Genomic DNA, 71,039 nt, shown 5'->3' on the forward strand with positions numbered 1-71,039 from the left:
AAGCTTCACTTTCTGACCCCAACTTTTTCTGACCTCTGGTTCTCAGGAATAAAATTTCAGATTCACTTTTGAACTCCTCCTCTCCCTCACCCTTCAATGTTTGGTTAGTTGGCAGGTTGTTTTGATATGAGTTTTGCAATACCTCTCATGTCTGCTGCTTCTTTTTCATTTCTGCTGCCACCAAACCAGTTTGGGTTGATAGTGCCTCTGGTATGGACTATTGTAGGAGTCCTTTCATTGGTTTCTCTTAGTTCTTTTTCCTCATCAACCAATAATACAACCAGCATTGTGAGAGAAATCTTTCTTTATGTTCTGTCCTTATTACCTCCTTGTTTGAAAGGCTTCCATGTCTCCATGGTCTGACTGCCAAAAAACAAGTGTATATTCTCTGCCTACCAAAAGCAAGTGTACATTCTCTGGCATGTCATTCAAAACCCTCCCTAAACTGACTTTGACTTATCTTTCCAGCCACCTTCTCTCTCACCAATTTCCATGCTTCATCTAGGCCAGTCCAGGCTATGTGCAAGTTCCTAAACATATCCCAATTTTTCTGCCTCTGTGCAGTGCCTTCTAAAATTATTATTAGAAATTCATTTTACAACATTAAAAAGCTTTAAGAGAATAAACACCTATAATTCTACATTCTAAGACAATTGTTTTTATCTGTGCCTATTATTGTCTAGTCCTTTCCCACAAGAATAAAGGTTTTACATAAATGCAATCGTAAGCCCTTATTAAATATTCTGTTTTTACTTAAGGTTATATTTTTAAGATTTTCTACTTCCTCATATTTATCACCGTATAAGTCTGCATTACATTTGAAGTACCAAATTTATTCAAAATTTTCCTAAGAGTAGACATTTCAAATGCTCGTAAGGTCCTCCTAGATAGACAATATATATAAATAAGAAGTAACTTCAATTTCAAATCATTTTGCTCCAGTTAGATTAATCCTAGGAATGAACTTACTTGGTTAAAACTCTTTATTATTGGCCAGGCGTGGTGGCTTACGCTTATAATCCCTGCACTTTGGCAGGCTGAGGCTGGCAGATCACCTGAGGTCAGGAGTTTGAGACCAGCCTGACCAACGTAGAGAAACCCTGTCTCTACTAAAAATACAAAATTAGTCAGGCGTGGTGGTGCATGCCTGTAATCCCAGCTACTCAGGAGGCTGAGGCAGGAGAATTGCTTGAACCCAGGAGGTGAAGGTTGTGGTGAGCTGAGATCGCGCGCCATTGCACTCTAGCCTGGGCAACAAGGACGAAACTCTGTCTCAAAAAAAAAAAAAAATTATTGTCTTACTCCATTTGTCAAATATTCTTTCCATCAGGAATGAGCTCCTTAATCTTTGTCTCCAATTGTCACTCACTTTTGAAGGCCCAAATAACTGTGACTTCTTCCTTGACGATATTCTTGCCTCCTCCTCCCAGACAGAAGTGAACCTCCTCTCACCTGAGCTGTAATAGCCCACTGTAGTCTGAAAAATGTTTAGTTCATTCTAACCACTCTAAAAGAATGCTATGTGTGTGTCTGCTAGTAGACTCCGGGGTACTTAAGAGTCCATCTTTTATTCCCCTTCATAACTCTACCTAGCGATTTTCCATTATTTCAAGCTGGCTTATATATTTTGGTTGCATTTTATCCAGATATCATATGTGTTCCAGGTAGCAGTCAGAATGAGAGGTGGGAGAAGCTTGTCACACCAGCTCAGTATGACATCTTGATTGAAAGCCTTGGGATTCTTATTCCTTCTACCCTTTAAAAAAGGACAATTTAAGTAAAAAATAGTTTAAAATTTTTGTTTCTAAAAAAGAGAAGAAATATATTCACTTGTGTTGCACCATCTCTAATCTACCATGCAGGACGAGGTTTCATTCAAGAGGCAGTAAGCGATTTTCCCGCAGAAGACTTGGAAACCTGTTTCCATAAGCCAGATGTGGGCAAGACTGGGAGGAGAGTTTGGGTCTTAGCTCTCCTTCTGTCCCAGTGTGTCATTTTTAAGGATGTAACTATTCTAAACATCTTTTCCAAAATGGAAGGTTAATTTTTGCCTAATAAGTTGCAGTTAGTTTTGGTTTCCTAATTCATGGTCTCGTGTTAAAAGACAGGGTACACTCTCGGCTGAGATCAGAGTTTCCCCATTCTCCTTACAGACTGGAAATTAAGCCCTCTATGCTCCAATAATATGTTGCTAATTCTGGCCTTAGACAACCACTACATTTGGCCTTTTCACATTCTGAGAATAACACACACACACACACACGGTGCATTATACAACTGCAGTTGGCAATTTCAGCCCAATAAGAGGTACATCTGAAACCAATTTCAGAACCAAGAAGAAATTTTATTCATAGGTTTATTTCTATTACATCTGCTCAGCTGCAGTGTTACAACAATTTTGCCTTCAACTCAGCTTTCTTCAGCTCCAGAGAATATTTTAGCTCCTCCATTGTCATGCCACTTTCCTTTAATTGTTGCATAAAGTTCTCTATGGCTTCACAGAGGTCCTTACGCTCCTGAAAGGCAAGCTGAAGAAAGAAAATATTTTACAAGTTACAACGTAAGGACTGAGACCCAGCTATATACTCTGAAGCCAGTGAGCAGCAGTTAGCTCTCTGAATGGGGGCTCAGAACCTGGCTAGCTTAAGTAAAGATTTGGGTTTTCAACATGATGAATCACTTATATCTTCTGGCTTAAATATACTTATTAATATTATCCCAATAATAAAGATGTACTAAAAGAAGAATCTCAATGAAAATGGATCTGTTCAGTGTTGTTTGTTTAGTTTTGGAGTCTAGAAGGATTTTAGAGACTTTTCCAATTATCACACATTGTGCTTATGTGCCTTGCTCTATAACAGGGATCCCCAAACCCAGGGCCACAGACCAGTACTGGTCCATGGCCTGTTAGGAACTGGGTCACACAGCAAAAGGTGAGCAGTGGGCAGGCAAGCAACGCTTCAGCTGTATTTATAACCACTCTGCCTTGCTCACATTGCTGCCTGAGCTCCACCTCCTGTCAGGTCAGTGGTGGCATTAGATTCTCCTAAGAGCGTGAACCCTATTGTGAACTGCTCATGCGAGGGATCTAGGTTGACTCCTCTATGAGAATCTAATGCCTGATGATCTGTCACTGTCTCCCATCACTCCCAGATAAGAATCTAATGCCTGATAATCTGTCACTGTCTCCCATCACTCCTAACTAGATGGGACCCTCTAGTTGCAGGAAACAAGTTCAGGGCTCCCACTGATTCTACATTATGGTGAGTTGTATAATCATTTTATTATGTATTACAATGTAACAATAATAGAAATAAAGTACATAATAAATGTAATGCACCTGAATCGTCCTCAAACTATCCCCACTCTCCCCACCCCCATCTGTGGAAAAGTCGTCTTCCATGATACCCATCCCTGGTGTCAAAAAGGTTGGGGACCACTGGTCTATAAGGCACATGAGACAACAACTTCTACCAACAGGGTCTCATGAGGTATTTGTGATGATGGTGGCGAATGGGAACTTCCAACTTCCATTTACAAAAATGTGAGCTAATAGTTTGTGAGCCCCTTCTATAGCCAGACCAAGGCCAACCCATTCAAAAACAAAATATCCCACATTAAACAGATATATACGGAGCATATGCCAGGAGTGATGCCAGGTCCTGGAGATCCAGCTGTGAACAAGATAGACACGAGCCACCTACTTACAAGTGCCTTCTCACACTCTGGTTTGGGAGCTTCCTGGATCAATTCGCAGACTGGAAGTGCACTGCTCCACTCCCCATCAATGCACTGCTGCTCCTGCATGCCCACTAAGTAGTACCTGAAGGGAAATTAGAACAATGCTTAGCTTTTCCACTTTCTGAATTTGGTAATGGAGACTGGTTTTGTGTAGTTGTTTTTCAGTATTTCATGCTGTGATAGAATCCACCTCCCCGCCCTTGAGTCTCAATGCATGCTTCATTTATCTCGGTATTTCAAAGCAGTTCAAAGTAAAACCATTCTCCTGGAGGTGGGGAGGACCTAAGTGAAGAGTCAACCCATAAAACATAGAGAAGTGAGAGATTCTGAATGAGGTGTTTACGCACACAGGTTTTGGGTGGGGAGAGTGATAGAAGCACTGTATCATTCAATAACCTAAAAAGGCATCTGGCATCTAAGCTCTAGAAAGGAGTAGAAAGTAAGAGACAGCCTGCAAATAAATCTCAGCGAAGGGGCTAAAAAGGAGCAAAAGCTTTTAAACAGAAAAACATGAGAGTTGCCTGCAAAGTGTATTGAAGGTATATAATGAGATTGAAATGCCAGTGAGGCCACATGACTCTGAGTTAATTAGGGGGCTTTAAGGGTCTACACAGTAAGTCTTTATATTTTTGCACTTCCGTATTTGTTTTTTAGCATTTATATTCTCTGATTTTTTTTTTTTTTTTTTTTTTTTTAGAAAAACATATATTTTAGGGCAGGCATGGTGATTCATGTTTGTAATTCCAGCACTTTGGGAAACCAAGGTGGAAGGATCACTTGAGCTCAGGAGTTCAAGACCAGCCTGGGCAACATAGGGAGACTCCGTCTCTACAAAATCCTTAAAAAATTAGCCAAGCATGGTGGTCCATGCCTGTAGTCCCAGCTATTAGAGAGGCTGAGGTGGGAGGATCACGTGAGCCTAGGAGGCAGAGGTTGCAGTGAGCTATGAGTACACCACTGCACTCCAGCCTGGGTGACAGAGGGAGACACTGTCTCAAAAACAACAACAACCAAAAAAAAAAAAAAAACCCATACATTTAATTAATTTATTTATTTAGTTTTAAAACAGAGTATCACTTCTCCACCCAGGTTGAAGTGCAGTGGCACCATCTAGGCTCACGGCAACCTCCACCTCCTGGGTTCAAGCAATTCTCATGCCTCAGTCTCCTGAGTAGCTGGGATTACAGGCATGCACCACCATGGCCAGCTAATTTTTGTATTTTTAGTAGAGACGAGGGTTTTGCCATGTTGGCCAGGGCTGGTCTTGATCTCCTGACCTCAAGCAATCCACCCACCTTGGCATCCCTAAGTGCTGGGATCACAGGTGTCAGCCACCACGCCCAGCCAAACCCATACATTTAAAATAATTTATCTTGTCTTGGTAAAGAGAAGAAAGAGCTACTTGCACTGGGGTAAGTAGGATACTTTAGTAGGATCAGTCCATCTTCTAGGGATTGAGGAGAGCTGGCAGAGGGCCAAAGCAGCTCTCAAAATCAGAATGAGTTCAGAATCCTGCAGCAGTAGGAAATCAGATGACCAGGTGGACACAGGCTGGGTTATTCCCAAAAATAATGCTGCCAAGGGGCAAGATCTGGCACTTGACAAGCTGTGTTCACTTACCTGTCTTCACAGTAATAACTAATGGTGGATCCTAAGGTGAAATTATCTCCTTCAAAATAGCCATGAGCTGGATTCCCAGGAGGGTCACAGTCCCCTGACAGAAAGGAGTACAGAAGTGACAGCTGTGAGCGCCAGGCATGCTCAATGAACAGCACCCCTAATTGCAGCTGTTTATGCCAGCACCTGACATCCTCAGAGCAACACCTGTGGGATCTTGAAACATGTTCTTCATTCATTTCCTTCTCTTCTAAATCATATTTGTCCATGGGAAAGAGCTTTCCCCCAGCTTATCTTCTGAGTTAGTAGGGATTTGGGAGTATTATCTGACTAGCAGGAGCTCAGGGAAAGAAATTTTAAGTTGTAGAGAAGCTAATCATTAACGTACAAGAAAATAAAAATTGGGCCATAGGTGAAGGCTGAAGAAATAACTCCATGAGAGAGGAGATGAAGTGTGTGAGCTCAAATGGAAGCTGACATCCCCTGGATAAGAGTTGTGAAGCATGAGTGTATTAATTAGTCCATCTCACATTGTGATAAAGAAATACCTGAGATTGGGTAATTTATAAAGAAAAGAGGTTTAACTGGCTCGCGTTTCTGCAGACTGTACAGGAAGCATGGTGCTGGCATCTGCTCAGCTTCTGGGGAGGCCTCGGGAAACTTACAATCATGGCAGAAGGCAAAGGGGGAGCGAGGCATCTCACACAACTGGAGCAGGAACAAGAGAGAGAGGGAGGAGGTGCTACACACTTTTAAACAACCAGATCTCATGAGAACTCACTCGCTGTCACGAGGACAGTACCTAGGGAGATGGTGCTAGACCATTCATGAGAAATCCACCTGCATGATCCAGTCACCTCCCACCAAGCCCCACCTCCAACACTGGAGATTACAATTCAATATGAGATTTGAGCAGGAACACACATCCAAACTGTATCAAGGAGAGTATCAGAAAAAGGGGAGAAGGTGGGAGCAGGGGCTCACACCTGTAATCCCAGCACTTTGGGAGGCCGAAGTGGGTGGATTATCTCAGGTCAGGAGTTTGAGATCAGCCTGCCCAACATGGTGAAACCCAGTCTCTACTAAAAATACAAAAATTAGCCCAGTGTGGGTGAGTGCCTGTAATCCCAGCTACTTGGGAGGCTGAGGCACAAGAATCGCTTGAACCTGGGAGGTGGAGGTTGCAGTGAGCCAAGATCATGCCACTGTACTCCAGCCTGGGCAACAGAGCAAGACTCTGTCTCTAAAGAAAAAGACATAGGGAAGAACATGGCTGGAAGGGAAGAGGACGAGTCTGTGGAACTGTGGAAAGAAAGCAGGATGATGTATTAGGAGTTGTGAGTCTTGATACTGACTCTTCCACTAGCTATGTAGCACTAAAGCCATTTTGCACCTCTTGGCTTCCTTCCTAATATTACAGATAAGCAGGTTAAATAATGCCATCTCTAAGGTCCCAGTCAGCTCTGAGACCACAGGACACTAAACATGTCGATCAAAAATAGTGGCTAACAATGATTATGTAGGTGTATATTTACTGAAAAATAAAAGTCTTCTAAACAAATCGTTGAATAAAAACAGCAGATCATGAAAGAGTATATATAATATTATTTTTGTAAATCATGGTTACACAAACATAAGCACAGAAGAAAAGTATGTAAAGTTATATGCCAAAATACTTAATGCCCTTATCCTTAGATGGTAGGCTTGTAGATAATTGGTCCCATCTTTTATTTTCTATATTTTTCTACAACAAAGGTGTATTAATATTACTTATGCAGTTAATACACTGTAATTTTTTAAAGCTCAAAGACTGAGCTCAAAGGCTGAATAGAGGAAAGCAAGAAGAATTTCCAGGAGTTGTTCGGGGGATTCCAGTCCACCAGAGTTCTGGTAACTTTTATGAGTACAATTTTGAACAAAAGGAGACAATGTGGTAAACAGAAAGAATAAACAGAAAGAATATGGTTTATTCAAAAACCTAGGGAGCTCATCCTAGATTTAGATAATGAAGTGACATAAAAAGACAGGGATTCTGTGGTTAAGAGCTAGAATAGAAACTACTGAATTAAAATAGAGTAAAACAGAAAATATTTGGAAGAAATAAGGAAATACTTGAAACTTGTGTCAAGCTAATGACATAAAATGATATTATATGCATGTAATTTAACTGCATATATAATAGTATGTGTATGCATGTTTTAAGTAACCCCAAATTCCCTCATGTAAGAGCATATATAGTTTGTGCTCTTAAACTGTCTGTCTTTATTATTTCTTTCTTTCTTTTTTTTTTTTTTTTTTATTTTAGAGACAGGCCTCACTATGTTGTCTAGGCTGGCCTCAAATTTCCGGACTCAAGCTATCCTCCTGCCTTAGCTTCCCAAGTAGCTGAGACTAGCTGGGACTGCAGGTGTGCACTTCCATGCCTGGCTTTTATTATTTTAGTAGCTACTGCCAAAATACATCCAAATAGTGATAGCACTTTACACTCTTACTGACATAAATGGTTATTTCCTCAGATCATGAATGATATTAAATTAAATCCATCTTTTCATTTTTTGCTATTCTGCTCAATAAAAGATGTATATCTAATTTTAATTTCCAGTTCTATAATCATTTGTAATGTTCGGTATCCATTCATATAATCAGGAAATAGAAGTGCTGTTTAGGGCCATTCTTTTGGAATTGCTGTCCTTACCTAACTTTGCTTATTTTCTATTGGGTTGTTTATTCCTTACTGATCTCTAGGGGATCTTTGTTTATTAAAAACATTAACTTTTAACCATCAAATATGTTGCAAATACTTTATTCAAGTCCGTTATCTTTTAACTTTTATGATGTCTTTTAGTATGTAGAAGTTTTTCTTTTAAAAATTTAACTAAATCTGCCCATTTTCTTCCTTTATGACTTCTGAGTTTTATGAAACTGCTTAGGAAGGCTTTCCCCATCCCAGTGCAATAAATATATTATCTCGTTTTCTTTTAATGATTTAATAGTTTGGCTTTTTATAGTTATATATTTAAAATACTTTTGGAATGTATTATGAATATGGTGTGAGCTACAGCCCTAACTTTGTCTTCTTCCAAATAGATAATTATTCCATTACATTGAATAGACTTTTCCTCCTGATTTAATCTGTTCTACTTATTTGTACCTATACTTTGCTATTTTAATGACATATAATTTGTAGTACCTACAGTTTGCCATTTTAATGCTATTGTGCTCATAGTAACTTTGTAGTACATTTTACTATCTAATACGGCAAGTATTCCTTTCCCTTTGATCCAGTCAAATATATACATCATTCATCATTTTCCCAAAAATATTTATAATGTTAGATGTCTACCTTACCAGAGGAGATTCTTTAATTGGTGTTTTCTTCATATTTTTGAATTTAAAATTCTGGTAAGCATTGCATTATAATACTAAGTCTACACATCCAAGATCACACATGTCTTTTCTTTCATTCAAGTCTTGTTTTTTATCTTCCAGTAAATTTTCATATAGATTTTGTGAATAGAATTATTTTTACATTTCAAATTCAACTAATAATTATTAATAGAAAATAAAAACATTGATTTTTTTCAATATTTATTTTGTATCCAAGTATGTATTATATATTTTAGTAGAATTTCTTGGATATTTGAAGTATGTTCTGCAAATAATGGCATCCTGTGATCCAGCAATCATTTTAGGAATCTATCCTATAGAAATAACATAGTAGCCGGGCACGGTGGCTCACACCTGTAATCCCAGCACTTTGGGAGGCCGAGGCGGATGGATCATAAGTTTAGGAGTTCAAGACCAGTCTGGCCAAGATGGTGAAACCCCGTCTCCACTAAATTACAAAAATTAGCCAGGCGTGGTGGCAGACACCTGTAACCCAGCTACTCGGGAGGCTGAGGCAGGAGAATCACTAGAACGTGGGCGGTAGAGGTTACAGTGAGCCAAGATCGCACCACTGCACTGTGGCCTGGGCAATAGAGCAAGACTCCATCTCAAAAAAAAAAAAGAAAGAAAGAAAGGACAACGTAGACATAAGAATATGTGTGTGTATAAAATACTCATTTCAGCATTGTTCCTAATAGGAAAAACGTTAAAATAATATGAGAGCCATATAATAAATTATGACATACACACATGCAGTTATTAAATAGTCAGCAATAGAGCTATATGGACTGGTCTGGGAAAATGGTCATGTACATAGTTACATGAAGAAAAGCAATTTAAAAATATGTATAGTAAGTCCCATTTCTATAGGTATATTCATATATATATACATACACGCAAAATGGCATTTAATGCTTATTTAATTTAAATATTTCATTTGTGTGTGTTTGTTTTAAATGTCTGTATAAACATAAGAAAAAGTCATGAAATAAACACACCTAACTTACTAACTCTGAAAGATATGAATTGTAGTGATAGAAAGAGGGTCTTTAGCCTCTTGTAGATAATTTTGCAATAGATGAGTTATGATCTTTTCCCCCTGTTTTGTGTTTACTTTTCAAACAAAGACCTTAAATCATTGTCTTGAAATTGAAAAATAAAATAGTCAATGCTCCAAACTACCCTGCATTAGACCTAGTAGGACAGGACCCCTATTTGAGAAGGAAAAAAGTGTGCTTTGGATGCTGTTCACTGCAATGGAATGTATTCTCTTGAGGTGAGATTTGGTTCTGTGAGCTCCACTCGTTTCATGGCTGTCTGCTAGATCTTAAGCCTGTCCCTGATACAAAAAAAGAGAAAAGCATCCCAGGGATGTGGCAAATGTCTAAGTTTACACTACTAATCAGTATTTTGGGGATTCTTGATGGCTTCTCTTGTACTTACTACTTTTGCAGATGGGAAAGGGAGGTGCCCAGGTGTGGTCCTCTAGACACTGGCTCCAATTGCTGCCCTTGAGGATGTAGTGGTCATTGCACTTAAATGTGATTTTGTCACTTACATTCGCAGGCCCCGAAGTACTGAACTCGCCATTCAGCAGCACAGGATCAGGACAGTGGCCCACTGAAGAAGAAAATAAGCAATAATCTGAAAGGGCAAGGCTGAAGGCCAACACAGCAAAGGCCAGACCTCATCAGTCTTCAGTGAGAAAACAGCAAATTAGAGCTAATACTGCACATTTTTAATTGGGTGAAGTACCTGGTACTGCCATATCAATGCAGAATGAAAAAAAAGAGGAGATCGACCTAAGTACATTAAAAAAGAGCTTTGTCATGCACAAGAACAACATGAATTGGCAACTGAAAGTAATTAATTACATAACTGAAAGTTACCAATAGTATGCTTATTGTACTGTCATATTAAGCATGGCTCAAAATTCATGAGCCTATGTTTGAGGCAAGTATTTCCTTCCCTTTCATCCAGCCAAATATACACTTACTTAGCATTTTTTATTTTGTTGTTCTTTTTCCCATGGCGTGGAAAAAGACAGGAGAGAATGCACAGGGATATGAGTTTGGTTATATGAATGAAGGATCATAGTATCGGTATGCTCTACTCTAGGTATACAAGATAACTAATGCAACTATTCTTTTAAAAACTAGTAGTAACAAATAGAATATGGATTAATTATTCCCCATCTCCACAGAGGATGTCAGAAATGGGTTTTGTGACCTTAAGCAAATCAGCTGGATCTCAATTATCACGTTGGTAAACTGAGAATACAAACTATTCCCAGTTCAAAAGTTATATGATAGGTGAAATAAAATGATATGATGTACTTTCTTCAAAATAATAAAGTGAGGGTATACATGAAACAAGATTAGTCTTGTGTGGATAATTGATGAAATTATATGATGAATCTCTATGAGTGAATTTGACTCTTCTGTCTTTTGTAGACATTTTAAATTTTCCATAACATAAACATTTTTAAAGCAATATAAAGTTAAACAAATTACAGCAAAAAAAAATAGTTCTAATATCTGGAAGAAATTATTGCTTTCCCATAGAGGGAATTGATTCTATTAATTCAACTAAATTAATACTGATCAAGATCTGATCATGGAGCTTCCAAGAGAAGCTCTTCCACTAGAGTGCTTTAAAATAAGTCTCCTAGAAATTGAGAATTTTTGTTTTCTTATAAAGTTTTACCATGGCCTATAGGAAGTAGGATGTGAAGGAGTAAAACAGGATATCAAGATGGGCAAAGATACAGAAAGATCTAACTTACAGCGGCACTCAGTAGTGGTGTTATCCCACTCCTTAGAGGCATTGCAAAAAAGGGTCTTCTTTCCTACCAGGTGGTAGCCCTTGATACAAACATAAGTCCCCAGAATCTGTCCTTCCACCTCCTTTGCGATAAATATGCTATTATTCACTGGAGGAAGTTCTGGACAGTGCTCTGCTGGAAGGAAGAAGAAAACAGATCCATTTGGCATATCATGTGCTGTCAGGGAGCCCTTATTAGATTTCCCCATCCTCGTGTCTTTTTGCTGGATTATTGATCCTGATTCCTGTACTCTTCCATGTCCATGTACATCCATGTCCTTCCCTTCCAATGGATTTCCACAGATTTCTTTTTTTTGTTTTTGTTTTGTTTTGTTTTTTGAGATGGAGTCTCACTCTGTCACCAGGCTGGAGTGTGATCTCGGCTCACTGCAAACTCTGCCTCCTGGGTTCACACCCATTCTCCTGCCTCAGCCTCCGGAGTAGCTGGGACTACAGGGGCCCAGCACCATGACCGGCTAATTTTTTGTATTTTTAGCAGAGACGGAGTTTCACCGTGTTAGCCAGGATGGTCTCAATCTCCTGACCTCGTGATCCGCCCACCTCGGCCTCCCAAAGTGCTGGGATTACAGGCATGAGCCACTGCACCCGGCCAGATTTCCAAAGTTTAATTTCCAAAAGTATAACAGGAATTTTACTCAAATTTCAGCCACAAGTTATCCACTTCTAAACAAATAGTCCCCTACCCAAATAGCGGTCCTGGAGTTTATAACAAGTAAGACCTCCCAGGATTTTGAAATTGGTACTCTTTTTGCTCCCAGAACAGAAAGGGAAAGTAAACAGTAACCACCCACTTCAGAGATCAGGGTCATCATTAAATGTATACTAAGCTCCTATTGAGTGCAGAGCATTAGGCCAATTTGAGATTTTTTCAATAGAAGAATAAATATTAGAAATGTAAACTTCCTTAAAGCTCTACACAGAGTTCCTCAAAACCCCGCAAACTGACACCAAATGCCTGGTAAGCTGAGTTGAAGGAAAGCATACATACCATCTGAAGCAGAAACCCACCATGCAACCATAAGACAGCACGCACACCAAAAAAACATCTGGTGATCAAAGTCCTCACCCCAGGCTGGAATTTCCCCAGCCCAGACACCTGGTTGGAAAAACAAAATAGATCTTCTAACACTGCTTAAGATCAGCCCAACCACCTCCTTTCTAGAGAAGAGGTTATATTGATTTCCCCTCCCTGAAGAAAACGAAAAGAAAAAATCTTATGACAGGAAATCAGAACAGTTGTAAGGAAGCTGGTATAGGGAGGAACTGCAAAAATACAAAGGGACGATAAAAGAGCTGCCAGGTTTAAACCTCAGTTTCAGAAATTTCCTGGTTTCTGGGAATGCAAATCCATTTGACCAGTCTTTTCCAACTGCAGGCTTATCCTTCCCCAACAAACGTGGGCCAAATGGTCTTGCCATGACCTTGACTTCTGTCAATATTTGCCAATGTTTACAGTCCACCTTCTGTAACTCTGACCAGCACTGGGGAAAGAGAACAGGCTGTCAATCCCTGGTTCTTGCCCAGGTGGGACCCAATTTTGAATGCTACCTCATCCTCCTTTCCTGAATACCAGATATCCTAAGGCTGTAAGCGGCACCGAAGACAGAAAGTTCAAGGAAGTAAACTAACCTTACCTGTCCGTCCCTCCAGAGCTATGGCTTCCCAGCAAGGAGCTGGTCTTAACTGACTCCAAACTTGAGTGCTCCAAAGTCCTGCAGTGACCCATTGTCCTCGCTTGCCAGGCCTGTACCCAGGCTTCCTACTTGGTGGCTCTTCCAGGGACGGGATTTGGCCTGAGTCCAGAGTTAACTGAATGAGTAAAGAGAGAGGTGAGGGGAATGCTTTGGTCTCAGGAATTAAGGCATGTAAAATTGTTTTGAGGGCTCCCATGTCATCTTGCTTATGACTACTAGAACACTTCTTTGGTTCTCTGTGCTCCAATTATGAAACTGGGGTAAAATTCCTACAAAATTTCAGGTTTTAATAGAAAATAAAGCATTAAGGACACAGTAAGGTTGTTAATGTTCTTCTCTTCCCCACCCATTATTACTATTTGTAATGATTAATCTATGTCTTTCTCCTGAAAGGAATCAGCATATGCCACCCCCAAATATTTGGCATAAAGATTCGTTTAAGCTGAAGATATTTGAGATTCAGTGATATGGAAAGGAACAGAGCTTTTTGGGGCTTTCCTTATCTGACTAAAGGCAGCAACCTTGGAGATAAGGTTGCCATCAATTCCTTTTCAGGACAGATCTATCCTGGAAGGGAGAGCATGAGTGAAACATATTTCATATTCCTTCTCCAGGGAAATTTCATGGCCTTGAAGGAGACAGAAAGAACACTCGTACTTATATACACAAACATTATTAAAAACTTTCAAATTTCCTACTTTTCCCCTGAAAACCCACTTAACTTTCCAAAAAATAATCTGTTTTCTTTTTTGTTTGAAATGGTGACTTGGTATGATCTCGGCTCACTGCAACCTCCGCCTCCTGGGTTCAGGCGATTCTTGTGCCTCAGTCTCCCAAGTAGCTGAAATTACAGGCATGCACTACCATGTCTGGCTAATTTTTGCATTTTTAGTAGAGACGGAGTTTCACCATGTTGGCCAAACTGGTCTCAAATTCCTGACCTCAAATGATCCACCCGCCTTGGACTCCCAAAGTGCTGGTATTGTAGGCATGAGCCACCGCACCTGGCCAGTAATCTGTTTTCTTATAAGTGCCTTTCTTCTCCCCACCTTCATCTATTAAGATGATGTATAAGCCCCAATTCTAAACAACTTTTTGAATTACTCATCACTGAGTTTTCCCACATATACTCATGTTACATGTATAAACAGAATTTTCTCTCCTGTTAATCTGTCTTAGTCTAATTTGCAGGTCCCAGTCACTGAATATAATATGGTAGAGGAAAGGTGTTTTTTTCCTCCCCTTCATTCCCACAGGAAACTGCTAATTCCAGGACAGGGTTTGTGTCTGATTTGTATTTGTATTCCCTTCCACGGTGCTTCGTATTGCAAAGCAGTTGTCTGTTAAATGAATGAAAGTAATGCAGAAATAAATGAAGAAAACACAGTCATCCAGAAACTCTACCACAGCCCTCAAAATCCATATGATCACTTGCCATTTATCACATGCTGCCTTATGATTTTTTATGTCTTACTTTTTCTCAACTAATATGCAAATTCCTATAGTGTAAGCACCCTCTAAGATATGATTTTCAAAAAGTTAAAAATATGACACTTAAGTAAATGTAAGAGGAAATGTATCAAAGATTTAATTCAGCTCATTAATGAGGAAACATTCAGATGCTACAACTGGTTCAAAGAATTTGAGGAATAGGAATACATGTAGTCTGTCAGTCAAAAGCATTCTGAAGTGACCTTTCCAATAGATACAAAACTGGTTAATATCCTACAGAGTAACAAACTGTAATATTTGCAATTGGCTTTTCTATCTGGTGGAAAGTAATTAAAACAAAATGGACAAAATATATTTGCTCTACTATAATCAGGAATTATTTGCATTATTCTCAGATAAGAATCATTTGCATTCCTATCAATTTACTGCAAATTAACCTCTATGCTTCAAGAGTTCTAAAAGAGCCTAATTAATATAAAGTCAATCAGAGTCACATATCCTGTGAATTGATCATCTCCAGAAGGCCTGCTAGAAAATGCCCAGGAATCCATTGAGCATTTACTCCAGTGATCTCTTTTTGCCAAAACTAAGCTTTCAATAATTTTTCTTTACATACCCCATGTTCTACTTCTTGAAGAATGAATGTTCTTCAGTATCTTTTATAGATTTATATACAGAATGTTTGTACAATAAATTATTTTAAAAAGGAAAAAAAGTCTAGTTTAGCCCTACATAAATATGGATGTAAAATAGGACATGTACTACAGCAAATACTTGCAAGTAATTCTTCATCTTAATGACTTACTTCAGATTTAGAACTATTAGGACTTTAGAAACCATATTGCTTATACTATTGTCTTACTAATATTTCTCCATAAAATATAAAAATACAAAAATATTCACATAAAGTGGGCTATATAGAGACAATAAATAGCATCATGAAGTTTGGGCCAAGTTTTTTCTGTCAAATGAGTTAGAAGAAAACTCTGCCTCAAAGGTTTTTGGATTTTAGAATTACAGATTAAAGAGAGAAACAGAGAGTGATCAAAAGAGAGAGAGTAATATGGTGGGTCTTGGGAGAGAGGCAGAATCAGATATAGATGCAGAGAGATAGAGACGCTTAGGAAGGGGTGTCTGGGGACTCTGAAGGACAAGTCTCCACCTGGCACAGCCATTGTCCCCCCACCCCAACCCCGCTCTTCTTCCTCAGCCCTCTCTCTGCAGAACGAGCAAGAGCATCAGAGACAGAGATGGAGACAAAAGACAGACAGAGGAGACACTGACAGAGTGAATCAGAGAGAGACAGAAATAAAGACAGAGACAGAGGAATTTCTCCTCTTCCCTCTGCCTCTCTCCTCCTCTCCCCAACACCTCCCCCTTCACCACCTTCCTGCCTCCCTTTGCTCCCTTTCCAAGCCTGCATGTTCTTCAGGGCTTTCCCTCAGCTCCAGGACAGGGTCCTCCTGGAGCTCCTGATGGGTGAATATTTACACCGCAAGAGTAAATAAAGATTAGAGGCTTATAGATTTTACTATGAGTATCCAAAATTAGGTAAATTAACAAATGAGCATTTGCAGGCTCTTTTATTCCTTTGAACATTAAAAGACAATTGGATCTATGCCAGATTGTTTCCTGAAGAACTGGGGTAATAGGTCAGGTGAAACTGTTGTTCTCAGACCCGTTTCATTGCTTTACAATGGAACGGGCAAGCTGGGCATAGTGGCTCATGCCTGTAATCCCAACATTTTGGGAGGCCAAGGCAGGTGGATGGCTTGAGCCCAGGAGTTCGAGACCAGCACAGCAAGACCTCATATCTACAAAAAAAAAATGAATATATTCACATATATATGAATATATTCAAATATATGTGAATATATTCAAATATATGTGAATATATTCAAATATATGTGAATATACTCAAATATATTCAAATATATGATATATATTATGTATCATATATTCATATAGGAATATATATGAATATATGTGAAATATATGTGAATATATGTGATATATAATCTATATCATATATATGAATATATTCATATATATTTGAATATATTCATATATATGATATATGTTATATATCATATATATTTAAATTCATATATATTTGAATATATTCATATATTTGAAAACATTTATATATATGAATATATATATTAGAATATACATATGCATATATACATTAGACAGGCACAGTGGCATGTGCCTGTAGTCCTAGCTACTTGGGAGGCTGAGACAGGAGGATCACCTGAGTCCAGGAGATCAAGGCTTCAGTGAGCTGTAATTGCACCACTGCACTCCAGTGTAGGCAACAAAGCTAGAACCTGTTTCAAAACAAACAAAAAACAACAACAAAACACAAAGAAATGGGCAGATGGTAGTTAAAGGAAGAGATCAGGAGGCGAGGAAGGAGGAGTAGAAATATAAAAGTCAGCAATATCCAATCTGGGGGAAGAGTTATGGGAAGTTATAAAGGGGCACACACATTGCAGTGTGTGTAAGATTTTAGGAGAATTCAGGAAAGACTATTTTAAGAAGTTCTACAGGGTGTCATGAATGGATTCCCTTTGGTCTTTGTCAAGAGAATTCAGAAAAGATTTAAATTGCTCTTTTTTTTTTTTTTTTTTTTTTTTTTGAGACGGAGTCTCGCTTTGTTGCCCAGGCTGGAGTGCAGTGGCCGGATCTCAGCTCACTGCAAGCTCCGCCTCCCGGGTTCACGCCATTCTCCTGCCTCAGCCTCCCGAGTAGCTGGGACTACAGGCGCCTGCCACCTCGCCCGGCTAGTTTTTTGTATTTTTTAGTAGAGACGGGATTTCACCGTGTTAGCCAGGATGGTCTCGATCTCCTGACTTCGTGATCCGCCCGTCTCGGCCTCCCAAAGTGCTGATTAAATTGCTCTTCTAATTGTTTTTTACACGTTGGGTTGATGTTTCTTGAATGCTTCAACAAAACAACCCGGGCCAGAAAAAGTGTTGGGGGTGCACAGACACATAGTCAAACTTATGAACAAGGCATTTGAGGTTGGGGCATGGAAAAATACTGAGGCACTGTGTGTGTTATTTGTGCGTGAGAATGTAATTCCTTGACCCTGAAAACAGGACAAGAAGTGGAGTGTGCGGTAAGGAACACTGAAAACAGCCCCCTGAGAATTCGGTTTGAGTGCTTTTACAAGGCCACACGTGTCTCACGATCTGACCTCAAAAAGCCATCTAGTGGATGTTTATGGTTTAACAAGCCCTTTCAATAAATAATGGTGTTCAGACACTGCAGCGGACTCTCGGAAGAGCTGCCCCCTGCCCCGCTCAGCTGGAATTTTCTAAGAACTCATTCTTGGCATTCACTGCAAGCTATAAGCTTTGCAAAAAGTAGCCTGAAGGCAGATTCCATGAGAACATAAATTTTAAAAAGAATTTTTAAAAATCAAATTGTTCATGAAACACTGTAGAATAAGCTTTAATTGTGAATTTAGATGGACCTGCACTGTGGCAAGATCAGAGGTGATGCATTGTTACTCTAAGTTTTAGGGGACCAGAATAAGTCACCTCAAAATATGCCCCTTTGGCATAAAGATTATTTTGAACTGCAGGCAAATGAGATGCAATGGAAGCAGAAAGAAGCCTTCCTGGAGCATCTCTTAGATGACTATAAGCAGAAACTTCTCAGGAATGAGGACTGCTGTAAGTCCCTTCTCCCTAGGGAGCTTTATGTCCATAAAGAAGCCAGTGGTCAAGACAGACCTACACAAACCTTCTCCATTAGTTTATTTCAGGTATTTGCCTTCTCAAAATTTGCAGCCCTAGAAACTCAACATTCTTTTCCTTTGTCTTGTCACTTCTCTACAAAGTTATTGCCCTTTTGTTAAGATGCTATATAAATCTAAGCTCTAACTCTCCTTTGAGTTACTCATCATGAGGTTCCTCCCAGGTGGGGTGTGCTGCACACATTAATAAATTGTTTGCGCTTTTCTTGTCAATCTTTTTTGTCAGTCTGATCTACAAGGTCCCAGGCAGAGAACTTAGGAGGGTAGAAAGAAAAATAATTGTTTCCTCTCTTACAAAGTAATGGCAGCCTAATTCCTCAAAGGCTACTGCTCACCTTGTTATAGTCCTTCAGACCTGCTGCAATGTTTCAATTACCTACTAAGGCAGATTGCTACTTCAATAGCTATTGAACCCTTCTTTGGGAACTAAACCCTAATTATAGCTGGCACAAAGTCACTTGGAATAAAAACATTCCAGCCTCCATGAAAGCTATATGTAGCCACTTGACTTTGTTTTGGCCAATGAGATATAAGCATAAGTGTGTTTGCAAAATCTAGAAAACATTCTTTTTTAATATTTAACTTTACAGTAGGTGTATATATTTATGGGTTACATGAGAAGGGAAATATCCTTAAAAGAAGTTGGTATGTCCTGTTGCCTTCTTCCTTCCTGCTGGCCAGAGTGTAAACATGTTTTCTGCAACTGGAGTAGCCACCTTCCTCTATGAAGTAGAATCCAACACATTGTTCTTTTTGAGTGACAGAGAGAGAGAGTCTCACTCTGTCATCCAGGCTGGAGTGCAGTAGCATGTCATAGCTCACTGAAGCCTCAAACTCCCAGGCTCAATCAATTCTCCTGCCTCAGCCTCCCGAGTAGGTAGGACTACAGGTGTGCACCACCATTCCTGGCTGATTTATTTTTTATTTTTGTAAAGAGGCGGTCTCACTATATTGCCCAAGCTGGTTTTGAACTCCTAGCCTCGGGCAATCCTCCTGCTTCAGCCTCCCAAAGAGCTGAGATTATCAGCCTGAACCAATGTGCCCATGGAGATGTTATTTTAGATTTACTGAAATCCACTGCTGAAACCAGCTCTAATCTAAAACACAGTTTGAGTGAAATGACTCAGGAATTTAAATTCAGAAAAGAATGTTTAACAGACTTTATTAAAGCATACTCTGACACAGCTTCCCTTCCCATCCATAAATTCTACAAATACAATGGATGAAAGAGGAGAGAACCCAGGAAGTGAAAACTAAATGTCAATGATAAGGTAAACATATCAGTAATGAAGGAAACCCAAATGGATAAACAAGTTATTCTCTGAAAGTAGGCTGGATGTTCGGTGGAGGGCATTAAACTTGTTGAGAATAGACCCCATTAGAGCTGCAACGCTGCTTCCCAGGCGTTCCTATGCTTCTGAAATTATTTTTGCTTAATTTCAGAGAAACTTTCCTATAGAATCTAATCTGATTTTCACAGGTAGAGTGTTGCATACAACCAAAACAGCATTTAAATGCCTTTGGGAATTCAGAAGAGTAGTTGTTCTGCCTGTAAAGGGCTGAAGGAATGCAGCTGACATTGGCTTGATGAGAATAAAAGAAGAAAGACCGTGCTTTGATGTTTTTAAGAGGAAGAAAATAGTACTCTCCATGATTACAGTGATGCTATCTCATTAAAAACCACGTTCTGAAATATCCCAGTGTGCAGTAAAAAATATTCCAGTACATCATATATTCCCCTCCTCCACTTAAATAATATCAAATGCATGTCACTGGATTATTTTTTCTTTTACATGTTAAAAGAGAGAAATGGACAAGAGAGTATGGACAGTATTACTTAGCTCCTAGTTTCCTACCCTGAGGTCCAAGAATGGGTTTCAGATCATAACCTCCATAAACTGTATGCAAAACCTATGTGTCAACCTTTTTCTGGGTAGACAGTCCTTAGCATGTCAAATTCTCAAATGAGTTCAAGAGAATGAATGAAGGTCAGATGGTACAAAAATACTTCTAGAGACCATAAACCTTGGTGATGGGCCACTGTCAGACTGCCACAGGAAGTACCCATGGGCTCATCACCTCCTGCCAAGTTCAAAACCAGCTTGGGCAACATAGTGAGACCCTATCTCTACAAAAATAAAAAATAAAAAACAAATAGCCAGGGCAAACTAGTGAACCTGAAGGTTGATGCTCCTCACAGTGAGTCCTAAGTGAAGACCCTGGAGAGGTCTAAGAAATGGTGTAATAATGAAACCTACAGGAGAAAGGCAAATAATGACCATCACCCAACACTGAAGTACTCTCTAAGTAATCGTTTTCTTTTTTTTTTTTTTTTTGGAGACGGAGTCTCGCTCTGTCGCCCAGGGTGGAGTGCAGTGGCCGGATCTCAGCTCACTGCAAGCTCCACCTCCCGGGTTTACGCCATTCTCCTGTCTCAGCCTCCCGAGTAGCCGGGACTACAGGCGCCCGCCACTTCGCTCGGCTAGTTTTTTGTATTTTTTAGTAGAGATGGGGTTTCACCGTGTTAGCCAGGATGGTCTTGATCTCCTGACCTCGTGATCCGCCTGTCTCGGCCTCCCAAAGTGCTGGGATTACAGGCTTGAGCCACTGTGCCCGGCCTCTAAGTAATCATTTTCTAATACTGTTATCTTTGCTAAGTTACCAGCAACATTTTAAAATAGTGTGGCATGTGTCTGTTGGGTCTTAACATTTACCTTGTTCTGAGATATGATTGGCTTTATAAAAATCTCGACAGTGTTGAGGTGTGTCACTCAGTAATGGTGCTCATTTACCTCTCTGTAAAACCCAGAGAATGATTCCAGACACCCCAGCCTTTTACAAATGATGGTTTGATGGCTGAATTAGAGAACACTTGCAGAAGTGCCTGGGGATATTTCCAAGGAAATTAAACCTTGACACCACATCCTCATTACTGTCAGTCCACCAGCTAGACTGTTAAAGCTCAATGTACATATTACCAGTCTCTCACCTGTTTTCAAATTGGAGAATTCATAGGCATTTTCATGCTATCAGAAGGACCCTTGAACTTAAAGAATTTGGAAATCCTCTGCTGTTATTATGAGCATTTCATTTTATCTCTATTTGCTATTGACCCCAAAAGAGTGTTCCAAGTTACTTTATCATATACATTTTTGTAACCATTATCCAACATTATTTGGTCAAGGTCATTCATGAGGACAAAAGCATCTCCAGTAGAAAGAGATGGGTTAGGTTACAAACCTGCTGTTAACCTTTCCTTTCCAATAATAAACTCTAGACAAAGGTCAGGGACTTTGTTTTAGTCACTGCCTGGCAGTAGTAGCTAAATATTTGTTAAATAAATAAATGAAACTCTAGGATGTCAATAACGCATGGTAGTTATAATCTTACTGATATCATTTTGAAATGCTGGTGGAACTTGAACTGGTTAAAATTACTAGTTGGAAATATACATACAATCTAATAATTTGAAAATCATTTTAAATAAGCTAGTTTCAAACACATTTTGGACAATGTTATTAGTATTTTTGCATACATATAATGTACCAAATGTTATCTTTTTGTGTGTTATCTTAAAAATTAGGCCGGGCGCGGTGGCTCAAGCCTGTAATCCCAGCACTTTGGGAGGCCGAGACGGGCGGATCACGAGGTCAGGAGATCGAGACCATCCTGGCTAACACAGTGAAACCCCGTCTCTACTAAAAAAAAAATACAAAAAACTAGCCGGGCGAGGTGGCGGGCGCCTGTAGTCCCAGCTACTTGGGAGGCTGAGGCAGGAGAATGGCGTAAACCCGGGAGGTGGAGCTTGCAGTGAGCTGAGATCCGGCCACTGCACTCCACCCTGGGCGACAGAGCGAGACTCCGTCTCAACAACAACAACAAAAAATTAATTGCATTTTTAATTAAAAATAATTTTATTGTATTTTCTAATTACAAAAGCAATACATATTAGTTGCATTTTTAGTATGATTTTATTAATCCAGGAGATAAACATTTCTCCAGAGAAATGCATCTCTTGGTTTACACTTATAATAAAAATCAATGAGAAACAAAGTATTCAAAAAAATCCACTGTCCCTTAACATTGCTATTTTCCTTTTACAGAAGACAGATATCTACATTCTGGAAAATTAACTTAAGTTAATATGACATTAGACTTAAAAGGTCTAGCTACCTAAATTTCTACAAAAAAAAAAAAAAAAAAAAAAAAAAACTCGACAACATAAACTATATTACATTCTGATTAAATACATGCAAACAGTGACATGAAAACTCAAAAATGCCTTACATGGATAGAATAAATAACTAAATATAAACATTGTTTGATCATCAAAAGACAGTTTTTGATGCAGAGAGAAATCCATATCACAACAAAATCATTACAGTACAGCATGCGGTAGGCAGCCAGATGAAAATCATCTGCTACAGGGTAAGAAGCCTTCCTGAAGGCAGCTTTGTGCGTAGAAAAGAAGCTCCTAGTTGCTGGATGCTGAACCGCCTGCAGCCCAGCTCATCACATCTTAGGTAACAGAGTCCTGTATCATCCACAGTATAAAAGAACCATTTGAGAAAAGCTACATTTCGTTACTTTTCTTGCTACTCACCCTTTTGCCCAGCAAGTGAGCATTTGAGGGAAAAGGAAAAAAAAAAAAAAAAAAAAAAAAAAAAGAAAGAAAGGAAAGGAAAGCTAAAAATATACTATTCTTTAAAAAAAAATAGACTTTCCTTGCAAGATATAATATCCTATGGGGATTCCATTGCTCTTCAGGAACAGTGACATGTCAAAATCACATTTACAGAGATACATTCATACATTTGACAATCACTAGGGAAGAGTTATCTGATTAGTCTGTAAGGGAAAGCAGATGACTAATGCACTGAGGCGCTGGTCCATGACCCCGTCGCCCTCACTTTTACATGACAGACCAGTGACCACAATAGTGACAAGTGGCCAAGAGGCAGGTATCAGGAGACTACTGCCCTCCAAGTCACAGCCACAGCTCTCTCAAGGACTGTATCATGGCGACAGAGCCCACAGAGGGGCATGTCTCCTTCCACCTGTTCTGAAGCCAAAACACTCCCTGATCGGGCTGATTCTCAAGGAGCTTTCTTGACTTACTCATGTGATATACATGGCACTCTACTTTTCTCTCTAGCCCACGTTCCCAACCACCCGGGAGAACCACATCAGCCCCATCTTGATGCATGAGAGGCACATTGCATCAAGGTGAAAATACAGTAGCTACAAAAGGAAACTTAGAAGATGGGTACCCATTTTGGGGAGTCTTGCAGTCAGATCCTGTCCTGAAGGGCCTGGAACAAGAAAAAGTTCTCTAAATGAAAAGGTTGCTACTGATACTGTTCTTCTATCACTGCAGAAGAGATGTTTTAGGGACTGAATTTCTCAGAAGACCCTCCATTCACCTGATTTGTCTCTTGCTTCCAATGTGGCAAATGGTACCTGCTAGCATATGTATATTAGACTCTAGCCTGCTCGCCTGGAACAGATGCAGAGACCAGCTCTTACCTTCTCACTTGAAAAGTACATCTGAAGAAGTGCATTTGCACTTTGGGCAAAAAAGAGCCAGCAAAGGATGCAGACAGTCACAGCTAGGATGTTAAATGCCTATACAGAATGAGATTGACCAACTTGGACCAAACCCAGCAAAGAGATGACAAAGAGTCATTGGTTCAAGTTGCTAAATGTTTTGAGGCAGAGGAAAGTTAAATTTTTCAGTGTAACTGATATTCCCATTAGGCAGGAGGGGAGGAAATGTGGTGGCGTTTCTCCAGGCCTCGTTTTGGTGGCCCCCAAAGTCCAGTTCCCACTTAACTTCCTGTTCTAGCCTCTGTGGAGTTGACATCCCAAGCTTTTCAGTAGATCCCAGTCCTTTGGAGAGGTGTGGCCTGAACATCCACATCATTAGCAAGGCAACATGGGGGATGCTGCGGAGGGGCGTCTGCGCACAGCCAGCGTGGTCTCTGCTGCCTACGAGCCAGAGAGGAAGAGACACAAAGCTATTACACCACCGCCAAGCAGCGAACATAAAAGTAGAGCAGAATCTTTCCCCTACCTTCCCTCCTCCCTCAACCTCCTCATTCCCACATCCATACACATGCATGAATACACTGGCGTGCCTACACACACACCTTGACTCTGGGGAGTCAGGCAAACTCGAATGGCGTAGTCATGGGCTTCTTTCCCTGAGGAGCTGACCTCGTGACCATATTGGACCAGGCACTCCTTTCAGACCTGGACCATAAGCTACATATCCAAGATATGAAGCAGAAGCAGTCAGGATCCCTCTGGTAGAAGGAGATCGTGTCGGCTATGTCAGCCAAAACACCATGCCAATAAAGTGACACTGTAATCAGGGGCTACTTGGCTTCTGAGGAGGGTCCCTACTGTTGTAGTTATACGAGTCCATTCTGAAATCAGTCATTAGAGCAGATCAACTTCTTTCCATTAACTGGCATCTAACATTTTACCTTGTGGGAAATTTTTCCCCTAGAACGGTGCTTCTCAAATGTTAAATATGCATATGAATCACCTGGTGGTCCTGGTAAAATGAGGATTCTGACTCAGGAGGTCTGGGATGCGGCCTGAGATTCTGCATTTCTAATGAGCTTCTGGTCTTTAAGGTAACAAGGAATAAGGCATGAGAAGGGTAAAACAATCCCATCTGTATTTCCTGTCTCAAAAGAAATTAAGTGCTGTTTTATACCCGTGACCATAATCTCTTTAGAAATGGGCAAATCACATTTTAGGAGGAACAGTCCACTAAGTGCTAAAAAATCTCCAAAAGTTTTCTTTATAATAGATAACATGAGTCACATATTGCTAATGGGAATTACTGCATAGTGCAGTCAAATGTAATTGTTTCTTAATTCTTGCATAAGTGCCAACAGGTACACATAACTATTGAAGTTCACGTGCTTTCCATAATGTTCTTCCTGTCTTCCCCAGAAGGTGGCAGAAGAGAGCCATGGATACACCATGATCTTCAATTACAGTGAGAACTTCTCGTGGCTTGTCTGAGTCTGAATCCTTGTGCAGCATGAGGCAAAGTTTTAGGGGTGGGGAACGGATGGGAAACACAACTGAAAATACTAAACAAAAAACCCAGAAGCCTTCTGATAGGTTCAAGTTACTCAACAATTTTATTTACCCATTCTACACACACACACACACACACAAAAACACATTTCAAATACAGTTATGCACACTTTAAATGGATCTGAGTGGCATACTTTGTTATCAGTGTCACCCAATTAAATCAGAATGTTGCTAAAGACTTATGTTCCTACTTTCAATAGAGCAGTGCCTAGGAAATCTGCAGTAGAACTCTATTCCTAGGCTTCCCAATCTGACCCATTCCCATTCAACCCAGAGATGCTCAGCCCCACATAGCAAAAGCATCACTATACCAGCGTAAGTTGATCATCTTGTTATGTCAACATAATATAAAATGTACATAAGCAATTCAGATACAAAAACATTGCATAGGTAAACATTGGTCACAGATATCCAGTGAAAGGCTTACTGGAAATAATACTTTTGCCAACCCTTAAAATCAATTTTTAAATGCCAAATTTTCTGCTCATTTTTACTTACTAGATTAAGCGTTAAAGCCAAATGCATGGCTGACTAAAAATAGCAGCCCTATCCAATGGAATACAACATTCCAGAACAGGGTAAGCTGGGGACACAGAAGCTTCAGAAACGAACAGTGGAACTGAAGTTCTGCCCTAAAGCAGGGGACTGGATGAGATGACTTCAAGTTAACAACTCCAGGCTCTAAACAGGCATTCCCTTAGCTGAGTTCACAAAATACCATAATAGTGATGTATAACCTTTATCTTTTACAAAATAATGAGAATTTGGCCACTACTGTATAAGAAATGTCTATTTAAAATCATAGTGTACAGAACTCCCCTATAAAGAAAACATGTGGAGTGCTTAATTCCTTTCTTTGTTAGACACATTTAATAGAGAATTACTATAATATACATACACTTCAGTGGGTACAATCAGAAAGCAGGCAGACTGTGAGCTTACAGACCCTATAACGTTAGTCAGGCAACACCCAGATTTTACTAGTCTAAGTCAGCACATGGACAGACTAGAGTTTGTCAGTCAGTCAACACATAGACATTCCTAGAGTCTGTCAGTCAGTTAACACATAGACACTACTAGAGTCTGTCAGTCAGTCAACACATAGACATTACTAGAGTCTGTCAGTGACAAACAGATCCTACTAGAGTCAGTCAGTACACAGATCCTACTAGTCTATCAGTTGGTCAACATATAGACACTACCAGAGTCTGTCAGTCAGCATACAGACACTGAAGTCAGTCAGCACAGAGATCCAACTAGAGACAGTCTCCTGGACAGTATGGGTCTAAATTAAATCCCTGGACACACTTCTGATATCTGTGTCACCTTCAGGGAAAGTCAATTCTACCCCACCAGTGTTGCAACCTGACTCAAGTGTTATATATTTTCAATAAGTCAAAATACATACTAGAAAAGCTGGGTAAATCCATCAAATTTCTTGACAATGAACACAACGTGGCTTACGAGCTTGGCAAAGACAATGGAATGCGCATAAGATTACATAACCCAGATACAATTCTTCTGATTACCGGATACTTTTTCCCTTGCCCATTGGCCACTCCAACCACCAATGAGTTTCTGTCAATTAAGATCTCCTGCTCACAAAAAAAAAAAAAAGTAACATAGATGAATTTATTTCCAAACAGCTATATATGTTTCTTCAAAATGCCAGTGTCTCTGAAGACCAAATGTGGGTTGCAAAGAGGATTACCCAGATCCTCATATGGAATACTCACCCATTCAGTCTAGGGGTACAAATATATTGTGTCCTTAACTCCAACTTCTTCGGAAACAAACAAACAGTAACAACAACAACAACAACAAAACACCAAAGGCAAAGATAGAGGGCAGATCCCTAGTACCATGCAAGTTTTTAGAAGCTTGGCTGATTCTACTTTACAACTCAATGTAAAATCATCCCTTTACCAAAACACAACAATACAGATAAGAGCTAAATTCCAATTTAGGGATTAGGAGATAAGAAGAGAAGCAGGCTCTCTAAATCTGCTTTAGAATTCTCTTTCAAATCTGTCATAGACTTGAAGCAAGAATAAGAAAACAGAATAATTTCCCTTTCCCCACTTTAGACAAGTAAATTAAAAAAAAAATTTTTTTAGAGGTGAGGTCTCACTATTTTGCCCAGGCTGGTCTCAAGTGATCCTCCGGCCTCAGCCTCCCAAGGTATAAGCCACAGCAACCGGCTTCTTCCAGTAGATTAAATGCTAATGTCTTTACCTATTTCTCACAAAACAAAACTTACAGCCTCAGCAGAGAGTAGTACTTTAAGTCCATTTTTATTTTGTAGGACTTGTGACAGACATAATCATAGTAATGTATACAGACTACCAATATGCATTCAAGTAAGAAAACCAGGAGAGAAAAGATGAGAAGTAGAGATGAAACTTCTCTAAAATTTGGAGTAAGAGCTCTTTTCCATTCTACATTCTCCTGGCTTCTTCCTGCTGGACTTTTCTGAAACTAAAGTCTTTTAAATCCTTTTCTGGATTCTTTAAAGTCTTTTAAATCCTTTTCTGTATCTTGCTTTAGAAACTAAAAGATGCTGAGGCCCTTGCTTTTCAAATTCCAATTCCTCATGTCCTGTCTGAGGATAAGACCACCTCAGCTCCTCTTCTGGAGAAAGCAAACTAGCACGGGGGACAGTGGGGAAATAGCGGCAGGCTGAGAGCCACAGTGAACATCCCATGACCTGTCTCTAACGCTGGGGTTAATGACAGGTTAACACAATGCTAGCTTGTTAGAGAAGTCCCCTCTTGCTAGGAGTAGGTACAGTGTTAATCCAAAGTCTGTGGATCAAAGTGCTCCCTCCTCTCATTCATTAGTTCTGAATTACTCTCACCTCACAGCAGAAGAAAGGCTGAATGCCCATTTGGGCTACAGATGCCAGCATCCAAGCAAATGTAGACAATGCAATCTTGTAAAAGTGCCAAACATGCCTCCCCAACCATATCTCATTCTCACGTTGGTGGTGGTGGGGGCATCCCCATCCCCTAATCCTTGTAGTCTCATAGCCATAGGACAACAGAAAAGTCAGGAGAAGCGATGTGATGGTGAACACTTCCAGACTCAGAGTGTTGCTATATTGCAAATGTCCATTTGTTATAAATTACATGTCCTGTCTCTTAAAATAACCTTCCTCTGGGCAGGGACCTTTGCTTCTACTTCTATGTATCTTTCCCCTATCCCTGCCCGCACTGGCCCAAAGCTCCACAAAGACACTAAGTACACGTTATATAACCACTAAACAAGAATAGCAGGTTACTTAACATATTGGACACAATTTTGAGAAGAATCTACGTAAGCAGCCTTTAGAAGCTGGCTGTGGTATCCTACTTGGGACACATGAGTAAAGGACTCGGGGTCAGGAGTCAGTTGCCAGTGAAGACAACCTTCATCATCCTGCAGGGTCTGTACCTCTCTCCAGGGTGCTTAAAATCCAGAGGCAATTATTTAATTCAGTGATTTGTTCCACATCACTCAGCAATGTAAAGGGTTAAAGATGAGACTAGAACCTAGAATAACCCTCAAACACAGCAGCCTGCCTTCCAGGGAGTTATATCATTTAACATTATGATCTGCTCAAACATCAAACCCAAAGAACTGTCCTTTCAGGATGATGAGGAATTCAGAATTCCTAGGCTGACACTTTCTCTGAGGAACTACTATCCCAGTATTTTTCCACCTAACTTTCTAAGGTGGAGTTCTTAACCTGGGCTATGAATCAGAATCATCCGGAAAGCTACTTTAAATACATGCAAGTCCAGACCCAGACCCCAGAGATTCTGAGTCAGTATTAAGCACTACGGTAGACACAGACATGTTTACGATTCAACAATTCTAAACGAGATTCTAAGGAAAACTCCTGGATGAGAACCACAGCAAAAAGTCTTCCATTACCAAATGAAAACACCCTTGGAAAACAGCTAACTTCTTCCCACTGGTTACCTCTAAAAGACAAGCTGATAACTTTAAGGTGGGGAGTCACCTATCTCTTTTTAAAATCCCATAAGAACCCTAAACTTGCCTCTCAGAAAAACATACATATATTTGTACATTTTGCAGGCAAAATTGGGGAAGAGGATAAGCCATCAAGGTCATCAAGGGGCTAAGAATTTCTTCCCTGAAGATTTTATGTTTAACCCTACAAAGAAAATGAAATGACAGAAATGAATAGAGAAATACAAACAGTTAAGAGCTACATCCCACAGGGTTCCAAGGACTTCTCTGGACATCAAGATGAGATAGTTTCTCCTTAGGAACAAAAGAATACTCCAATGAGAGAGATTAAATTCATCATCAAGTTTTTCCACATTTGGGGGAAAAAAATGCCCATGTAAAAACTATATTGTTTTGATGTTTATTTCTTCTAAAGGAGAGTGTGCTGAAAGTATTCAAAAATAAGCAGTTTTAGTGAACTCTTCTCTGCCTCTTGCCTTGAGCAATTCAAACATCAGTGGTGACTCCTGAATCTAACCGCCCTTCTAAACAGCCCCAGAGGATACTGGATTGGCAGGAAAAGTTGCTGTGATTGGCAAAGAACCTGGGAGCCATGGGAGAAAAGATATGACTGCTCACCAAGAGTCCTGTAAGAGCTAGAGCCCACCCTACTCTCCTAAACCCCACTCTGCGAACCTCGAAAGACCCAGGCCTGACTAAGTTAAAAATAAAAACCAAGACATTTCCCACATGCTGAGAGCCAGATTCCCCCAGGGCATCAAAGACTTAGGACTGTTTCTCATGAAAGAAGGCAAGAACTCTCACCCCATGTCCACTTGCAAGCTCCAGAATATTCTGTGAATGTTCTATAGCCTAGGCTGGCCCTTGCAGGACATAGCTGGAGAGAAAGGGAGAAAGGAAAGGAAAGACTCCTCCAGTCCAGATCCATTTAGACCCACTGCAGAAAGCATCAACTGGGCCAGACTTGTCTCTTGCCAATCACCCCTTCCTTCCTAGACAGACACCACAATGTCATGCATTACACCGGACAATCCAGAGGGGACATGAAAGTGGGGAAAGAAAGCAGTCAAGTAAGGACTGTGAGGAAAACACACAATGAAGAGATGAAAGTGAAGGAAAAATAGACTTTTTGTCCCCCCACTGCTCACCCGCCCTCCATCCCCCAACACTTCACCAACACGAGGACATTAGTGAAGTAAGACACCAGAGAACAGAGAGAAGAACCAACAGTGTGGGGCATGCTCAGCCCCAAGGGAGTGTTATCTTTTTCCTCCTCCTCCAGACCATCCCATCTGAGAATCTGTCCTAAAAAACTCAATTTGCTAACTTGTCCCTGGGTGGAAAGATGTTTCAAACTGGAGAACAGCTAAAGTTGTCCTATAAACACGTAACCTCATATTCTGTGTTAAGATTCATGGTGAAGTGTCAGGGTCGGGGTGGAGGGAGGAAGTTAAATGACTCCTTGGTGATTAGTGGCAAAGGCAGGAGGCCAGGGCTGGAGGGAAACACACGGTTACACCACCGGAATGCTGACTTGGGTCTTCGGCTAGTCGGCCCCTTCTTGCAAGTCCTGGGCACGGAGAGGGCTGAGGGGCTTGAGGGGCCGGCTCCCAACACTGTAATTTCTTGGACGCCTTATTGTATTCGAACTGGACAGAGGCGTAAAGCTGTTCCTTCTCATCCTTACAGGGGTTTGGTTCTTGGGGAAGTTGTTCTGATTGGAAATGGAGGGACACCACACAAATGAAAGCCAAGCCAAAAGCTCACTCATACAGTTAATAATGCGCTTGTAACCACAACAGCTTCCCTCACTCCTGCTTCTCTGCACACAGGGTCCCTCATAGGCACGGGCCATGGTCTGGCCTCCTAGCATCAGGGAGCTAAAAGGGAGAAGCTTCTTGAGCATAACATTCCAAAGCAGGAAAAAGACCCAAAGAAAGGAAGGGGCTTACTGAAGACCACACAGATTACCAGGGACCGACTTAGGAACGAACCTACACCTCTTGACCCTCACCTTATAGGCTCCTCTGGACTCTGCTTTCCAAAGGGACACTTGGGGTTGGAGCAGGATGGTAATTTGCATTTCACTTCAGCCAAACACTTTCCATATTTAATTGAATTTCCAGGAGCCAACATTCAAGGTTAAGACTCATGAAAGGGGTACTAATTTTAAAAAATAATAATTCCAACATCACTTTCAGACGTAGCAAACTACGTTGGAAATAAGTTCTGAATCTGTTTCCCTTTTGTACATAAAAGAAACCCCAGACTCTTGATGCCAAAGCTTCAAAGACTCAAGGTGGCAGGGAAACTGGCATGTTCATCGTGGGAAAATACTTACAGTTGGCTTGTCACGGTGTGTGTTCACAGCCTCCACATTAAGTTTAATTGTTTCCACTTTGCACCCTGAGAAAACAGAGGAAAGCCAGGACTTAAGGAAAAAGGTTCAATGGAAAATTCCTTAGTTTTGTTATGGGAAAGTATACCACAAAGGAATGCATGCATTTTGCAATACACACAGTCATGCATACATCCGTTTCAAAACAGAAGGCGCTGATGGAGCTTCCCTGGTGTGTAGGGATAATGAAACTGAACTCTAGACAAACCTTAGAGAAAATTCTGACCTTCCTCAATTCCCAGCTCCCGCCAGCCCCTATGCGCATAGTTACCGTAGGCCACAGGAGTAAGTTTGAAGATGGTATGGAGAGGGCATCTCAAGTATGGTAGCTCATCTGAAAACAGAAAGATCAGGTGAGGGAAGTCTCTTAGTATTATGGAGTAAGGTCAAGTTAGTGGAAGAGACAATTTACAGAGCTCATGAGTTTCCCTTGCTCTGACCACCCCTTAGAGTTGTACAACTCCTTCCTTAAACCCCAGACCACAAAGCCACCCAACCTTCTGAGTGGCTAAGGAAGGAAATAAGGACATCTTAGATCCTTCCATGCAGGCAAAACAGGAAGAAGTACTGTAGCCAGAGAGCCCAATGGAAGGGGTTCACCTGTGTACAGCAAAGGCCCATAATACCTGGCCACAACAGCTTCCCAGCAGCTCAGGATGCTGAGCTCAGCCTCCACAATGCAGGCTTCTCAGGAGCTCTGGAAGATCGGGAAGGGAAGTATGGAAGAAGGCAGCGGCACCTCCTTACTTCCCTTACCCAGAAACAACTGCTGCTCCTAAGATACCACCCTCCTAGCAAGCAGCGTGGCAGGCTGGGGATATTCAACCACTGTCCTGATGCTGCCAGGAGTGTCAGCGTGACACTGGCCCTTGAGCCAGGCAGGATCAAGGAGCACCAGCAGCAGCCACTCTCCATTGGAAGCTCTTGTAGCAGCAGAGCGAACTCAGCAAGTCATTGACTCAGTGGCTGCTGGGAGCCCCACATTGCTGTCTGGAGCAAGTACTCTAATTTGAGTGGAGACAGGGAGGTCTGTTTCCCAGGAATCCTGGTGCCACTGCAAGTCCAGCCCTCTCCCCCGGATGTGTCTCCCAGCCCTCCCTCAAAGGCACCTGCGCCCTTATCCAAGAAGTAGGCCAGGAGGCAGCGCATGACAGCCTGGTGGGAGATGACGAGGACATTGCCCTGACGTTCCAGCTCCATGATGACAGGCTCCAGCCGCTGTACCAGGTCCTGGTATGACTGTGGAGGAAAATGAGGCAGGCTGGCAGGAGCCCAGGTACAAGCTGGCAGCCAAGTCAGTGGCTGGACCTTGGAGACTAAGGGCCACTTCTTCTTCCTCAGCTGGCTTTCCTCCTGGAAGCTCAGTGAGTTCACATCACCTGCGAACTGCCCCCAGCCCTGGTGTCTCTTGAGAAAACTCAGATCTTTCAAGAGCAATATTTAGACCAAGAAAACAACAGGTTAAGAAAAGGAAGTGTGAGTTCAACCTGTGTGTATGTGTTTTTCCTTCCCACAGATTAATTCAGGCACTGAGACAACAAAAGATTCCTAGGGGTTTCCTGTACCTCTGCCACTCAGTTTTATTTACTTTTGCCTCATATATTCCTAGAGTATGGAAGCCACTTAGACAAGGAAATAGCCTAAAACACTCAAGACGAGAGAGAAATAATTCCTATCCCATATATTTACTTGGAGACTCCACTTATGTGGGGGTGGGATTGAGAGTACAAGGAAAAAAAGAAATAAAAATGATTGTGTTGATTCTAAAACATATTGAACACAGAGGATGCCTTGTCACCCTTATCTCTGGGAATCTTAACAATTAATGAGGCATTCGATTGTCTAAGCTAAATGAAACCAAAATGACCCAAGGGAAGGAAGATAAATGATGCCTAGAACCTCCAAATCACATTCAATCCTTCCCCCAAATTAAAGCTAAACCTTCAGCAAGGGGCTAGGCAGTTACTTTATATGATGAGGGTATCTTACCTCCCCACCAGGATATCGATACAGATACTTCTCTTGATCTCGAAGTGCAAACTCTTCTGGGTACCGCTTCTCAATCTCGGCATAGGTCATCTCTTCACACACGCCCTGCAAAAAGCCACTTGAAGCTGGCTTGAGGAGATAGACTGTCCCACACCAGCCCCATCCCAAATAAGGAAGATGACATCGAAGAATGCTAGTTTCTTAGTGCGCGCCAGGCACTGTGCTGGATCCTTTCATGTATTGCGGCCGCCTGTGACCAGAGTGTCACAGAGTGTTGCAGAGTGTTGCAGAATGTTGCAGAGTGTTGCAGAGTGTCATAGAGTGTCTGTGACTCACCGGGTGAGGAACACTGCAGGGAGGAGGCAACTTCTCCAGCTCAAGCTACCATGTTCTCCTACTACTGGAGGGGGGAACTTACAGGTCAAGAAAGTCAAGAGGCTAAAAGGAACAAGAAGCAGAGAAGGAGGGAAACTGAAGGGACTGGAGACTTTGCAGGAAAAATAAAAGGGTAGAAGGAAGGAAAGAAAAAGAAATGTCGGCCAGGCACGGTGGCTCACACCTATAATCCCAACCCTTTGGGAGGCCAAGGCGGGTGGATCACAAGGTCAGGAGCTCAAGACCAGCCTGACCATGATGGTGAAACTCCATCTGTACTAAAAATACAAAAATTAGCCAGGCATGGTGGTGGGTGTCTATAATCCCAGCTACTAGGGAGGCTGAGGCAGAGAATTGCTTGAACCTGGGAGGCAGAGGTTGCAGTGAGCCAAGATTGCGCCACTGCACTCCAGCCTGAGCCACAGAGCAAGACTCCGTCTCACTAAATAAATAAATAAATAAATAAAGTAAAAAGAAAAAGAAATGTCCACTTTTGTGCTCAAGAAGAGAGAAAGCCAAGAGAAATTTTGGGAAAAACTCTGAATAGCTGACCAAATTATCTAAGCAGAAAGTAAAGAAGTAGGTTGTTAGCTATTTCTTTTTCCCAGGAGGCAAATATACAAAGGAACAAAATGAGTCCTTGTTAGCCCCACTTTCCCCAGGTGCCAGAAAGGCTGGCTCAAAAATTGGTTTGGGTCCCACAATTGGCACAGGTACTGAAGCACGCAAGAAACCCCCGACTGGCGGTGCAATTGTCCTCCCTGAGCCCCCGAACCGGCCATAGAGTCAGCTTCCTCAGAGTTTTTACTTGGTGGTTCTAGTTTCCTAGATAAAAATGTCCAAATAGTGACTTCTGAGAGTTCCTGCCTGAATATGAGACTCTTGTTGGCTTTTCTGGGCCTTCAGAGCTTCCTACTCACAGCATCAATCTCATTCAGAATCTTCCACTGCTCATAGGGCACCCCGAGAGACTCAGCAGTCTGTATGGTCCTCTTCAACTGGCTTGTCCACACTTTGAGGTCTGTTATCTCCTGTTCCTCCAGAAACTTCCTTAGAGCTTGGGCAAACTGGGGTTTAAAAGTGAAAATTAAGGGTAAAAAGAAAACACACACACACACACACACACACTCAACACACACATACACAAAGCCTGCTAACGTGGCCTGTAATGGACAACATGCATAGCCATGGTCAAAATCCATAAGGTGCTACACAGTTAATATAAACCCAAAAGGAAATGAACTTTAACTGGAGCACCCTGTACATTGCTAAGTAAACAAGTTGTGCCCAGTGAGTATCTGATGGCTGAATGATCACAGCAGAAATGGCTCCAAGTTATCTACACTTCAATACAGAGCTAGACGCAGTGAGCAAGAACACATCTGAGCTCTTGCCTGACTATGGAATCACAGCCTCCATTCAAATGGGATTTAAGTAAGGAGATAAAAGAGATGACCTCAGCCATGCCCTTCTAACTCTAAGCCTAGAAAATCCAGTGTGCTGACTAATTACTCACCTGCTTTCCCCTCACGGAGAGGCCAGAGTCACCCCCAATCTTCCCCAAGAGATTGAACTCGCTTTCTCCATGCCGGCAAAGGTAAATGGTGCGAGGCTGGACGTGGATATTCATGAGGTAGTAGACTATCTTGCTCTGGATGTAGTCCTGGACTCTGTTGACTAAAAATCGCTGGCCCACATTTATCACCTTGATGAAAGAAAGATCCCTGGGACAGAAAAGGGAAAAAAAAATTCCCTGGGTATGAAAATCTGAGAATAAGAATCAGAGGGAAAAGGATTTCTATAGGGACTTGCAGGCTCACAGCTGCTCTTCCTCCCCTCCTCTGTCACACCCATGTTTATGGAACCAAATGGTAGGAGATTAATTACTCCTTAAAACCAAGATGAAGTACAATTTCCTGAACTTCTAGTCAGTTCTTACCATTTCCTCAGTGCCTGTACTGTGACACGCGATGTAGATAAATATGATAAACAGAATTCAGGCTTCCCATCAGGGGCTAGACTAGGTGACCTGAAGATTTTGCTGCTAAACCCGAAATTTGGTGAGAAGAATAGGCCCCATTTGAGGCAGTCAAGACCTGGCCAGAATATGGCACGACGAGCAATGAGGGGAAGGGAAGAGGCAGCAGAAGCACAGACAGCAATGTTTATACACTCCCTGCATCTACCTAATCATGCTTCTCTCAAAGACAGTTTCAGACATTGCTTGCTTTGAGACCAACATGAAATTGTTCTCTTTATAAAAGTCGTAAGTGTGGCTGGGCACGGTGGCTCATACCTGTAATCCCAGCACTTTGGGAGGCCAAGGCAGGTGGATCAGGAGATCAGGAGTTTGAGACCAGCCTGGCCAACATGGTGAAACCCCGTCTCTACTAAAAATACAAAAATTAGTCAGGCATGGTGGCGGGTGCCTGTAATCTCAGCTGAGATCACGCTACTGCACTCCAGCCTGGGCAACAAAAGCGAGAGACTCCATCTCAAAAAAAAAAAAAAAAAAAAAAAAAAAAAAAAAGTCGTAAGTGCTTATTTTAAATCAAAAATATCAGAAAAAATGATGGAAGCATGCAAATCACGCATCACCCTACTACCAGAGATAACATATACAAACATACACATATATATGTAGATCTTCTGTATGTTTTTCTAGGTGGGACTTTGTTCTAAATGAATAATACTTTTATGCCATATCTAGGAGGTGGTTTTCAGCCTCCATATTAAAGGGATTCTGGGAAATCCACTTGAAGGAACTGAAAGGCTCAAAACATTAAACAGACCACTGTATTCAGTGTGCTATGCACATTAAATGTGCCATTTGCTTGGCTGCGGGTCTGTATTGTCTGAATAGAGCTGTTAACTGCCCTGAATGCATGCTCTTTCATGAGGCCACATTCTTGCAGATTTCCATGTGTACACCATCTTTCTTTAACATGGACTTGGTTTTGTTATGGCTCATATACGTCATACATGACAAGTTAATCTATAGTCTATGCCATTCTGTCAACAAATGCTTTCATAGTAATGACAGCTGGCATTGATCAGACATTTCTCTGAGTCAGGCATGTTCCTGAGGGCTTTGCGTGTTTTATATATATATATATATGTACACACACACACATATACAGAGATAAAAAATATGCAATATGTAATATATATAATATGTTATGCTATAATATGCATGATATACACACAAGCATTAATATATGTAAAATATTATATTATATATACAGTAAACTTTTTAAAAACTGATGACACACCTCCGAAGGGTATCCTACAACACCCCTGTTCAGATATGGAGCAGTGGTTCTCAACCACGGATGACTGTGCCCCCCGGGGAACATCTGCCATGTCTGGAGACATTTTGGTTGTCACACCTTGGAGGTGTTACTGGCAAAGGCCAGGGAAGTCGCTAAACACCCTAAACATCCTACAATGCACAGGACAGCTCCTACAACAAAGAATTACCCAGTTCAAAGTGCCAATAATACTGAGATTGAGGAAATCATGCTCTAGAGACTAGAGAGAAAAAAATTGATGATAAAAAACACTTTCGGCCAGGCACAGTGACACATACCTGTAATCCCGGCACTTTGGGAGGCCGAGGCAGGTGGATCACTTGAGCTCAGGAGTTCAAGACTAGCCTGGCCAACATGGGGGAAACTCTATCTTTACTAAAAATAAAAAAAAAAAAAAATAGCCGGGCATGGTGGCACAGGCCTGGGGTCCCAGCTACTTGGGAGGCTGAGGTGGGAGGATCACCTGAGCCTGGGGGCAGCAGCTGCAGTGGGCCCTGATTTTGCCACTGCACTCCAGCCTGGGTAACGGAGCGAGACCCTGTCTCAAAACAAAACAAAACGCTTCAGTTTTTCATGTACAAGATGCAAGCCACAAATCCATACCTTATTTCTCTGGGATGATGTTAACACATCTAGATCTATAGATGTAGGTTATCAGAAGGAAATTAGAGAACTGAGGGAGAAAGGTTCTTTTCCCAGATGAGACCTTTGCCTTGGGCCCTTCAAACCATGGCCTTAAACCTTACTTGTCATAGTTGTCTGGGTCAAGGGGTCGGTAGGTAACTTTGTAGCACTCAATTCTCTTCAGGAAGTCCTCCATCACATTCTCTCTGTTCCTTTCAGGGTAGTCAGGGCTTGACACCTTAACCTCCTGAAATCATAGAAACAGTAAAGGACTCATCAGAGGTCTGCCCTTAACAGCCCTCCTACAAATAGCCACTACTAAAAAAAAGAAAAAGAAGTCCATAAAAGTCGCCTTTCTCTGGAACATTGGCACTCCACTCATTGAGTACCCCCCGCCCCGCCCCGCCCCGTCCTGTGACCCTGGCAACCAAAAAAGTTAAGACAACTGGGGAGTCATGTGCCTGCACTTGGCTGAAGGACAGAGGCAGTCACGCAGCCAAAGCTGCTCCTGGGCCCCAATCCCTTTATGTACTTTCCTGAGAAAACAGAACAGGCTCCAATGTTTCTCCATTACCACTCAGAATAGAGTGCTTGACCCCAGTGCCTGACTTGGGACCAGATGCCTCTTCCTCAGATGATCCCAAGTTCCTACGGCTGGGAGAGCACCTGCATAAGACCATGTACAGATATCTACTCAGCCCAGCAGAGCACAACCCATCCAATGGGGACAGTCATACATTGTGACCCCACAGGGCATAAGGAGCTTGATGTATTGAACACTGACTAGAATATTGGACAATTGCTGGGGAGATAACCTTCCTGTAGGTAAGTCCTGAAATTAAGAGTCTGATCTATTCTTTTTTTTTTTTTTTTTTTGAGACAGGTTCTCACTCTGTTACCAAGAGTAGACTGCAGTGGCACAATCATGGCTCACTGCAGCCTCAACCTCTCAGGACGGGTTCTCACTCTGTCACCCAAGACTGGACTGCAGTTGTAAAATCACAGCTCACTGTGGCCTCAACCTCCCAGGCTAAGGTGATCCTCCTAGGCTCAAGCAATCCACCTGCCTCGGCCTCCCAAAGTGCTGAGACTACAGGCACGAGCCACCGTGCCCAGCTGATCTATTCCAACATCTAGGTCTCAGCATCCAGATATCACCCAGAACACAGGGCCAAGACTCCTAAAACCTAAACCCTGGTTTCAATTCAACAGCTAATTCTTACTTGATTCCTTAAAGCCTCAGTTTCCTCTCCCAAGAGAAGAGTGTAGAAGTACCAGATGGTGCTCTGGCAGATAGAAAAGATCTCTTTGTGGTGTTAAACATGTCTATTTCTCTCTTTCATTATCCAAAACACCCCTCCCCAACAAAACACACACACACACACACACACAGCACAAAAGGTGAAGAGGAGATGATATGTAGGGGTATCACCAACCAGAATATTGGCAGCAATGACATCAGGATCATCACAGACAGATTCCACAAAGAATACCTGGCCATGGAGAGAAGGCAGTGATGAACACGTCAAAAATGCCAGGCTGTTAATTAAGAGCACATGCTCATCTACCCTACCCAGCCACTACATCTCCCAGGATTTTCTTCATGAAAACGGCCTTCAAGTCCTCCTCATAGCTCTTACCACATCCCCTGGGCCTCAAACATACAGGCTAAAGGTCTGAGAAAGGACCTGAATGAAAACACTCCAGGACTGGGGGAATGCTCTGAGGGAAGAGATTCAGATATCCCATCCTGTCTTCACCCACTAGAGTCAGAGATCCATGCCGATAGCCTGACTCCCCACTTCTACTTATCCCTTTTCCTCCAGCATGGAGTCAGATCCTACCTTGAAGGAATTCTGTTCAGCAAAGTTCAAAATCATGTCTCTCCTCTCCCGGGTTGTATTGGTGGCATCAAACACCTGTGAAGAAAGCACACAAGGTAAATGAGCAGGAAGCAGGATCAGAGAAATGGAACCCCACCAGGGCAGACTCAAGGTGGGGCTGGGTAGTCAGGCTGCTGCAAGGGTGGGGACCAGAAAGAAGAAGTAGATAAAGCTTACCGCAATCTGACCATTCTCCTCAGTGAGATATGCCTTAACATCTTCCAGCGCCACCAGAGCACACTGTCTGCCAGGAGAGCAAATGAAACCAGCAAGGAGAGCTAAGCTCAAACATAGTCAGAGACACAAACATTCCGGTGGCTACAGGAGTCACATCCCTGCCCACTTAGTTTCCCACTGTTCAAAACCTTTCTCTAACTAGATCTTTCAACTTTCTCACTGAGGGTTTTCACACCATCCTACAACCCCTTCCTGCCCCTGCCCCAGTGCACAGATCTTAGCCCTCTTTAGGCTTCTCCTGCAAGCACACAGGTATCACTCTGAGCCCTGTTCTTCTGACCACCCAAGCCCAAGGTCACTTGCCCATCAGGTAACTTCCATTTAACTTCCCCATAAGATATTTACCGAGATGAAACCAAACCCTGTCACACCAAGCCTCACGACAGCCAAGAAAGAGCTGACCTGGAGATCAGGCCTTAAACAAGACTCACCTGCGGATCTTCATGGCCTCCTCATTGTCATGCCGAAAGAAGTCGTAGGACTTATAGGACTTGACTGCTTCACGCCGATACACCCCAAGATTAAACACTGCAGAAGACACCCAAATCCTTCAACAGCAAAACGAAATGATGGCCCCACCAAACGGGACCTGTTTCTTCATCTAACGCCAGAGTGGCCAAGGGGATGAAAAAAGCAGCAGCATGGTAGGTTGGGAACAATATCAGATTAAGAGTCAAAAGAGTTGGGTTCAAGTTCTGACTTTCTAGACCTTGGACAAGTCTTAAGCTATCTGAGGTTTCAATTTCCTCAGCCATTCTGTCTGTCTCACAGAGACACTGCTAGGGTTATATAAGATGATGTCCACGTAAGGCCTCTGAAAATGTACAGCCCTATGCTCATCTAAATCTTAACAGTCCTATCAAAGGCATTCCCTCAAAACTAGGCCAATCCACCCACGCCAGGAGGATACAAGTCTGGGAATAGAGAATAACTCCAGTAAACCAGAAAGCAACTGCTATTTCTGCCAGAAGCACCCTATAGCATTGATGCCAGGAAGAATAAGTCTCCCGGAGACCTATGAGGCCCAGGAACTAATAATTTCCTTTCCTAGGGAATGAGCCACACTTACCTTTGGTGGGCACTCCAATCCAGTTGAGGTAGCGTGTTAGTTTCTTAGACACGTAGGTTTTACCCCGGGCTGGCAAACCAATCATAACGATGAGAGTCGGGGAGTTGGTCATGTAGGAGGCCCATGCTAGAAGGAAATGAAACAAAATAAAACGAAATGACTAGGGTCCTAGTAAGGTTTTCTGGTGTTTGTTTTTTTGAGATGGAGTCTTGCTCTGTCGCCAGGCTGGAGTACAGCAGCGTGATCTCAGCTCACTGCAACCTCTGCCTCCCAGGTCAAGCGATTCTACCCCCTCAGCCTCCCGAATACCCTGGACTACAGGTACCCACCACCATGCCCAGCTAATTTTTGTATTTTCAGTAGAGACGGGGTTTCATCATGTTGGCCAGGATGGTCTCAATTTCTTGACCTCGTGATCCACCCACCTTAGCCTCCCAAAGTGCCGGGATTACAGGCGTGAGCCACCGCACCCCGCTGGGGCCTAGTAAGGTTTATACACTGAGCTATGAACTTCATAGTCATAATCTCATTTTATCTTCATAAACCTGTGGAGCAAAGGTTCAGCAAGTCTGGGAAGACAAATAAGGCAATATCAGGCAGGCCTCCTGAAATAGAGTTAAAAGGTTTATGCAGGCTTCCAGAAAATGCCCAAACGAAAACATGTCTTTCCCATATGTCTGAGGTCTTCACTGAAGTACCCAAGGTGGAAAGAGGAAAAAAAGTGGCAAGGATAAGAAAGAAAATAACCATGCTGGAGCCAGACATGACAGCTCATGCCTGTAATGCCATCTATTTGGGAGGCTGAGGTGGGAGGATCACTTGAGGCCAGGAGTTCAAGATAAGCCTGGGCAACACAGAGACACCCTTGTCTCTTAAAATAGAAATACATAAATAAATATATATAATTATATATTATATAATATATAAATATATTTTATATATTTATATAAAATATATTAATATGTTATATATTTATAGTAAAATATATTAATACATTATATATTATATTTATATATTAATATATTAATATTTGTATATAAATATATATATCACTTAGCCAGATGTGGGAGTATACACCTATAGTTTCAGCTACTCAGGAGGATTGCTTGAGCTCAGGAGTTCAAGGTTGCAGTGAGCCATGATCACGTCACTGCACTCCAGCCTGGGCAACAGAGCAAGACTTTGTCTCAACAAAAGAAAGAAAAGTAATAATGACATCATCCTTAACGTAAGAATGCTTAGAAATATAAAAATGATATAGCTGTGAAGGAAGGTCTAATGCTTGCAGATTCTACCAGTGCAGAGCAGAGCTGGCTCCTATAATAGGTCCAACAGAGTTTCTGTCTCCAGGATCCCACTTATCCCTTCAGAACCATGGGTAAGAATTAGCTTGCCCACTGCAAAAAGCCTTGCCTCAAGCTGTTTTGGCCTTTTCACTCAGGCCATGAGCTCCTCTTTAAGCCAGAATTTCTAAACCATAGTGAGACTGAGTTGGCAAAGCCTACTTGATACACATTCTGAATAGACCTCAGGAAGCTTCAGGGTAGAGCCAGCCCACAGAGGACATCAGGGCCAATCTGCCACCATGGCCCATGTAAAAGCAAGACAACTGAGAAGCATTAACAGTCCTCATTCTACCCTTCCTTAGTAAATTAACTTACTTCAGGAATGCTCATTTGCAGAGATAAGTCTCACTGGACAGGCAGGGCAAACTAGATGTTCAGGGGACAGGTGACTTGTCTAGGGACACATAATGAATCAAGGGTATAGCTGGCACTAGAACACAGATCTTGTGCTTCCTTGCAGCTTTTTTCCATAAAAAGAGGTTCCTCATCACTTTGCTCACAGGGCCTGGCTCCTCCCGGCCCATCTTGCTGCAGAGGAGAGGTGGGAGAAAGACCTGCACTGCTGCCGGCCACTGTCCCGGGGCCAAAAACCACACTGAGGTCATCTGGGACAGCTCAGGCTCTGCCGGCTCCAATGACGGAAGGCCCTGCACAGGATAGGGGGAAAAGGAAGAAACACCTTCACCTCCCACTTCCCACCACTGCTTCCCAGAAGGTGCCCTGCAAGTTACGGCTGCCCTTCTGCCTGGTACTAAGGGACCTTGTAAGATTAAGAAACAGTTCTGTAAAATGGAGGTACTTGGATGGGAAACACAACTTTCATTTTTTGAGAAATAAATGTAGAAAGATCTCAGTGGAGAAGTGGGAGGAGAGGCCCCGGTAGAGAACCAACCTCGGAAGGAAGAGTTTCCTAAGGGTGTTTGGCAAGAAGTACTCAGAGTGACCCTAGTGGTGAGGAGGGAGAAGTGGAGGCCCAGACCTGGGGTCGGAGGGCTTGGCTTTTAGTCCTTTACCCACCGTACACATGGAAAATTCCTGAGTCTCAGCAGGAGCCCCTCCAAGGTAGGTAAAGGAGCAACGTAAGTGATTTTCATCTCTGTTCAAATAGGGAGTTCAAAGGCAGGCAAACGGTACCCTGAAGCCTCAGCTGGTATTAATCCCTAATCACTGGCCCCTAACAGGCAGATAGCCTCTGCATGGGATCAGCTGTCTCAGGTTTAAGTAGTAAAATCCCCTGAGTCTTCACTTTCACCAGCTCAGCTCAACACCTGCTCTCAATCTCCCATGATTTGGCTCATTACCTGCACTTCTAGGCCTGCTTTGTCCGTACCTTCCAGCCTATTAGGCACTTCCCCCAAAGGTCCTATTACCCTCCCTAAAGCTTAAAATGAACTGATGCTTGGGAGCTGCTCTGAAGGCAACCAGAGAACCAGCTGCTCTCTGTTTACCCATGTGGACAAAGAATGCTAAGAACAAAAAAAAAACTGTATCCACCTGGGACCTCCCAAGAGCCCTCCAGCAACGCACCTCTTGCCTCTGTCCAGAACACACTTATGCACACCTGCTACAACCAGGGCTTCTCATTTTCTGGAGTACAAAACTAAACCACACTTCCTATCTCAAATTACCACACTGGCAAAAGTAGGAACATTCTGTCCTGCCTGTTAAAAACACAAAACCACCTGCCACTACCACCTGATTAATTTCAGAGACAATGTAACCCATCTCTTGATATACAACGGAAACTGTTTCATCCTGAAATTCTCTTCCACCTTCTTGAAGCCAGGTTTAACTCCTTTTCTCAAACTTAAACTCATTTTCCTTTCATAATGAAGGGGTGGCCTGCCCCTCCACACGTATGGGCGTTTCTCATCAGGTGGGCATTTCTCCACAGATGGGAGGAGAGACTGAGAAAAGAGACACATAACAGTCTGATCTCTCTTTCTGTTCCCCACACATAAACTTGCTTAGATAAAATGAAGACTTGAGGGTGGGCAGGCGCGGTGGCTCACGCCTGTAATCCACACTTTGGGAGGTCAAGGTGGTTGGTTCGCCTGAACCCAGGAGTCTGAGACCAGTCTTGGCAACATGGTGAAACCCTATCTCTACTAAAAATACAAAAATTAGCCAGTCTATAACCCAGTCTCAAAATAAAATTAATTAATTTAAAAAAAAAAAGATGGACAAAAAAACATGAGGACTTGATAACTTCCCTCGTGTAAATGAAAAAACTCAAGCCTGGAGAAATTAAGAGCTTTGCCCATGGTCCCACAATAGACAGTCAAGGTCAGGGCTCTGACCAGTCTCCTGATCTCATGACTGCCCACTCAGTCCCAGCTGCCAGCTCCTGTGCCTCATGTCAGCACTTGACAAAGGTACCTTCATGGTAAACACAACTTGCTCTCCATTCTAATCCTGAAGGATGGTCTAGGAGAGCAATGGTTCCCAGCCTTTTCAGGACCCAGGTCATCTTCTTTTATTGGCTCTAAAGAGGCCCAATATTTAGAAATATGCTGCCCATAAAGCATGTTTCATTAGTGATATTTTATCTTTATTCATCAGAAGTCAGAACCTCTGATTATCTCCTGCCGGTTGACAGGCATGAAATAACCAAGTTCATATAACTACGGTCAAACACTAAGAAAGCTGATGTTTCAGTTAACCACTATGGCTATAGTTGATGCTGCCCAATTTCCATCAAATATCTTGAAATACTGAAAACAGCTTACAATACAGAACTTTTCAGGAAAGCAAATTAGTAATATTGATGAACACTTCCAATGTGCCTATCTTTTCTATCATTTCTGTAGGAAAAGTTGCTGGCACAAATGTGCAAAGGTGTACGTGTAAGAATGGTCACTGCAGCACTCTTTGTGATGATGAAAAACTGGAAACAATTTAAATGCCTATCCGTGGAAAGCTGGCATATCCACACAATGCAGAATGAGGTAAATCTGGATTTATCAACGTTAAAAGGATGTCCACAAGACAGTAACTTGTTTAAAAAAAAATGAACAATATGAACCTACCTTTATTAATAGGATATACAGAATAAGATGTCTAAAAGAAACAAACTTGGAAGAGACAGGAGTTTTTTACTTTTCACTTTCTAAATCCTTTCTGTTATTTGAATTTATGAACATACGTTGCTTTTGTATTTAGGAAAAGGTACATGGAAGAACTTATCTATTCCAGAACTACTCAAAAAAAAAATTAAAGAAAAAAAACATGTAGATTTCTCCATTTCTGCTTTTTTAAATTTATTTACTTTTTTTTTTTTTTTCTGAGACGGAGTCTCGCTCTGTTGCCCAGGCTGGAATGCAGTGGCGTGATCTCGGTTCACTGCAAGTTCCTCCTCCCAGGTTCACGCCATTCTCCTGCCTCAGCCTCCTGAGTAGCTGGGACTACAGGCGCCTGCCACCATGCCCGGCTAATTTTTATATATATATATATATTTTTAGTAGAGATGGGGTTTCACCATGTTAGCCAGGATGGTCTCGATCTCCTGACCTCATGATCCGCCCGCCTCGGCCTCCCAAAGTGCTGGGATTACAGGTGTGAGTCACCGCGCCGGGCCTTCCATTTCTGCTTTCATAAGCCCTGAAACCAGTCCTCTGAGCACCTTAAAGGCACCTCGGCCAGTAGCCCCTCTTCACCCCATCCCTAGAGCAGTTGAAGTCCCAGTAATGCTCCTTCAGAGGTTTTGGCTCCCTAAAATCATTCTTCAGCCCTGAAATCCTCAAGCCCAGTCACTTCCCGGAGTCAAAATTAGCCAACACAGGTGTAATGAGCAGCAAGGGGACAACGGTTAAGCTATTAATAAAGCAGCTACTGATGTGAACGCTAATCAGCCAGGAGAACCAGCTCCAAAGTACAGCTCCATAGCAGAGGAAAAGGAAGTAAGTTAACACATATACTCATAACTTTATTTTCTTCTTTGACTATGTCTGCAACAGTCTCACAGCCCAACTGTGATGTGAGGAGAGAATGGAGTAAATAAATCACAGTGGCTTTAGGACACCTTCTTCTTCTTAGAGAAGAAAAAGGCATTTAGAGAAACTAGAGCTAGCAAAAAGAGATCAGAGCCCAGAGCAGGAATTAGAGTCTAGAAGACAGGAAAGAAACCAGGGATTACTGCTTCCTTGACTAATTGAAAGCCCTCAAGGCAGATGAACTACAAAGAGTTAGGAAAGCAGGTAGAAGAGATTCCTACCATGGAGAAAAAAGCAAATTAGAAGGACTGACACAATTATCGATTCTGACCCCCAGCCCTAGCTCTCTTTTGGATCAAGCACCCTAGTAACACGAGGGTACCTCCCTGTAAGGGGTGCATCCCAGATCCCCAAATGACAATATTGTCAAACAAAAGAAGAAAACATTGTTTACTGAAAAACTAATTCTTCACAGGTCTCTTTTAAATAGTGAGCTTCCAATACAGCATTTGAGTATGATTCAATATAAACATTTCACGAATAAATACAACAGGCAGATTGAGTCACCTGTGAAAAATAGCACACATTAGCTATATGCTCAACACTCTTCTGAGTGCCTTCCTACATTTAGTCATTTAATCCTCACATCACTCTTGGGGGAGATACTGTTAGTAACCCCACTTTTAAAAGGAGTAAACTGAGGCATGGAGAGGATAAGCAACTTGTTCAAGAGCTAAGAAGTCATAAACCCAGGATTCAAACTCAGGCAGTCTGACTCCAGAGGCTACACTCAAACATCATGCTATACTAGTTATCTCTCATGGGGTATTCTGCCCTTAGCACCTGGCTTCTTGACCTGGCAGAGAAAAGAGACCCTAATTGTAGACCCTAATTCTGCCAACCCCAGTATCACATCCAGCCAGCTGCTTCCATCCAGCAGGCTCCATGGGTGCTAGGTGAAGAGAGATTATCATTGTCAATCATAAAACTGACAAGGGCATGACATCAAGGTCGAGGCTCTGGGAAAAGCTTTGAACATGAGATGATTCCTGGTCTCATGCTGGTCAACTGTTTCCACCTGCTGATATATATATAACTGACTTGACTAATTGGTTATATATATATATGTATTTCCACTGAAGTGAGAAGAACTGACTGACAGGATTCCACAGGAAAGGTGCCATCCAGAAGCAGAGGCAAGAGTTAGCATTCCTTGAAGTTCCCCAAAATATATGAGGAACAGAGTCCCAGACCTTTTGGGAAGCTATGCAGCCTATAATGACGCTTAGAAATACAGATGCATGGGGACAGGAAATGATGCTTCATCTCCTCGCAAACCCTCCTGCTGTCTCTATGTAAAAGACAGGCATGGAAATGCTCAGGTGAAAGCTGTCCTCAAACAAATGAACCTACAGGGAAAATAGTTTACAAAGTACAAAGCCTAAACCTATGAGAAAGTAAGATGCCCAAGACACTGTGGGAAGCCAAGTGTCAGGGCTCATTCCCCTGAGGCCTGAAGGAATGAAGCCAAACAGCACTGGCTCCCATCTGTAATTTCTACAACGAGCAGCACTCTCCCAAAATTTAGCCCAACAGATAAAGCTGGTAACATTACCAGCTCCAAGTAATTCCTGCACCTGCAACTGTGTCTTACTCATTGTGTGTACAATAATGTTTGTTCTAACTTCCATCAGCAAGCCAGTGTGCAAACGTCCCAGGAGACAGATTCAGTTAAAGAAAGCAGTAAGAAACTGCTGGACTACACCAGTAGTCTAGCCCCAAGAACAGACATTTCACTAAGTCTACTTGTTTTAGACAGGACATTCCACCCTGGAGACTTTGTATTAAATTTCCATGTCAAAGAATTATTTATTGCTCCCACCAAGAAGCAGAGTCTAGGATTATAACTATATTCTCAAGATAAAATGCTGAGAGAGAGCAGTCCCTCCTCTCTGCCAGAACTCACAACATTTCTTCTCTGACATTCGAAGATTTGGGGTTTTGGTTTCATAGCTGTTGTTGTTCTGTTCTGAGACAGATGCCCCAGACATGGTAGCTCTTCAGACGTCTGAAAGAGAGAAGTAGAAGGTAAAAAAGGGAAGGGGAAGAAGGAAGACATAACTTAAAAAAAAAAAACTCAGTGCATTGGATCCGTGTGGTATAAGTAAAAGCACCCGGGGCCAAGAGTCAAGTTCAGTCCTGTTTCTCCCAGTTAGCAGCTACTTCTCTAGCCCTCTGTTTCCTCACCTATAAAAACAGTTGCCCTAGAACCTTACATTTATCTGCTGACTTATGAGTCTACATTTACAAACGTTATCTTCTTCAGTCCTTCCAATAATCTTGTAAATAGACAGATTTTGCTACCATTATTTCTCCTCCTTTTACAGATCGAAAATTTGAGATTCATTGGATTAAGTGGCCTGCTCAAGGTTTCATGACCTCAGATTCTAGTTTTAAGAATCTGGGCAGAGTAGTGGCAGCAGTTGGGGTGGGGTGGGTTATGAATAGACCAAGTTCATTACCAAGAAAGTAACTCCAATCTAATGGTAGGGCTGTTTCGGAAACAGTGAGGCTGGGCACCGTGGCTCACTCCTGTAATCCCAATACTTCGGGAGGCTGAGGCGGGCGGATCACGAGGTCAAGAGATAGAGACCATCCTGGCCAACATGGTAAAACCCCGTACTAAATTTCTGTACTAAAAATACAAAAATTAGCCGGGCGTGGTGGTGCGCGCCTGTAGTCCCAGCTACTCAGGAGGCTGAGGCAGAAGAATCGCTTGAACCCGGGAGGCGGAAGTTGCAGTTAGCCAAGGTCGCGCCACTGCACTCCAGCCTAGCGACAGAGCGAGACTCCGTCAAAAAAAAAAAGGAAAAATGAAAAATGAAAAAGAAAGAAAAGAAAAAAGTGAGCGACGTGGGAAAATCTCGAACATATTCCCTGAAGGAAAAACAGTAACTGGACCTCAAGACAGCCCTAGCTAGCACGTCACTCAATTCTCCTCTGGTGCATTCTCAAGCCCTGCTCCGCACCCTCTCCCTAGCTACCCCCGGGACTCAGTCTAAAGAACACCGGAGAGCTGAGGTGGTAAATGACTTCCCCAAGGTCACCTCGGGAAAAGGGGTAAGCCCTGATTCGAACTGGAGTGGGTAAGTCCTGAGCTCATGCCCCCAATTCAGACAACAGGGGGCTGGTGAGGACGAAAGGTCCTGCGCCTTCAAGAGCCTTACACGATTCCTTCACTGACCACACAAATCCTCCAACCCAAACACCGGCTGTGGCTCCCGGTCCCAGAACTTCCGCGCTCCCTGCCATGCCGGCCGACCAGTACCTCGCCCCGCACTTCATCCGGGGGCACGCAGCCCCGGCATCCCGCCCCGCTAGACCCCATCCGGCGCTGCGCAGCTGTGGCTCACCCTACGATCTCTCTTAAGATCCCTCCCTGCCTTGGCCCCGGCGCCTCCCCTGCAACACTACCGAACCGAGCCGACAGCTGGTGGCCGGGGCCGGCGCTACAGTAGCCGGCAAATCATGTGAGCCCGTCTGGCCCCGCCCTCTCGCGCTTAGGTCCTCACCTGGAGAGAATCATCCACCAATCGGGCGCCTGCAGGGCCCAGGGGGCGGGGCCGGGTCGTAATCGCCTACGCGGGCTGGGGAAGGCTGGTGTAAGTGGGAACCAAAGAGATCACAAGCACTCGAGTTTCCCAGCGCCGCGGAGCCTGGTGGCATTGTTGCTTGGTAACTAATAGGGCTGGGGGCGGGGTTAATAAAAAGCCTGGCTCTTTTCTGACTCTCGCGAGAGTGGACTATTCAGTAGGCGCCTTGAGAGGGGGTGTGCCCTTTGAGTGACGAGAAAATGCTGCAAAGATTAACGCTCTCATTCCTGAATCCCAACAGAACCTCATTAGATCCATAAATGGGAAAGTAAGCTTTAAAGATGTTTTTGCTAGAATTAACTACCACAACACTTGAGCTAATTATGCCTTAGGATGTATACATACCCCGCTCCACAGGTCAGACGCTGTAACCTAAGAAACTCAACCACTCTCATCGTTGAACCAGAAGCTTCCTTGGACCCACCCATACACCCCAGTGGATTTTTTTTTTTTTTTTTTTTTTTTTTTTGAGATGGAGTTTTGCTCTTGTTGCCCAGGCTGGAGAGAAATGGCACGATCTTGGCTCACCGCAACCTTTGCCTCCCGGGTTCAAGCGATTCTCCAGCCTCCGAGTATCTAGGATTACAGGCATGCGCCACTACACCCAGCTAATTTTGTATTTTCAGTAGAGACAGGGTTTCTCCATATTGATGAGGCTGGTCCCGAACTTCTGACCTCGGGTGACTCACCCGCCTCGGCCTCCCAACGTGCTGGGATTACAGGTGTGAGCCACCGCGCCCGGCCACCCCAGTGGACTTCTAACCGCTCCTACCTTCCCTCCTACCTACCCCCCAACTCAGGCTGTATCATCTGTTGTAGTGTCTTGAAGAACCAAGGAGGAAAATTGCACCAGCAGAAAAATATTGAGTCATGAAAGATGTGAAAAGATAGACACATTACATATCATTTATTCAGAAGCAAAGTCTTTTACAGTGGAGGTGAGTTTGGACCAAGTGAACTACACTTTCATAGTTGCCCCAGCGGGCCCGTTTGATGCTTGATAAACCCACTCTAGACAAGTGGGACTTACTGTCTGGATACCGGCTGGATAAAGAACAATGAGTACGGATTTCTTGGAAAAGAGACATATAAATTCAGGGATGTCTTTATTCCTCCTTCGCCTGGGAATTAAACTCTTTCTTCCAAAAGTTCAAACAGTTATCTCCTCTTTGAGGCTTTTTACAACTCCCAGAGTGCTCTAGTTGCCCTCTCTATGTCTATACAACTCTGTCTTTATTCTTTCAGCAAGTATTTGTTGAACATTTTTTATTTGCGATTCACAGTCCTGGGTTCTAGGCACACACGGTTGAAAAGGTACACATAATCTAGCATTATCACGTTGCTTTGAAATTCAGTGGCTATGTGTCTCACACCCCACCCTGTCTCCCAACTGCAATGAATACTTGTTACAATGAAGGCAGGAATGAAGTCTTCATATTTGCATGCCCAGGAACTGAACTGGAATCTGATGACACGCACTACATGACTCCTCCTTACACTGCCACCACCTGAATGAGGCAGCTGCCCTGGGCCCAGATGCTGACCTCATTCTGTGCTTTCTGATGTGGCAAATAGACGTTTTCAAGCAGTCCCAGGGAGGCAGAAAGGCCAGTCCTTTGGCCCCTGGAACCTCAACGAGTCAATGTTTAATGCAGCCACGAGTCTAGTCACAAGTATAATTGTTTTTGACTGGTCCTTTGACTCACTGACCATTCCTGGCATTCGTTTGCGTTGTGAACTATGATTCTGTTTCTCCTAATGTAGTCTGGGTGTAGCGTGGAAGCACCATTTAATAATTTCCGACCTCACTAAGTGCAAGGTCACATTCCAAGCTCCAGAGCTTCATTAAGGAACTCCTTCCCCCGCCCTCTTTTCTTAAGCATATATGCTACCGACGCGGAGGGCACCTCACTCACTCTACAAGTAGCAAGACCCGTTGTCCTTTAGGAATACGGAGGTTTACATCTTCGTTCTGAAGGTGGGGGAAAAATCAATTGTCACTTTAAAAGAGTTCGCGCTTGCTAAGGTACTAAGGCAGAAGCCGCGCCGAAGCGTCGCGAGAACTGTAACCACCCGCAACTTCTCGCGATGTTTGGCCCCGCTAAAGGTCGCCATTTTGGAGTCCACCCGGCGCCTGGTTACCCCGGCGGCATCTCTCAACCGGCTGCCGGGACCAAAGCTGGTGCCGCGGGTGTCTGGCCTGTGGGCAGCCGGACCGACACGATGTGGCGGCTCCGCTGCAAGGCCAAGGACGGCACCCATGTTTTGCAGGGGCTGTCCAGCCGGACCCGGGTGCGGGAACTCCAGAGCCAAATTGCCGCCATCACCGGGATCGCCCCCGGCGGTCAGCGAATCCTCGTCGGATACCCTCCCGAGTGCCTGGATCTCAGCAATGGGGATACCATTCTGGAAGACTTGCCCATCCAATCTGGTAAGGAATCAGGGCTGGGGCCAGGGAAAGTCCCGGGAGGACGGAGAGGGGCGTGAGAGGGAACAGAACACCAGTCAAGGCAAGGTGGCTGTGGGTCGGCGGGGGACTTTGAGGCCGGGGGCGAGGATAGATCAAAGAACAGAGAACTCTGACGGGGGCCGGGGCAAGTGTCTGGCAACTCCTTGTCTTGACACAGGGTTGAAAGGGAACCCAAAGCCTTGAAGTCCCCCTTCGCCAGTCCGCTTTCTGGTCGGCTTTGAAACTATCCCATTTTGTTTTCCGTCGGCGTCCACAAAAATATGAAGAAGTAGGACCTGTTTTTTCTGTCCTTATGTCTCTTTTTCCCTGTATCATCGATGAGATCTCAAGGATGCAGGATTTCTTTTTCTTGGTTCATTTTTGCAATCCCCTTCATAGATACTTCGTTTGACAGGCATACTCATTTTCGAGTCAGCTTTTAAACACCCACTGAAAGCCCTTTCAATTTCTAACCAGTAGCAGTTATTTTTGTGCCATATCAAAACTTGAACATCAGTGTTTATAATTAAAAGCTTTCAGTTGCTGCATCAAGGACGCTGTAAACACTCAATAGAGTAGATAAGTTCCCGGAGAAGGAGACCCCCCCTAGCGGCCTACTCTGTAGTGAGCACCTTCTGTAAAATACTGTATAAGGAAAGGAAATTTTGTTTTTGAAATGTATCTTTTTAGGTAAGCTTAAAGTTGTTTACTCCAGACCCCTTCACTAAATTGGGATGCAACCTGAAGTGTTTTTGTTCTTTGTTCTTTTTTCATCTTTATGAAAATTCAGTGAATAAAGATTGTTACTGGTAACTTATTTGCAAAGCTGTATTCTCTTTAGTAACCCCAGTTTATGCTTTAACTCCTTCAGTTTGTAATTTACAGACTTGGCCAGTGAACACTCGGTTTCTTCTATAATTTCTCTGCAGATCGGGATTTGTTTTATTTTTAACAGGTGATATGCTGATCGTTGAAGAAGACCAAACCAGGCCCAAAAGTTCACCTGCATTTACTAAACGTGGTGCTTCTAGTTACGTCAGGGAAACTTTGCCTGTGCTTACCAGAACCGTGGTCCCAGCAGACAATTCTTGCCTCTTTACCAGTGTGTACTATGTCGTCGAAGGAGGAGTCTTGAATCCAGCTTGTGCCCCTGAGATGAGACACCTCATAGCACAAATTGTAGCAAGCGATCCGGACTTCTATAGTGAGGCAATACTGGGAAAAACAAATCAAGAGTACTGTGACTGGATCAAAAGGGATGACACTTGGGGAGGAGCAATAGAGATATCGATTTTGTCCAAGTTTTACCAATGTGAAATATGTGTAGTGGATACACAGACAGTAAGAATTGATCGTTTTGGGGAAGATGCAGGATATACCAAAAGAGTTCTGCTTATTTATGATGGCATCCACTATGATCCACTTCAACGTAACTTCCCTGATCCAGATACACCTCCTCTGACCATTTTCTCCTCTAATGATGATATTGTTCTTGTACAAGCACTGGAATTAGCAGATGAAGCTAGAAGAAGGAGACAGTTTACTGATGTCAACCGCTTCACACTGAGATGCATGGTATGTCAGAAAGGATTAACTGGACAAGCAGAAGCAAGGGAACATGCCAAGGAGACAGGCCATACCAACTTTGGAGAAGTGTGATCTATGCATGAATGAGGGTTGAAGTCTACTACCTCACAGATCCAGAAGGCTCTGGGTTTTCCAATAAGCTGTCGTAACCCTAAAGAACAAAGGACACAATGCTTGAACCATCCTTTTGACTTAAAACCACTAAGACACTGAAATTCCTTGTTAAGATTAAAATTAGTGTGCAAGTTTACAGATGTGGGTCTACAGTGGTAAACTGTACATACATGCCTCTTTCTGCTGGAGTGACAGAATAGGTGATCCTTGCCACCTACTGACACTAACCTGAAGATTGAGATTGAGTATTATAAACTAGCACCCAGCAGCTTTAACTTGTAGAAGAAAGCATCACATTTTGGGTAATGTGGAAGGCCTCCTGTGAGTCCACTGGACATTTACCACAGTGTCTCCAGTAACTGAGTCTTTTTAAAAACTCTGAGTTAAGTTTCTAAATTATGAATTGATTCATCAAATGAAGATACTCAGAATTGTCCAAACTGATTTTATATTGCAATTTGGTAAACTTTATAAATGTGTGCTTAACCACTGATAAGTACATCACAAGCAATTTTTACAGGGATGAGTCTCATCCTTGAGAATGTTATCACAGGACAGGAACTGATTGTGCCCTGTTTAAGATCTCTAGTGTATAAAAAGTAGAATGTATGAGGGGAAAGGTGCCTGAGCAGCTTCCTGAAGCTTTAAAAGACCGTTGGCCTCGTGTTTTAATGCAATTCATGTACTGGTCTTTGTCACATTGGATAACATTTTAAAGTTAAGCAGGGTATTTTTTTAAATTGGAAATTCCTTGAAATTTGAGTCCTCAGTTTTTTCTTCATTTGCATAAAGATTTGTCTGGGGGGATTTAATTTTCTCAGCTTTTTGTTAAGAGCACTTCCTCCAAAAATTTTTTCAAGTAATAATGCTCTGCTTTGGGTTGGTTTTTGTAAGATTTTTTGCACACCTAAACAGCGTTTGCTTTTGTGCTAGCCTTATCCCTCCACTAAAGTTAGTTTAAATAATTTCACATTGCTGCAAATTAGCACTTTGCTTATCTGCAATCTTTTACTTTGATTTTTGAAGTTTTAAAGTAATTGGAGTAATACTGTTGAATGAATTTGTTTCACTTCCAAAATAGGAAAAATTGTAAATCCTTGCCTTATGCAGCTTTCTCAGAATTCTGCTTCTTCCTAATACTAGATGTGTAGCCATTTGCTTCGTGGACTAATCCGCAAGGCACACCCTCTAAAACTTAGCTTCACTACAAGATCTTCCAGATAAAGTTTTCTACCTCTTAATTATTCTGATCAGGGATGCTAAATTATAATTTGTTATGTATTATCTCACATAATGTGAAGAGGCTTAATGTTGTGAAGTTTTGTTATTTTGGTCTCATTTTTTATTAAGTATCTCACTTAGAAATATCAGTGGTATACTTTAAAGCACTTGGATCTTTTTCAGCATATCTTCCTAGCAAATGTTTTAAAATTAACATTTACTTTTAGCACTTTCACTTGGTGAAGGTGGCCATATAAAATTAAGGAACATTTGAACAATATAGGAGAAAAGTACTTTTAAGGGACAATTCACAAAGTATGTTTGAAATTGTCAGATGACATTTCTTGAGTACCTTTTGTGTGCATAGTTATTTTAGACAATATAAGCTGTTATGGTCAGTATAACTTAAAAGTGTTTAGTTTTCTATTTTACTGAGCCTTAAAAATAGCACTGATGAACTTATGATACTTAATGTTTGGCAATCATAATATGTTCAAATTAATAGGATTGAAAATCTCTCCACACCTGACTCTCATCTGGTCTGGATGGTTTTGGTTTTGTATCTTTTTTATTTCTCCCAGAAAATATTAAATTTAAAACTGTAAATTAAGAATATACCACTAGATAACAATTATCAAATTGAGCTTTATGCATCGTTACTCAGAAAGCTTACCTTCCTTTCTTTGCTACTTCAGGAGACAAAGTTGACATTTGCTTACTGCAGCTTTAGATGTAGAAGTTTATTCATGCAGCAAATATTTATTGAGTAATTTATACTGTGCCAGGCATGTTTTGATATGTTTCTGTCATATGTTTTGATATGTTCCAACATAAGTTTCTGTCACTTTAAAATTCAGTATATATTTTCTACAGTGGGTAAATTTAACAAATGGAAAGGAAAATTAAACCCCTTCATTGTAAGTGCTTTGTTTACATATTAAGTGTCAAGTATTTATTCAGGGGATCTTATTTCATTCTATTTTATCTGTTACGTAGGTTGTCCATTTACCGGTTGGACACAGATACTCTGTCAAATTCCTTTCAAAAATAACTTTAATCTGCTGAAATTTAGCACTAGTACTTTAGTGTTCTGATCATGGAAAATTCAAGATGAAGCTTTATTTGTGGACCATCTGATTTAGTTATTGAGGATTAAAAACCTAAACCTTTGCTCATTCTAAACTCAAGCTTTAAAGCCTCACAGAATTTACAGGGGTTTTTTGTTGTTGTTTGTGTTTTCATTTTTTACTGTGCTTATTAAACTCTTGAAATCAGTTATTAAAGGGAGTAAATTCTCATCTTGGGAATTTTGAAAATCTGTGGACTTATAACTTTCAGGAGGATTAAATGTCTTTAAGTTTTGTACTAGAGCAGAGTGAAATCCTTCTTCCTATTCATTCAGTTTTTGCCTGCCATAGAGGATTTTTTTTTTTTTTTATTAAAATGAGGACAGTTTATATCAGTGGCAAAGTGAATAAAGACCTCACTTTCCCACCGCCCCCCCCCCCCCCCCCCCCCCCGCCCCCGTTCTTCCTTTCTTTTACTCTTCTTTGGATTAAAGGTCAGGTGTAGTGCTATGAAGATTCACTCCTGAGTAAAGTGATTTCAGAAGCTAAAATTGAATATACCTGGAAATTTTGTGATGTGTTAGCCAAGCGAAGACATTAGTGTGTTACATCTTTTGCTAATGGTTTGTGGTTGATTTCTTCATTGTTTCCCATGAAATTAGCATAGTCAGGTAGTACTCTTGAAGCTTGACTGCTGGTCAGTTTGACCCTGTTTTTAACAACTAATGTAGTCATGCCACTTGATTATTCCATGAAGTCCCAGCAAAATAATAATCAGGAATTAACTAACATTATGTTATCTATCTAATTTGTGTCCCTAAATGCCTATGCCTAACTTGCTTCTCCAGTTTATTCCTTTTGTGTAGGGATTAAAACGTGGGTGTTGCAAGTTGCCCTAAGCTAAACATAGTTTTCTTACATCTTTTTGGAAAAAAATGGAATGGGAAGTATGCAAGATTAAGCAACAGAGCGATTTTTTTTTTTTTTGACAGATCAGGTGACCTTCCTAAACATACTAAGAATTACGTTCTTTCATGTGTTGAGACACATTTAATTTGTTTGCAGCACTTTAAAAAAATATGGAATAAAAGTTTACATGTTGGCCCTCTAGGGATCTAATTAAGGACATTAAAGTACAGTTCTTGAGCTACTATCCATCAGCTCTTCTTAATCAAAGATTGCCATCAGTATAGAGTGTATCTAATGGCACAACATTCTGGTGTTTTGGTAACAGTAGAACTCAATTTCAGTAACTATTAGGAGCATGGTCTGTGCTCTAGCATTAAAAATGTTATTATTATAATGTGAATATCTTGTATTCATTGTACAATGCAGTATTCAAAATTGTCCTTGTAGTGCAAAGATGACTGATAATTTCTAAAAGATTTGATCCTTAAAACTTGTTTGTTTCCAACCAGACTTATTTTAAGGAAACTGATTTTTGAGTCAGAGGCCTTAAAAGTGTCGTATACAAGTGGCATCATTTTAAGTCCAAAGTGAAACACTCAATTTGAATAAGCTAGTTTATTAACTAAAGCTGTTTTGTTATGAAGTGTTAACAGTATTTCAGCACATGTCATTCAACATAAAAAGAATATGAAATGTCCCTGGTGTGGGAGAGTGTTTATTTTTCTCAAAATTAGCTAGCATTTTGCTTACAGTGCTTTGAATATTTGACTTAAAATTATTATTGATGTTGAATTGTAGGGTGCTGATTTAGGTCTTGATTCACATACATTTAAAGGAGGTTGGTAACCCCCTCATGGTAGAGTGAAGGGAGAAAAGGGCCAAGAGGACAAAGTACCACTGAGAAAGAAGAGATTGTCAAATGGATGCATTCCTAGTCATGAATTACGCTTTTCCAAACATTTTTAAAGCAATGCCTTTGTGTCAACTCAACCCTTCTTCCCCATTTCTTATCATAGAATGTAGCATGGCCATAGGTGAAAAAGCTTGTCATTAAAGTATGAAACCATGAATTATAAGCATTTTGCCATGATGCCCTTTTATACTTATGTTTTTAAAAGTACTAACCAACATACAGGAGTTTAGGAATAGTGAAGATATAATTTGATTAAGTTGTGGGTAAACAGAAAGGATAATCTTAGGCTCAGAATTTCTACTGTGATTACGAGTCTACTTTATAAACTGGTATAGGCTATGTAATTAGCCCGTAAGTTACTTAAAGGACCAGGGGACCTAATTTTTGTCAGTTTTCCAGTCACATTGGTGCCATTCAGGACTCCAGCTGTTTACAGGAAATATGTACTTAGCAGTGTAGTATTTTTCCTTGAAAAAAATTTAAATTCAGCCTAATTACAGAATGAGTATGAATAGCTTGAGAGAACAACAATATTCCTATAGTTTCTGTATTAATTCAGTAGAGACAGGTTCCTGATGCAAAAATAAAACCACAAGACTGTCAAATTGGAGCTTTAGAATATGACTTGAAAAAATAGGGATGGGCAAAACAGCATAAGAAAATATTTTTTCTTAAGATGGACAGTGTTTTCTTGTTTTAAAAATGTTTTGCCTATTTGCCAGCATTTTTTGAAGTAATGCACTGCTGCTACTTGGAAGATGTCTGACTTCATTTTCTACAACTCTTATGTGATTTTGCCATTGTCATTAAGATGCATTGATTTTATTTATGAGGTGTATGACTTTGAATATCTAAATCCTGTATTAAGTGACTTGTTTCAAAGGAATAAATGAAGTGAAAACATTGTTGTTTGAGTTTATTTTGGGATCAGGGCAGAGGGCCAGTGAACAGCTATTTTACTCAATATACATATTATCAAAAGCTTACCACATCTTTACCAAAATCTGCCAAATATCACCATTTAGGCAGACTCAGTGAATGAGATAGGAGAAACTAAGGTATTTCTCCTTAACACCGAAAGGCATTTGAAATTCCCATTCATTGACTAAATTTTTTTCTAAATCAAATCCTGCAAGTTGTAATTCAATATTTGTTGCTGACAAATTGTCAATGTGGAAAGGCTTAATATTTCTTTTATAATAGACTGCAATCTTTGTGAACTTAGATCTGTTTGAAAATAGCAACATCACTATGGGAGAGTTTATTTCATCTTTGGTAGTGTCAACATTTAAACATCTATTTGAAGCAACACTGTGGCTATTAGAATTGGCCAGAGTTCAGGTTCCCTACCTAAACTAAACTACTTACCCATTCTTTCTCATTGAAAGCTCAAAAATTAAGGAAGTGGAACTGATGATATCTAATCAAATTGTACAGCCACATAAAATATATCTCTGGGGGTCAGCATACATCCAACATAAGAATAAGTCAAGCCAAACCTCACGTTGCAAGGTTCATAAAGAATTGCTTGGGTTGTGTGATGGAAGCTTATTGAATACTTAATTGTGCCCATAAAGCAATGCTTCTCAAAGTTGGTCATCACATTACCTGGGAACTTGTTAGAAATGCAAATGCTCAGAAGGAAATCAGAAATTGGTGAAACCCAACAATCAATTTTAATAAGCCCCCAGGCAATACTAATGCATGATTAAAAAAAAAAAAGTTTCGGAATCGTGCCTATCACTATGGTTGTTTAAATGAACCATTAATCAACTTGCAAGAGATCTCTTATGGCTTATACCAGTTTTATGTCCTTAGCCTCATGCAATTCATTTTCACTCACCACTTAATAGTCATTAAATTTACACATAATGTAAATCCAGAGAAGGCTTATAGAACAATGAATGACAATTCAAAAATCTCAACAAGCCGAAAACGCCTAACATTGAATATTCCTAAATGTGAAGTCCTGCCCTTGAGTTCTAAACAATCCATTATGTGAATTCAGCATGAGGGAAAACCTGGCTTTATAGTTGTTTTGACAAAAGATGTAGCAATGGTACTTAATTCTAATTCTGATCCCAATAGAGTGCTATGGCTTAGGTTGCAAAAATAGCTACATCTTAGTACTTGAAAGAGCAGTGAAAAGGAAGCAATAGTCTTTTTTTTTTTTTTTCTTTTGAGACAGAGTGTTGCTGTGTCGCGCAGGCGGCTGGAGTGCTGTGGGGCGATCTGGGCTCACTGCAAGCTCCACCTCCTGGGTTCACACCATTTTCCATCCTCAGCCTCCCAAGTCGCTGGGACTACAGGTACCCGCCGTCACACCCAGCTAATTTTTTGTATTTTTAGTAGAGACGGGGTTTCACCATGTTAGCCAGGATGGTCTTGATCTCCAGACCTCGTGAACCGCCCACCTCGGCTTCCCAAAGTGCTGGAATTACAGGTGTGAGCCACCGTGCCCAGCTACAATAGTCTTAATGTTGGTCATGTTGCACTGGAGGTTTGGATGTGGGTTTTACCTGTAAAATGTGGTGAAAACCAGGTTTGATGGCCATCGTGGAGGCTGAAGAAATGAGGGGGGAAGAAAAAGAGATTGACATGATAGCTAACTTCAAATTTTGGGAAATGTATAAAAGATGAATTAGATTTATTCTCTGAGGTCCTAGAGGAAAGAACTCAGACTGAAAAAGGATGGATATTGTTGCAAAATAAACTTACGTTGAAAACCTAACAAGAATGAAAAGGGAAGCTATAATATAAAGAAATTAGTAATGGAGGTAGTCTTTTGCATAATGAGGAATAGTGCTAGAAGTCATTAGGTCCCTATCATCTTTAAAAAAAAATCTGTTTTACAGATGTTGGGGAGAATGTGGGGAAATAGGAACGTTTTACACTGTTGGTGGGAGTGTAAATTAGTTCAACCATTGTGGAAGACAGTGTGGCAATTCCTCAAGGATCTAGAACTAGAAATACCATTTGACCAACAATCCCATTACTGGGTATATACCAAAAGGATTTAAATCATGCTACTATAAATACACATGCACACATGTTTATTGCAGCACTATTCACAATAGCAAAGACTTGGAACCAACCCAAATGCCCATCAATGATAGATTGGATAAATGTGGCACATGTACACCATGGAATACTATGCAGCCATAAAAAAGAATGAGTTCATGTCCTTTGCAGGGGCATGGATGAAGTTGGAAACCATCATTCTCAGCAAACTAACACAAGAACAGAAAACCAAACACCATGTGTTCTCACTCATGGTGAGTTGAACAATGAGAACATAGGGGCACAGGAAGGGGAACATCACACACCGGGGCCTGTCGGGGTGGGGTGTAAGGGGAGGGATAGCATTAGGAGAAATAACTAATGTAGATGATGGGTTGATAGGTGCAGCAAACCACCATGGCACATGCATACCTATGTAACAAAACTGCACGTTCTGCACATGTATCCCAGAACTTAAAGTATAATGAAAAAAAAAAAAAAAAATCTGGCCGGGCGCAGTGTCTCACGCCTGTAATCCCAGCTCTTTGGGAGGCTGGATCACAAGGTCAGGAGATCGAGACCATCCTGGCTAATACGGTGAAACCCTGTCTCTACTAAAAATACAAAAAATTAGCCAGGTGTGGTGGCAGGTGCCTGTAGTCCCAGCTACTCGGGAGACTGAGGCAGGAGAATGGTGTGCACCCAGGAGGCGGAGCTTGCAGTGAGCCGAGATTGCCCCACTGCACTCCAGCCTGGGAGACAGAGTGAGATTCCGTCTCAGAAAAAAAAAAAAAAAAGAAAAGCATTTTAAATGCTAGTTACAACTACAAAAAGAAAAACTTTTTTTCTGTCCTCTTTACCATCCCATTAGAGCTTAGAAAAAGAGTGACTTGTGCTCTTAGTTATGTGGCGAAGGCTACAAAGCAGGACTTACGTATTTGGCAAAGTGTATAATTACTGGATGGGTAAGTATCTGTGCTTATCTTACATCTCTAAGCCTGAATGAGACATTCAAGAACAGAAAAGCAGGCATTTCAAATATATTTTCTATTTTGTTTTGACTTGGATTATCTTTGTCTCTATTTTGTTTATAAATTTTGAGGATGTTTACCAGATGAAAACAAGGCACAAACATATTCCCCTAAGCTCACTGAAACTTTTATGATTTCCTCATAAAATGAATTCAAGAATTCCTAAGAAACTATAAATAGCTCTCAGAGAATGAATAGCCTTCTCTTTGCTTTAGCAGCTGCCACTCTTTTAACTTCTCTGCCCGTCTGACCTCCTAAAATTCCTTCCTTACACGAAGTGAAGTATTCTCATCCTATTCCTATGGCATTTCTCTGTATTCAATTGGAGGACTTCATTCGTGAATCCTGAGGTATTGGAGTAGATGTCATAATGACTTGGCCGTGTTCTAAAACCCTAAAGATGGCCCTGTTAAATCATACAATAAACCAAAAATCTATTAATCTGGAGTTGTTTGCAGTTGTTGCTGATTCAGGAGTCAGGTTTGAAATCAATACCGAAGTTAAGTACAAAATGTAGACAAAATTATTCTCAATAACCCTTACCTATCTCACAGAGTGCATAGACATCACTGTAACTTACGTAAGTCCAGCACAGCTAGTCCCCACGCCAGAGTTGGAAGAGTTCATTCTCACTCCTGCGGTGCAACTCTCTGAGGTCCCAACCTGCAGTGAGCGTGGCTCACTAGAGCACATTCATTGGTGGACCCTGAACTCCAATGCCTGTTCTCCCTGTTCTCTTAAGCTATCAGAAGTACCACTCAGCCTCTCAGCATCTCAGCCACCCATTTTGGAATAGACAAATGTCTCCAGAGGAAAAGTGGCTGGCCTCAAATGTTGGACACAACACACCAGACCTCTGTCCTCACCTTGATCCAGGCCTGTGTCCTTAGTGCTGGCCAAATTCTTCACTATCTTTTTGGCTCTCCACTGCAAATGGCAGGAGAGTTTGTCTGAATGACCCAGTCCAGCATTCCTGGAAGTGGAAGTCCTCAGCAGCACCTTTCCTATGATAATCAATAAACAACTACCATAAAATTGTGGGGTTTTTTTTTTTTTTAAAGATGTAATCTTGGAAATATCAGGTATGAAACAAATGAGGTAATAATTTTTCTGTCAACAATGGAGGAAAGAAGGGTTTAGTAAGAGTTTGTCAGGGTTTATTTAGAACTATCCAATAGGAAAAGGCACTTTATCAAGTAACCATGAATGTTTTTCTAACACAGTTCATTTCCATTCTGTTGGATATTTATATTGAATTAAATAGAAATGTCCTTTTTATGGAATAATAATCTATTTTTAGAGTCTATTATGTAGGATATTTCATAAAATTACTCTTCCAAACTATGGACAAAATTTTACAGTTGCTGGAATTCCAAACTTTCTTCCATTATGACTTAACTGTTTTGTATTGGGGTTGATAACTCTTTCTCTAATGAATTTTATTGGATTGAATTACTTCTCCCAGAGCGTTAACATTATGGAGTAAATTGATCAATTTGAGTTTTTAAACCTACAAATCTAAGGAGCAGATTTTGCATTATGTTGACATACTGCCAAAGTCACCCTCTCATTAGGTTCATCCTTTAACATCCAAAGATCTAGCCTTGTTTTTCTTACTCTTACAATGAAGACCAAGAAAATGATCTTGAATTTGGCTAGGAAAAGCTAAGGTAATAATTTATCTCTGAAAAGTATTAAATGGTTTAACAAATCCTTATTGAGCTTTTACTTATTGCAAAATATGATGTCAAATACCTCCTAATTCATTGAATAAACATTTTTGAATGCTAATGTCCTGCCAGGAACTTCTCTAGGTGGTGGGTATAATTTGGAGGGGAAAAAAAACCACTACTACAAAGAAATAAAAATACAAGTGCTATAAGATCCTTTTGGCCGGGCGCGGTGGCTCAAGCCTATAATCCCAGCACTTTGGGAGGCTGAGACTGGCGGATCACGAGGTCAGGAGATCGAGACCATCCTGGCTAACACGGTGAAACCCCGTCTCTACTAAAAGATACAAAAAATTAGCCGGACGAGGTGGCGGGCGCCTGTAGTCCCAGCTACCCGGGAGGTTGAGGCAGGAGAATGGCATGAAACTGGGAGGCGGAGCTTACAGTGAGCTGAGATCCGGCCACTGCACTCCAGCCTGGGTGACAGAGCGAGACTCTGTCTCAAAAAAAAAAAAAAAAAAGATCCTTTTCTAGTTCATAAGTGTGATGATTGGGGTTTTGCACTTACATGTGGGATGTGATGACTCTCTCAAACCTTTTTATGACATCAGCACATTACCTGTCTGAAGTGAAAAATAAATACAGGTGCTATGAAAAGAATAATTGGGTGGGAGATTCGAATTTAAATTGGTAAATCTGGGAAAGACTTTGAGAAGGTGACATTTAAGCTGAAATCTGAAGCATGAATAAGAACTAATCAGTTGAAAAATAAAATCATTTCAAGTAGCGGGTATAGCATTTGCAAACATGATGTTGCAGGAGGAAATGAAATATTTTTCAGACCAGTCTGGTCACAATATGATAAACAGGGGGAGGGGACATGAGATAAAGTATTAGAAGCAGGCAACAATCCAGATTTGCAGCATCTATAAACTATATTAAGCATTTACTCGAATTCATATTTACCAGATTTTATTTGCTTATTTTATATTTGTGCCCATAATTAGCTTGTAAACTCCACAAGGGCAGGAACTAATTGTGACTTTTGTTATTTTTGTATTCCCAACACCTAATAAGGGGCTGGATATATAGTAGATATTCAATATATAGTTGAATGAATGAACATGTGAATGAATAGTCAATGAAGTTTATTCCTGTAAAGGAATAAAGTTATCCTAAGATCACTGGGAGGATATGCAAGCATTTTAAGGAAGGCATCAGATTGATATTCCTCAAAGTTTACTTTAACTGCCCTGTGGAGAAGAGATTGAAGAGGGCGGAGTGGAAGTGGAGGACCAGTGAGGAGGAGGCTGTACTACAGTAACATATGGAAGTGATGACGGTGAGCATTATCATAGTTAGCATTTATTGAGTGCTTATAGTATACTCAGCACTCTTCATGTATTATCTCATGTAATCTTCACAATAACTCTGTAAGTTATGTGCTATTATTGTCATCTCTATTTTATAGATATAATTACTGAGAATTATAAAGTTTAAACTGCCTCAAGGACAAACAGCTAATAAGTGGATGATGGCTTGGGCTAAGTAGATGTCAAGAGAAGAGGACAGATGTAGGATATAATTTGGAGATAGAATCTCCAAGACTTGGTGATGGGAAATAATATTTCCTCAATCAACTGGTAGGAAAAAGTAACATTTACTGATTCAAGGAAGATGAAGGGGGGAAGTATTTGGAGAGAACAGAGAAAAAAAAGAGTTAAGACATGTTAAGTTTGAGATATTTGTGACTCATAGAAAGCAGAGATCATGTAGGCATCTACAGGTCTGAAGTTCAAAAGATGTATCTAAAGACAAAGACCTAAATTTTGGACTCATCGACCTATAGCTAAAAGCTGTGTGGATGGAAGAGAGCAAGCAGAGAGAGTGTATATAGCGAGGAAGACTCAGCACAAAACTGCAAGTAACTCCCAACATTTAGGAGCCAGGTAAGGGAAAAAGAACCAGCATTTAAAAGTCAGTTGAAGAAAGAGCCACTAAGGATAATTGAGGGTTCAGGAGAGAGAGATTAAAGAAGCAAGAGAATTTTATGTCATGGAATTCAAGAGAAAATAGTTTTTTTAAAAAAACTGAAAGTGGTCAGCTGCGTTGGATGTTATAGAAAGACAAGTTAGAGAAGAATTCAGAGAGTCTATAGGATTTGGCAAACAGGAGTTCATTAATGACCTTAGCACAAGCTGTTTTAGGGGAGTCATGGAGAAAGTAGCCAGATGGAAATGAGTTGAAGAGTAAATAGGGATGTCTGATTAAAGACAACAAGTTGAACATATTCACCAACCTCCACTCCCCCAAAACTTCAGTAAAATGATAGTAATGGAATTACACTCAAGGACAAAGAGATAGCCGGGTAAATAATAACCAAATTTCGGAAGTTAGCGAGCTGCTAACTTTCAAGTAATTTTTAACAAATTAGTTAACAAGCAGTTGGATGTGTGGTAACTGAGAGCAGATTTTAAAAAGCTGATGGGAATTATTTTAGGAGAAAGGTCAAAATGACGATGCAGGAGAGAAGGTTGCAGGGATAGAGCTGGTGAGATGAGATTCAGAGCACACGTGGATGACGGGATTTTATAGGAAAAATGTTTTGTTGTTGTTGTTGTACCAACAGGGAAAAAGAAGAAAATGGTGCAAAGGAAGGTAGGTTTGTAAATTTGGGGATGGGAATGTGGCATTCCTGCCTCTTGACTACTGTTGTCTTACTGAAGCTTTCAAAATTGGTGACAAAGTTGTTATATGAAAATGGAGTGAAGGAGATGTGGACAGTTATGGAGAGAGAAAAAGAGTGGTTTCAGAAAATGGGAAATCCAGCTTCCTAAAGTAGTAATTGCCTGCAGTATAGAGTACCATTTGAGGTTGTTACTCATGAATTTATGGCGGTACCAATCTGCCTGTTGTGTGATCAACATAAAGATGTTAGTGACTCCAAGGAATCCAGTAACACCAAATCAAAAGCAAAAGCAGGAAATGCTGATATGTGAAGTTGACCATTAAGGGTGACATTTCTGGGAACCAAGAAACCAGCAGGTAGGAGACAAGTGGTTACAGTCTATTCAGTCTGCCTTGCTTAGAGCTGTTGGCATGTGATATAGTGTGAATGTTCTGTCCCCTCCAAATCTCATGTTGAAATGTGACCTCCAAAATTGGAGGTGGACCTAGTGGGAGGCATTTGGGTCATGGGAACAGATCCTTCATGAATGTCTTGGTGCTGTCCTTTTGTAATGAGTAAGTTCTAAGTTATCACATGAGATCATGCCCAGCCATACTTCTTTTCTGTATACATTACTAGGTCTCAGGTATTTCTTTACAGCAATGCAAATGGACTAACACACTATGTGGTAAGTGTATGTTCCATGGTCCTGTCTACTGTTAATAATGAGTTATTATAGCAAATAAAGTAAATATTAATAAATGTATACAGCGTATGCATGTTAACACCTCCTTCCTCTATCTTGCTCCCTCTTTCACCGTGTGACACTGCCGGCTCTCCCTTTGCCTTCTGTTACGTAAGCCTCCCCGAGACTCTCACCAGAAGCTTGGCAGATGCTGGCACCATGCTTGTACAGTCTGCAGAACCATGAGCAAAACAAATATCTTTTATTTATTTATTTATTTTTTAAGACAGGGTCTTGCTCTGTCACCAAGGCTGGAGTACAGTGGCATAATCATGACTCACTGCAGCCTTGATCTCCCAGTCTCAAGCCATCCTTTCGCCTCAACCCCACAAGTATCTGGGACTACAGGCATGCACCATCATGCCTGGCTAATTTTTGTACTTTTAGTAGAGACAGGGTTTTGCCATGTTGCCTAGGCTGGTCTCGAACTCCTGAGCTCAAGAAATCCCCCTGCCTTGGCCATCCAAAGTGCTGGAATTTCAGGCATGAGCCACCATGCCCAGCCAAACCTCTTTTCTTTATAAATTACTAAGTCTCAGGTATTCCTTTATAGCAATGCAAATGGACTAACATACCATGTGGTTAAGTATGTATTCCATGGCCCTGTCTACTGTAATAATGAGTCATTATAGCAAATAAAATAAATATTAATAAATGTATACTGAGTATGCATTTCATGCAAATTTAATGAAGAATGTTCCAAGAAATAACAAATTTGGAAAGCAAAAAAAAAAAAAATTAGATTGGGAATTTCAACAAGTGATTCTGTGTAGAGCTGTTGGGAGCTCCCTAGGAGATCCAAATGGAATCTAATAATGTTACCTGGCATTTCCACTATTTGAATATTTGCTATAAGCTACAATACTTTATAAATTCTATTAATCCTGATATTTCTTATTAATTTTTAGATATCCATAATAATTAGTAAAGAACATGAAGAATGTTAGGAGCATTTTGTTATAAGAAAGATGAAGGAAATCAGTCATCCCATCACTAGATATGTGTTCAATCACTGCAGTGTGAAGCATCATCAACTCAGGGCCTTCATAGGCATCTCAGATTGATAGACATATTCATGATCAAAAGGTCAAAAGCCTCTGAAAACAATCCTAATGAGCCAATGCTCATTACTTCTAAGAACAACACAGAGTTTAATATCACATCAAAGGACAAGAATTGGGAAAAAACAATACGTAAAATTGTAGTAGTAGAAGGATTATCTTTCAGCTTAATCATGAAGAATAAACTTTTTAGGGCAAGTTTCTTAAGGAGTTCAGTTGCCAAAGAGTTTATCAGCAGTTTTGACATTAATATATAACTATTACAATAGAAAAGAAAAGTAATTCATAGAAAAAAAATTGGTGCCTTTCATGAATCCAAAATTTACAGGGAGAGAAAGAGGACAGTTATATCCTAGTGGGTTCAATATACAGATGTGTACATTGTGTTAAGAGACTACAGTGAAGCTGCACCTAACATTCTATTCCAAAAGAAGGTCATGCTTACCCTGAACCCTGAAGGAAGCATAAGACTAAGCCAGGATGCCAAGGGTGGGAAGAGATCCAAGAAGAGTGTACTGCATGGGCAAAGGCCCAGAAGCATGAAAGCACAGCAGTTTCAGAAACAGTGGATGTGGCTGTAGTCCAGAATATAAATGAAGATATGCTAGGAGAAGCATGTAGGGCCAGCTCATGAAGGTCTTTTTATGTCATAACAGGGACTCTGAAGTTCATTCTGAATGCCACAAAGACCCATCGAAGTATTTTAAGAGGAGGAATGACTACTCAGATGTGTGTCTGTAAAATGGAAGAGGGGTAACAAGTAATTTCTGTAGCCTCCTCCATCTCTAGTGGTCCATGATCTCACTGACAGTGAAAATCTGAACCAGAGTAGGGAGGATAAAGAATTGGAAAGAGGTATGAAAGCTATCTCACAGGAGGTATTTGAGAATGACTGTGAAGTATTCTCGAGCCTGGGTGAGAAGAAGTGTGGTGATGCAATTATCTGGGATGGGGATAGAGGAGAGAGGACATTTGAGGGGTATGGACATGGACAATGTAAATCCAATTTTGAACACATTAAGATTTGGTGTTTCTTGCAGAATTCTCTGATGCTAATTGGTGATCTTAGCCCCTGAACTTTCTTTAGTTCTAGGGAGAAAGGGGCAGCTGAGTCCTCCAAATTTCCATGATAGGTGGGCTGAAGAAACACTGCTCTCAACAAAGAAAGGAGAAAAAAAACACTCCCTAAAACTACTTAACAATTAAGTGATTTCAGAACTCCTTCATCCAAATTTACTTAATTACATGCTTTAGTTCTCATCAAATTATTTTAGTCTTAACACTAATATCACTTCAGTGAGAACTTAGTGATCTATTTGATGTCCTAATCTGTGCTATCCAGTCCCACATCTTACAGCCAAATTATAGTTACCCTCATCTGAATTCTTCCCTAGCTGTGCTCTCTTTAAAGAAAGCTCTTGTTCCCCCAACCCCTACTTGAGGAATAAAACCTTCTCTTCCCCCAGTATTTTAGAGGTCACACTCAGAGCCCCAGCATATAGTATCACGCCCAAACTGGGTGCCAAGTGTTTCCTAAGGATGGTGACAGCATATGTTCAAAGTAACTTAATTTTTCCTTTGGAGAGAAAAGGGAAAGGAAGACACTGCTAGGGTGTAACTGCAATGTGAATAAATAGATATCATGAATGGTTAGAATGGAAATCCACACCTATTTTGCAGAGTCTAAACTTTATAAGGGGCCTAAGAGGAAAGTTTGGCCAATGACTGTTTGTGGTATATTTCAGTTTTGAAATGACGTGTGTGTGTGCACATGTGCGTGTGTGCACACTTACATGTGCACTTAGGGGGAAGGGAGGTGCCTCAGTGGGGAGGTTGTACTCAGAAAGGAAATCATAAACTAGCCTCTGACAGTCAAAGAGATGACCTGACCACAACAGCATATGCAAGAATGGAGAAGGAAGGAACAGATGAGTCAGGTGAGCTGGGCTGTAATTAGTTTCCACAGAGTCTGGTCATCAAACAGGCATTTACATACTAAGAGCAATGACACACATACCCCCTCAAATGATGACCGATATCAACCAGGAAGCCTTATTCTTTCAGGCTTTTGACTGACTTAGGAAATCCTCCCTCTTCTGTAGTCCAGGCCTCCTTTCCAATTATCTTGGAATGTTAGAGACTTGGTACATTTCTAAGCAAAAATAAAACAAAGCAAAAACAATATTAATTCCAAG

At 41.4% G+C, this 71,039-nt stretch overlaps 3 protein-coding genes and 1 non-coding gene across 8 annotated transcripts; 2 read left to right on the plus strand and 2 right to left on the minus strand.

Annotated features, from left to right (window-relative positions):
- Positions 1–2,323: 2,323 nt before the first annotated feature.
- On the minus strand, positions 2,324–12,926 carry C4BPB (complement component 4 binding protein beta). 2 transcript variants are annotated; one of them, XM_010365644.2, is made up of 6 exons: positions 12,578–12,926; positions 11,531–11,704; positions 10,189–10,365; positions 5,362–5,455; positions 3,709–3,823; positions 2,324–2,528 (listed from the first exon to the last, which is right to left on the minus strand). In XM_010365644.2, the coding sequence occupies exons 1-6, from the start codon at positions 12,633–12,635 to the stop codon at positions 2,388–2,390; spliced, it is 759 nt and encodes a 252-aa protein (XP_010363946.1). In that variant the 5' UTR covers positions 12,636–12,926; the 3' UTR covers positions 2,324–2,387. The 2 variants fall into 2 exon arrangements, with proteins under 2 accessions (XP_010363946.1, XP_010363947.1); XM_010365645.2 differs by having other exon boundaries at positions 11,531–11,701; positions 12,578–12,925.
- A 9,533-nt stretch (positions 12,927–22,459) lies between these two features.
- On the minus strand, positions 22,460–50,288 carry PFKFB2 (6-phosphofructo-2-kinase/fructose-2,6-biphosphatase 2). Of its 4 annotated transcripts, none has more exons than XR_004058769.1 (16): positions 50,170–50,288; positions 48,723–48,824; positions 41,479–41,604; positions 40,841–40,937; positions 40,350–40,416; positions 40,134–40,208; positions 39,726–39,782; positions 38,412–38,536; positions 35,871–36,078; positions 35,275–35,421; positions 33,980–34,084; positions 33,100–33,229; positions 32,262–32,324; positions 31,934–31,998; positions 24,651–31,306; positions 22,460–24,489 (listed from the first exon to the last, which is right to left on the minus strand). XR_004058769.1 is itself a non-coding variant. In XM_010365649.2 (15 exons), the coding sequence occupies exons 2-15, from the start codon at positions 48,805–48,807 to the stop codon at positions 24,424–24,426; spliced, it is 1,416 nt and encodes a 471-aa protein (XP_010363951.1). In that variant the 5' UTR covers positions 48,808–48,824; positions 50,170–50,288; the 3' UTR covers positions 22,460–24,423. The 4 variants fall into 4 exon arrangements, 2 of the variants coding, with proteins under 2 accessions (XP_010363951.1, XP_030791711.1); XR_004058770.1 differs by lacking the exon at positions 50,170–50,288 and adding an exon at positions 49,279–49,422; XM_010365649.2 differs by lacking the exon at positions 24,651–31,306.
- Positions 50,289–52,497: 2,209 nt separating this feature from the next.
- Positions 52,498–59,574, plus strand: YOD1 (YOD1 deubiquitinase). Its single transcript, XM_010365650.2, has 2 exons — positions 52,498–52,840; positions 53,814–59,574. The coding sequence occupies exons 1-2, from the start codon at positions 52,498–52,500 to the stop codon at positions 54,515–54,517; spliced, it is 1,047 nt and encodes a 348-aa protein (XP_010363952.1). The 3' UTR covers positions 54,518–59,574.
- Positions 59,575–64,892: 5,318 nt separating this feature from the next.
- Positions 64,893–64,999, plus strand: LOC115899484. The gene has a single exon (XR_004059183.1). It is a non-coding gene; the product is annotated as a small nucleolar RNA U13 (small nucleolar RNA).
- The last annotated feature ends 6,040 nt before the right edge of the window (positions 65,000–71,039 follow it).

The sequence above is a fragment of the Rhinopithecus roxellana genome, chromosome 8 (assembly GCF_007565055.1).
Source record: "Rhinopithecus roxellana isolate Shanxi Qingling chromosome 8, ASM756505v1, whole genome shotgun sequence".
Lineage (NCBI taxonomy): Eukaryota > Metazoa > Chordata > Mammalia > Primates > Cercopithecidae > Rhinopithecus > Rhinopithecus roxellana.

What these genes read in the sequence shown, in the direction of transcription:
- YOD1 (XM_010365650.2), top strand. Translation starts at nt 52,498, where the DNA reads ATGTTTGGCCCCGCTAAAGGTCGCCATTTTGGAGTCCACCCGGCGCCT. An exon ending in AGACTTGCCCATCCAATCTG is followed by an intron (nt 52,841 to 53,813) that starts GTAAGGAATCAG and finishes TATTTTTAACAG; the next exon opens with GTGATATGCTGATCGTTGAA.
- PFKFB2 (XM_010365649.2), bottom strand. Translation starts at nt 48,807, where the DNA reads ATGTCTGGGGCATCTGTCTCAGAACAGAACAACAACAGCTATGAAACC. An exon ending in ATCGATATCCTGGTGGGGAG is followed by an intron (nt 33,230 to 33,979) that starts GTAAGATACCCT and finishes TTTCCTCCACAG; the next exon opens with TCATACCAGGACCTGGTACA. An exon ending in CTTCTTGGATAAGGGCGCAG is followed by an intron (nt 32,325 to 33,099) that starts GTGCCTTTGAGG and finishes TTCTGTTTTCAG; the next exon opens with ATGAGCTACCATACTTGAGA.
- C4BPB (XM_010365644.2), bottom strand. Translation starts at nt 12,635, where the DNA reads ATGTTTTTTTGGTGTGCGTGCTGTCTTATGGTTGCATGGTGGGTTTCT. An exon ending in CACCACTACTGAGTGCCGCT is followed by an intron (nt 10,366 to 11,530) that starts GTAAGTTAGATC and finishes TTTCTTCTTCAG; the next exon opens with TGGGCCACTGTCCTGATCCT. An exon ending in CAGAGTGTGAGAAGGCACTT is followed by an intron (nt 2,529 to 3,708) that starts GTAAGTAGGTGG and finishes TTCTTTCTTCAG; the next exon opens with CTTGCCTTTCAGGAGCGTAA.